General features: G+C 48.4%; 2 protein-coding genes across 2 annotated transcripts in view; one reads left to right on the top strand and one right to left on the bottom strand.

Annotated features, from left to right (window-relative positions):
• The first annotated feature begins 8,884 nt into the window (after positions 1-8,884).
• Positions 8,885-65,271, top strand: FAT2 (FAT atypical cadherin 2). The gene is made up of 24 exons (XM_030459076.1): positions 8,885-8,932; positions 19,664-22,946; positions 23,391-23,705; positions 30,617-30,678; positions 31,469-31,780; positions 32,404-32,614; positions 35,029-35,168; positions 36,887-37,162; positions 37,592-37,802; positions 38,783-42,835; positions 45,044-45,240; positions 45,866-46,019; positions 46,764-46,997; positions 47,777-48,166; positions 50,107-50,321; positions 50,945-51,082; positions 51,745-51,888; positions 52,593-52,790; positions 53,860-54,667; positions 55,420-55,565; positions 58,662-59,103; positions 61,624-61,777; positions 63,235-63,827; positions 64,739-65,271. Exons 2-24 carry the CDS (start codon positions 19,685-19,687, stop codon positions 65,269-65,271), a joined length of 13,188 nt encoding a protein of 4,395 aa, XP_030314936.1. The 5' UTR covers positions 8,885-8,932; positions 19,664-19,684.
• A 1,548-nt stretch (positions 65,272-66,819) lies between these two features.
• The window catches only part of LOC103535634 (proton-coupled amino acid transporter 1), an 18,612-nt gene continuing 18,195 nt past the window's right edge, over positions 66,820-67,236 (bottom strand). The window contains exon 11 of the mRNA XM_030459244.1: positions 66,820-67,236. This exon is cut by the window's right edge and continues 2,435 nt beyond it. The gene's annotated coding sequence lies outside the window, so the exon portion shown is untranslated.

The raw sequence follows: 67,236 nt of genomic DNA, 5'->3' as shown, positions 1-67,236 counted from the left end.
CCCAGCCCTTTTTCTGTTTATCTTTCTGGCAGACTGCCTCTCATTCATCCTAATGAAGATCGACCCTTCTTCTTGCTCAGGCTGTGCCCCAGCTGCACCCCAACTGAGGCTGGAGACTCAAAGCTGCTCCAGAGCAAAAGCCCCAACCCAACATCAATAGTAGACAGCCCTGTCATAGCAGAAAGTGTAGAACCTTCCTTTCTGGGGGAATTCAGAGGGGATCAGGACATCAGGGCAGAGTGAGAGTCATAAGCAAAGCCCTGGCACCATGGGGTTGCCTTACAGCCTTCTCTGGGCTGTGTTGCCTGGTGTCACAGTCCAAGCAGAGGTGCCTGTTGCCTTCATCCAGGTCCCATGCATGGCTTCACTGCACACAACTTTCACAGATTCAAGCCAAAAGAGGAAAGCTATGATTGGGGAGGATGCTGAAGGGACATTGTATTTGCTATCCATAACATATCCAGCCTTTATCTCAAGTGGCTGCGAAGATTCCTCATGCCCGGTGGGAAGGATCTGCTGGGTAGGATAACAACATAAGCACCTCCAGCACCCCTGAAAAAACAGAGGGTTTGGATCTCTAAAAAGAGGTTGAGCAGGCTTGCAGTCCCACAGCAGTTCTTTGGTAGCCTGCATTTTCTGGCCCCACCAAAACTCCTAGTTTTCAGGCCCCTTCTCTATTCTTCTGCTCCTCTTCATCCAGCCCTGTCTGGCTTAAAGTATTTGTAAGCATAACTGAACATCTCTGTGCCTCAGTTTCCCCACCAATGGAAAGGTTCACAGCTTCCACCACTTCCCTTGGAGGATGCAAGCACTGAGAGATGACAGACATCTGGGAGATGTGGTGGGCCCAGGTAAACACCTAGAGGTGGCTCTGTTCCTTCTGCTCTTACCACATGTGTTTTACCTGGAAGACTTTCAGCCCTACAGATATCCTTACTTCCCTGCTCCAGCAAAGATGGGAAGGAGCCTGAAACTGGTAAAAAACAGGAGTAGAAATCAAAGGGGAAGCCTCTTGGACATTCCTCCAAGTGCCTGGGCAGTGTGTCAAAGACGAACAAGGTTTTACCTGTAACCCCATGGGCAAATGTGGCTTGCTTGAAAGCAGGCAGTGGGTCACTGGGGAATCCCATATGGATTGTCCCACTTGGGCTGGATGACATTCCTCAGCACTAAGAATTGCTGTTTGGGTTGGGGTAATGCCTCCGCAAGCCCCATTTCTCTCACTCTCTTTTAAAAGAAAAAAACCAACTTCCTTCTGTCATCAAAATGCATTTCCTGACACAAAAATGTCTTGGCAAATGCCTTCTGACTCATCGGACTGGCCAAATGGATCTTCTGCCTCCACAGGAACTGGACCATCCTGTTTGTGAGCACAACAGCCACCCCCAGCCTTGTGCCAAGGGCTGAGGAAAGCTGCTGCCATTGTGAAACACTCCCTGCCAGATGTGGGTGAGACTTCCTTCACATCTGGATAGCAGTCAGCCATTTTGAGTTGTTCTCCCAGTTTTTTGTTGCCTTGCCCCAGGGCAGGACAAGCCTTGGAGATAATGGCTCTTTAGCCATTTCTGTAGAGCAGCCCACCAGCTTTTTGTCTGGTTTAGGAAATCCAGAAGGAAGGTAATAATAACCTGAAAAAAGCAGCTTCACTTCTGGGAAACAAGTTTGCCTCCTTGCCTTTGATACCCTGTGAGAAACTGGAGGGAGTTAGGGTAGTTCATTTGTTCAGTAGTAATCTCCACATGGAGATTTGGGCTGCTGCTACTTTGTCCATTGTTGGACACCACCCTTTACAATGTGTTGGAGACCCTGTCTTTCTCCATACAACCACACAAAGCCTGTGGTGATTATGGCCAAACATAACAGTCAATAAAGCTGATGACCCTTGCTGTGTTGTCCAGTTCAGCCAAGGTAAATGCTTTGCCCCTTGGGCTGCTGCACAAGATGCCTCAGAAATTAGGGAAACTTCTCCCACAACCTCCCTGGGAAATCTCAGGGACACACCATCCATCAATATTTTGCAGTCTGAGACAATAGCAACATCTCCTGCTGCACTGGTACAAGCCCAGACACTGTGCTCTGGCTTCCTGTAAACAAGAGCTGTTTAGCTCTAAATTTTTTCTTTTGGCTCAGGCTCCCTGGGTTCAGTGAGGATGGTATCAAGATAATCATCACACGGATTGTATTCCTGGTACAAGGCTCCATTGCATAATGACACCTCTTTATAATGCCCTTGGAGCAAGGAAGTTCCAGACTGGCTTCTCCACCAGGCATGACTGGGCACCAAGCCGAAGGAGAGATGGTAGACAGGAAGGATCTGGAAGGGGGAGCAGGAAAACCTGGGGTTGAGGCAGCTGGATAATAGAGAAACATTTACAGACTATGGAAAGGAGAAGAGGGTACAAAGGCAGGGGTAGAATTGTTTTCCCCAAGGAAGGCAAAGCAGGAGAGGAGAAGACTTTCCTAAGGGAAAAAAAATAGTGGTCCAGGGTTTTTCAGGCCAGACCAGAACAAACAGAAGTTATTTCAGTGCTTGAAAATTATCCTCGCTTGGAAGGCTTCTGCTTCAGCTGGGCCAAACAGAGACTTCTGAAGGAAGCAAGGGACCAGACCATCCTCTGCTCTTCCTGGCACATGACAGCAACTGTGCAGTGATGGAAAGGTGTGTCTGAGTTCATCCACCCACCACATGCCCATTTCCTTCCTGAGCAACAGAGCCTCAAGGAGGGACTTGATGGAGCCCTTTCTCTGGAAGCTACCATGCCTTGGTGGTGAAAAGGGGCTCTAGTGCAGGAACTTCAGAAAGACATATGATGTCCTAGGACATTCTTGGTGGGTGGTAACATGACCCAGTGAAGTCCTATGAAGAGCACTAGCTCCTTAACTAATTAGGCAAGGAGGGTTAAGGAGTCTGTGATACAAGAGGCACTGGTCATGTAGGCTCTCTGGGAATGTAAGGCCAGGAATGCTACCTCAGATCTCAGAATCACAGAATATTTAGTTTGGAAGAGACCTCCAAGATCACCCACTCCAACCTTTGACCAGCACCATTATTTCATTCCACTGAGACAGGAAGCATCATCACACTCCTCAGTGTTTTGTCTCTTCTCTGATACCCCAGCACGACAGGACAGTGAGCTCCAGTGGAGCAAACAGACTTCCAAGAAAGGAATCCTGATGTGTACCCACAGAGACTCCCTACCAACCTTTTGTCCTCATATCCCAACATATCCTCCTCGTATCTCCTCATCTGCTGTCAAGATACTGCGAAAGAAACCTTCTGCCAGACCTGGGAGTGGGAGGCTGTTCCCTGGACACACCAGCAAGGACTTTGCCTCATCCCCCAGCATGCTCTGATGAAATCACGCACTCAGGTCTGGTGGGCACTTTTGCTTGAGGTCACTTCCCTGCACCTCACAGGGACACGGTGGCTCCTCTCCCGGCGCTGTCCCGACAGCCACCCCGCCGAGCCCACAGTCACACTCTGGTCCGGATTCAGTCACCACCACCCCAGCCAACAATGAGATCAGCCATCCGGCACGTGGTGGAGACCGATTGGCTTGGGATGAGCTCATTCCTGCTCTGTGCAGAGGGGTGGAGGGGGAGGAGAAGGCATGCTGATTCAATAGCTCATCCCATGACGAGAGCTGTGGTCCAGCCTGAGCCCCCCTGCCTCCCAATGGGGTTCTGGAAGTGCCATGGAAGTGGGGTGATGGCATACCCTGGTAGACTCTGCAGGTGCATCTTCCTTGCCTTCCCTGCAGCACCAAGCCTTCTCCTGGGGTCTTGCACAGCATCTCGCCCCATCCCATCAGGGTCCCATCTGTCTGTAGGGTGATGACATCCCCTCCATGGGCTGGCATCCCAGCCTTCTGTTGCACCAAGCTTCTGACTCTGTCCTGGTGCCAGATGGCTTTGGAAGCAGATGACTTCATCTCTTTTAAAGGGACAAGGGATCTGTCATCAGTGTGCTATGGGAAGCAGTGTGCATTGTCCTCAGTGAAGAAGCCATCGAGGAGAGCATTGGCACAGCAGCGTTTATGATCCCACAAAGGGTCTGAGGAGACTTGGATTCCAGTCCAACACTGCCAACAACCTTGTGTCCTTCACTTGTAGCAATCCGATGTGTTTGATCTGTCCCACACAATAGCCTGTGCAACACCACAGCAAGTAGGGGACTGGATTCCAGCATGATCTCCATGGTGATGCCCTCCTGTGCAGGTAAGGACAGGAACTACCCTGAGTTCAGCCTCAGAAGTCAAAGATGTCTTAGGAAGGAGACCAGGAGTAGTTGACAAATGTCATTCACACGTTTGTTTGCATGGCACCAGCCTCTATCCCCAAAATTATGCATGATGGGAGCCAAACCCACTCATGAATGAATTCCTCTAGGACCTCAGGCCACAGTAACCTGGAGATGCTCTAAGGAAATCTGTGTGAGTCTCAAAGTGAGAATCAGGTTTACACACTGAGATGGGGTTCAGGGCCCCTGAGTAACACTCCAAGGTCAGATGCAAAGGAAGAGATGGATCCACTCTGAGCCCTTAAGAGGCTTCCAGGAGATCAGAGAGATGCAACCCACCTGTCCCTCTCCCCATACAGCACCCACCTCACTCCCCCCATGTGCTGTGCCCATCTGGAAGCTGCACAGCAGTTTGCAGCTCCATGGGAACCATCCTGACTCCTCTGAGGAGCTTCATGGAGAGTTATTATCAGCACCAGTCAAGGAGGTTGCAGTGCATACAGGAGCAGGAGCCCATTCCAGTGCAGGGCTGGATCCTCCCCTCCCCCAGCATGCACGCTCCCTCTTGTTGGGGAAAATGCTGCTGTTGTTCCAGGCAGATAATCGCCCCTTCCCTTGCAAGTCCCTGCATGCACCCGTGCAACCATCCCCACAGAGCATTTCAGCACAGCAGATGCTGAGGCTTGAAAGCCAGACCCACGGACCAGCTCTCCTTTTGTACACAGGGGGAACAAAAGTTGTTTGTCCCTGCAGCAGGGGGTAACTCCCCGACTGCCTCGGGGTCCAGCACTCTGGTGAATGAACATTTGCTGTAGATATGGAGGGGACCTGATAATCAGGTCAGGCATCACAGGAGAGCAATGGGAGCTGGGACTGCTTCAGAAGAGCCCACCACAAGGCTGGCTGCCTGTCCTCACTGCAACAGCCAGATCATGTCCATCCCAAGCTGGGACAGCTCACTTAAAAAGTGCCAGACCCTCAGTAGGGGTGATCAAGGGGGTGGCACCATCAGATTTGCTTCTGAGGGTTTGGAGAAGCACCCTCATGCCACGTCTTGCCAGGATCACCCTGACCTCCAGATCCACGGAGGTAATGCTGGCTCTGATGGGGCTGTCCATAAGCAAGGCCAGGAAGAGCACACCTTCAGGAGGATGAGCTGGAAGATGGGCCTGCAGGCATGTATTCAGGAGACAGGCAGATCAGGTCCCCAGGGCAATGAGTGGGTATAGCCACTGGCAGCAAGGCCCCTGTAAGTGTTTCTTGTCAGTCCAGAGAGGCTTGTGATGATTTCCTCACCCTAGCCTGAACAGGCTGCTGCTCTGCAAAACTCTTTAAGTGCAGCTAACCCACAGCAGAATGTCTTGGCTTTATCAAATGGAGATCTTGGGTGGAACCAGGAAATGAATCTCTCCTGGTGATTAGGGAGAATGGAGCATCCCTGCCAGCCAAGTGATGGAGCTCTGACATTCCCAACATTCTGGAAAAAGCTCCATTGCATCTGACAGGAGTAGACCCTGACAGCAGGATGTAGTGGTGTGAAACATTAATACCAGCTCATGAAACCTTTGCTGGCTTGTTGGAGTGTCTGAGTGGTGTGAAGTAGCACTCAGGCCATCATGCATGGCTCCTTCTTTCTTTCCTTCTGGTGCAGCTCCCCCAGCCAGGCCAATCCTCTCCTGGGACAAGCACAACACTTTTCTCCTCAACCCAGCCTACCTTCAAGCTTCCCCCAGTGCCACAATTTAATTAAGAAAGGCATTCTTTCTTACTACACCATCTGGTACCTTTGAAAAATAGGAAGGGTTTAGACAGCTAAGTCCTCCTTTACTTAAATTCCCAAGATTTTTTCCATCTTCACTTGTGGGCCGTGTATGATGCTTCTCTACTCTACAGCCAGGGAGCAAAATCTTCTCTGAGAACTGAAACTAAGTCCCCTGAAGCAAACAAGACTGGTACCTTGTCTTCAATCTGCTGGCAATGAGGTGGGGTTGTCAGCAGTTTCTGTACTTGCTGGGAATTGTTAAGTGTTTTGTAAGGGGATTGGGTAATAAACACCCCTAGCTTATGCCCAATTACCTGATTCATGGCATTTTCATGACCACCAGCATCCTCAAACAGGATTTCATCAGCAAAGCACAGCAAAGAGAAGGGGCTGAAGGTCTCTGCAACCTCCTGGAAGACCAGTGAGACAGCAGAAAAAGGAGAGATGTCTTATACATGACATGATCTCTCTTGCCTTCCTGAAGAATCAGCATTTCCAGCACTGTTGGCTGAGCTCACACTTTGCTATGCTGGGTGAGACCAAGTCCCCAAATCTGACATCTCTGGGGTTACCTGGGGCTCCTGCAGGTGACAGGAACACGGCACCTGGCCAGTTGTGAAAAGCTCCAAACACAGGGAAATGCTGCTTCTTGTAGCAATCAGCTGATGCCCTGAAGCCAGAGGTTTGCTCACTTCTACCCTGGCGTGTCTAAATATAATACAAATATTGTTCTGAGCCCTGCCTCAGCCCCATGGAAATCCAGTCACCAATACCTGATTTTCTCGCCTTCCACGGCTGGGAGAAATAGAGCTGCATGAAGGAACTTTTCCTTTCATTCCTCCCAAATGCACCTCCCATTGCCATTTCTGACTGATCACCTGTCCTCCTCCCAGAAGACGACCTAAAGAGGAGGAGCTCATTTGCAATTGCAGGGTATTATTACTTTTACTATCACTTTTCTAATCCTCAGAACTTCCCTGCGAGTTCTTCTACAGTCATCTGACTGGATCAGCTGGAAAAATGGACAAGCTGCACATGTAAATGCAGCTGGATTTCTGCCTTCTTCTCATTCAGTTCAAACTATTTCTGAAAGCCCATGATGAGCTAGAAATCAAAGTCATTGTCCAAGTGGAGTTAAGATGCTGTGAGGGTAGCACCCAACATGAACATCAGTAGCACAAAAGCCAACAAATCAGCTCCCAAGCCCACACTGTCCCAGGGTGACCCCAGGTAGATCCTTCAGTCCCATCATGCTCTTCAAATTTCCTCTCTCATTCTTGGTCTGAAGTGTTCATCAGATTTAGCTTTGAAATGCTGAACAATTTTTTTTCCCTCCAAACTGCATTTTCTGGTGAATTTACCAGATTGCTCTCAGTCACCTCCACTGACCTCCCGAAGTTGTCCAATATATCGTGGGTCAATCTCTTCACATCTTTTTGGATTTGGACCATGTAATCACATGGATTTTCCCACTGACTGGTGTCCTGTGGTTTAATTTGATAGTGTCAAGTTTCAGACAAGTTCCAGCCAAAGCTGCACGTGCAGCTGGAGGACTCATGACCATTGTCCTGTGGGATTTGCTAGTGACAAGTAAGGTGTAAGGCTGCAGCAATCACTCCTCAAACAGGATGTTAATGGGGGCTGTCCTCTCCTGTTTTCACTTCCACCATTATCCCCCACACAGCGCCTCAAAAGGAGCAGGTAGGCACCTATTTAGACCATTTAAAGTTAAAATCATCTGGTTTTCATATTTTTTACTCAGTTTTGTTTTCCTAAAAGTGCACAGAAAGCTCATTCATCATTTTGTCTTCTAAACAAACCACAAAGAGAAAAACTTCACCTAAACTTGAGCATTAATTTCCCACATAGAAACCTACCCATCTCTCTTCAACCCCCATTGTGATCTACAGGGGGTTATGTGAGTATTTACTGAGGGTTTGGGGGAAAAGAAGGAGGGAAGAGGAGAGGGGACTGGGACAAAGCTGCCATACTCTAGCCAATGTGACAAGGAAGCACCCAGGGAAGGATCCAGGTCCCTTCCCCTCGGTCCAGCCCTGATGGGATGCAATAGCCCCAAGTTTCCTGCTCTTGTTTCAACAAGAAAAATTAACCAGAGCTCCAGCACAACATTTAGGCTCTCTGTGCTGTCTCCCTCTCTGTTCTCTGCCTTTTCAGGACAGGGACCACCTTTTCATTCTCTGCCTCTACAGCCTCGGGCACCCCGGGGCTTGTTGGCTGCAGCTGGGGTTTCTGGGGGCTCCCCCAACACAAACAACAACAACCATCAAAGTGCCTCTCCACACGCAGCTGCTCTGAAGGCAGATTCAGGTTTCCCCCACCCCCTTCTCCCCATCCCTCCTTGCAACACCCACCTGGCAGCTAGTTAAAAAACAATCTTTGGGTTTTTCAGGTGTGTTGGAGGGATTTACCTGACATATTCCACCTCCCCCCCTCCCTCCCCCCCGCCCTCCTCCTTGCCTTGCAGTTGAAGTCCTGGGTTTCATGGCAATGCTGGTTAATCTAACAGTAAAAAGCTCTACAATTATTTGGCTCTAAGGCTTGGGTCCGTGCCCAGCTCTAACACAGACACACACACACACAAGTGCACTTCTCCAACACGGGAGCGGGCGATGCCTCTCCTTGTCCTTCTTCTCCTCCTCCTCCTCCTCCAGTCCGTCACGGAAGGGCTGGCTCATCAGAGAGGGAGTTCCACCTCCTCCAACTTTCTCCTTCGCTGCTCTCAACCTGTGCTGCCGGAGTTTCAGCCAGAAAAAACCCTTCTTGGAAGAATTTCTCCCAACTTTCTCCTACGGTTTGCAAGCACCATGGACCCCCGGCAGCCGGCACGGTGCTGCTGTGGGAGAGGATTTCCAGGAGTGAAGGCAGAGAGGCAGTGAACTTCAGGAGAGAGCCGTCTCCTGTTGCAACAGGTAAGACACGCTGCTCGCCGGTGTGGGAAGTTGAATCGACTCAGGGAGAAGTCTATACAGCACGGATGGAGGAAAGCATGGAGGATGCAGAGATTTAGTCATGAAACTGTTTTTGCACATCAGTAACTTTTGCTGGAAACAGCCTTATCCGAAAGATAGGGATTTGGGATGTAAAGGGAAAGCCTTTCATCTTTTCCTCCCTTCTGGAAAACCTAGCAGGGGGGGGGTATGGAAGGAGCTAGTAAAATCTTCAGCTGTGTTTGCACAGAGTTTGCATCTGGTCTCAGCTGGGAAGTGTTATCAGGCTGCAGGCAGCACAAGCAGGTGGGCTCCAGGTATCAAAAGCAAAAGCCACGCTGCTGAGGGGGGGAGGCGAGGAGGGACCCAACAGGGGAGCGCTCCAGGTGTCTGCATGGGGCAGGATTCCTGCAGGGAGCATGCTTGCGCTGGAGCGAATGGATGTGCTGCTGCCGGAGCAGGGATGGTGGCCGGCTGGAAGCTGGGTTGTTGGCTGTGTACAGCCTCACGAACAGGGGTGGTATCGCTCCCGGCATGGTCCCTGTGTGCTCCATTAGGCACTTTGATGGTCAGCTCACACTGGGCTATGCCTCAGGGAACCACGTGTGTAGCTTCGATGCTGGTGTTTCCCCAGCCCTGCTTCCCTGTTCGGGCAGGAAAGAGCTCCCTGCCCGCCCTAGTCCCGCTCCGTGATGGGCAGCAGAGCACGGACATAAAGCAGGAGCCACTGACCCTTCTGCCTGCCAGAGCACATGTATCGACATAGACGTGTTTGCATCGATGCAACTTTGTTCCCTGTCGGGTACCTACTGGCAAACAGAACAAAATCCCAGAGCAAATCCAGTCCCAGGTCAGGGTATGGAGGAATTATTTGTTGTGTACATGTGCAGCAGGGAGAGAAGAGGTGAAAACACCAGGAGAGAGGCCCAGGCACTTGGAACAGACACAGTCCTTCCAAACAGCAGTTATCAGCTAATTAGCTTCCCCAGGGGAATTAAAGGCAGACTCGGTGGTGTGTAGCACTCCAGAAGGGCAAAGATCAGCTGTCACACGACAGGGGTTGCTTCGGACAAAACTCTTACAAAAAGTTGTAGCCTACTTGTGCTTACTGCTGCAAAGGGCTGAGGGTTTGCAGGACGGGTAGAAACTCGGGCTGTGTGGTGGCCAGAGCTGGGGACGTTTTCCTGGGGCAGGCAGGACTGTGGTCGATGGGCTCCTGCTTCACCCAGGGTTTGGGCCCCTGCTGGAGGGCTCGGACTCACTGTGTCCTCCACTCCAGCACTCAGAGGGTCAAAGAGCAACCATGAGAAGCATATGGAGCTGCCACAGTTCTCCAGGCTGTCAGCTAGAGACATGGGAGGTTATCAGAGCCTCTGGACAGAAAGCAAACAGTCTGTATCAGGCCCCTGCGGAAGGCTTGGGCTGTCTCAGTGTTCAGGGAGGCAAAATCACCAGGTTTGGCATTGTGCACCCTTATCATCTCCTAATACGCAGCACACCTCACCTTATCGGGAACAGTTCAGGGACATCCGCCTGTCTGATAAGTGCTTGGGGTTCCTGAGGGGCTGAGCAGGCAAGAGGCTTCTAGCCCAGGGGTTTCAGTCTGTCTGCTGCTCCCCATCCACTTGCTGGGCTCTAAAGCACTCTGTGTCAGAAGTGAGCCCACCTGCCCTGCCTGCAGCAGCTCTACTCCTATCCTGAGCCTTTCCCTTAGCCACAGCTTGCACCATGAATTTATTTCAAATCCTACCACTCTCAGAAACCAGTGCTTCTCCCAGCCCTCCAAACAAACAAGCATCATTCATGTACGAAGGGAGAGTTCAAAGGAGGCATAACACCTGGAATCAAACATCTGTTAGAAACTAATGCATTTTGCATCCTACGCTCCTGCCAACTGCTCCAAGGCAAGTCCTAGAGGATCGTTCCAGCTACCTCCATGCTACAGAAATGGCATGCCCTGCTCTGCACACCTCACTTTGGTTTTTGCCTCGTGTGGAGTATACAAGTTCAGCTGCACCTCAAGCAGGAATGGGCTTTCTTCTGTACCATACGCAAGCATAAGAGGATTAAATACCCTCAGTCCTTTTTTCTTTTTTTTTTTTTCAAACTGGGTTGGCAACGTGGATGCTCCATTGTCTATTTGCAAGATGATTTGCTAAGCAAGCAATTTTTCTCTCAGCCACACTTTTCCCTTGGCAATGGGGCAGGTACTGGTTTACTAGCAGAGAATCTTTCTTTCCTAATTCTTGTAAGGAGCTCCAGGGAGGGGCAGGCTGCAAGGGCTGTTAGGAAGGTTCGTAGTTCAGAAATGAACAAGCAGCAGGTTTGAGACAAACCAAAGGAAGTCTTTCTTCTTTTTTTTTTTTTTTTTTTTTCTTTTTCACACAAAGGGCATAATTAACTTCTGGAACACATTGCCACAGGATATTGCAGAGGCCAAAAGTGTACTTGGCTTCAAACAAGGTTTCGATCCATTTGGGATAGATTGCTTCAGTGGAGGTTATTAAATGAAACAGCCCAAGAACAACTGTGCCCCAATGCTGGAAAGTGGGAGAAGCAGCATGTTACACATGCCTTGGTTTTTATGCTCTTCCACTATTTGGGAGACAGATAATAAAGATATGGTCAAGCATGGGTATCTTGATGCTCTTACGTTGTGGGACTATTTTGAGTTGACCAGGTTGTCCCTCAGATGGATGCTGTGACTCAGGCAGCCCAGGATAGGCTGGTTGTGCCATGAACAGATGCTCCATATGGCTCAGGGTGATGGGGACATTGTGTGCCCAGCATTTTATTTGGCTGTCACAGGTGATGCAAGCAGTGCCCCCACACAGCTGCCTGCTCAGCAGAGGTGCTGTGATGAGACAGAGAGCACTCAGAAACCTGTGTCCAGCAGAGGCTCTGGAGCAAGAGGTAGAACCCAGGCAAGGACACACTGTGGCAATGAGATGAGTCTGGGCAAACATGCCTGTCTCAGGGGTTAATTTTTTCCCCAGTGAAACCCTGAGCTCCCCAGGCTTTGGATCAGCTTGTGTGGCACTGTGGGAACAGCAGAGGAAGGGGCTGCTCTGGGCAGGCTTCCCCAGGGCAGGCAGGTCTGGGAGCTGAATTTTTTCTAGCACCTTGCAGGGATCTGCATTCAGTAACCATTCAGCCTGCATGTCAATAAATGTGGCACAGCTATTGGCATCCTGGCCAGCCACCTTTTTACAAGAGAGGATCATGTGATGATTATCTCATTCATTCTGTCTTCTGTGTGTGTCCTTACACAGCCTCAGAACATAGAGGGATGGGAAGGAGCAGCACAAGGCAGGCAGATGGAACAAAGGGATAGAGGCTGCAGGCAGGGCAGAAAGCTGCTGGCTGTGCCCACCTTCAGGCACCAGAAGGGAATGATCAGCAGGCTGCTGGGCAGGGAAAATTCCTATCAGTGCAGAAAAGGGTCTGTGGTGAATGAGAATTGCCTGGTGGGATAGAAAAGGGTGAGGGAGGAGGCAGAGTGGCCAGGGCTGGGCTGCAGAGCAGAGAAGCAGAGTGGTCCATGTCCTGCTGAGTGCCAGGGCTCCTCACCTGCATCCAGCAGGGCAGATGATCCCCCACTCAGGTTTTCATGCCAAGCTGCTCTTGGACTCCTTCCTAACAAATTTCACCCATCATAGGATAACATGTATGATCCCTGCAGGGAATCACAGAAAGTGGATCAGAGAACTACTGTCACTTAGCTGATATACCCTGCATCCTCCTTGCAATCATTCAGTTTGACTTAAGGTGTGGATGAGATCTCACGGGGTCAAAGAGATCAGGGTTAGACCCCTTCAGACACTGGGCAGAACTGCTCCTCTCTCCAGGCTGGGGTGGGAGCTGAGCCTTGTCTGGACTCACAGCTTTGGTGGGTCAGATGGGAGCAGTGTGCTGGGATCTCTCAGGCTTTGCAGCATCTAAATAAACAGCTGTTTTGTGAGCAGCAGAATTCATGAAGCTTGCTTGCCTGGGGTGTTCTCTCTTGTGTGGATTCTCTGATGTCTAATAATCGGGTTGGGCTCACAGTAGAGCCTTTTCTTCCAGCTGGGAGTCCTAATTTGGATTTCTCTCTTCTCTCCTGCTGCTTTTCACAAGATAGTGCAAACCTAGCTCCTTTCAAGTCTTTACCTATCTTGTTAAATTTGGCTAAAACTGTCCAGTGGATCCAAAAGGTACCAGAGAGGAATGACAACATGGTCCCACACACCAGCTTCCCTCAGCGGTCTGCAGACAGGGAAATGATTATCACTGCAAGATAATTTGCTTCCCGAGCACAAGAAAAATGTATAAGGTTCAAGTATGAGTTTTGGCAGGAGTAAGCAACCAAGAAAGAGGCCAGGATCCCTTGTGGGCTCTTGCAGCCTGTGCTGATGGTCAGGACACACCTGCTGGGCCAGGTTGTTTGCAGTGACCGAGGTATGTGGCCCGTGGCTCTAACAGCCTCCGTGGGAGCTGAACCCCAGAGACAGAAGTGCTGTTCCCTCCCTGCCTTCTTGCTGAGCCTTGGCCAAGGAGGTAGTCAGCACCCCCCAGCAAATCCCTAATTATCTCTGCAAAGCCTCTGGACCACAGGAAGGATTTATCCCCCTGCTTCCAATAACTGGGGAGGGCACAAAGCGACCAGCAAGGAGAGAAAAGCAGCTGCCTTTTCACAGGAGAGCAGAGGAAGGGGATTAGGAATAATGCAATAGGGATCCATCCCTCTGCCTCTGGCACAAGCAAGTCAACCTCCCCAGTGTCACGCTTTTTCTGGGACAGGAGCTAGCAGCAAGAAAGGTGGCTCCACGAGGTTCCCTTGCCCCCCAGGCTTCCTCCAGTACCCCCACTCTGAGCTCCACAGCTCCGGATCTGCACAGTTAACTCTTGCTCTAGAATGATGTTGCAATGCCAAGACAGATAAAGATCACTGACCCTTATAACTCTACAGGGAGATTCAAGCCTGTTCAAGTTCTCCTGGGCCTAGCAGACAAGCTCCTGGAGGCTTTCAACAATGACAGAGAAACCTCAGCTATGTGACATACCTGAGCCAGGCATAGGTGTTGGCAGCAGTACAAAATCAGGTTCTCCCTGTGTTCCTCACAGAGCAGTGGCCAGAAATGCACATTGTGGGTGAAAAGGTGACAAGAGAAAGCCTTCAGCTTCCCATGCAAGGTGATGCCTTGCCCAGGGACCGAGGATGGCTTGGAGGCAAAGGCACAGAGTGCCAGCTTGCTCCAGTAGAGGAGCAAACCAGGGCAACAGGTAGAGCAACAGGACACAGTCAAAGCCACAAGAATGGGGCAATGGGTGAGATGGCTGAGAGGGAAGGGGGGGGACACACAACTGCCTGCGGGAGGCCACAGTAAGGTGTCATAGAGGAAGATGCCTTTAGAGCCAGTCTGGATCTGTGCATCCAACTTGTGAACAGCTGGCAGGGTGACAAAGGTGGCAAAGGCATTCAGCTGTGTGTGGGACGGAGGAGACAAACATCAGAGTAACTAAAGACTTCCCAGCTGCCCTTCCCATGTAGAAGGCCATCCCACTGTCTCCTCTCCTGTGCAACTAACCCCTGTCTGCAACATCTGCCTTCACTGCTCCATGGGCAGTGTCCCACCATGTTCTCATTGCCAGCCCTGCATGGTGGTCCTAGCAGAACCCCTTGCAGGGCCACTGGCCACCACAGACCAGACCCCAGGAAGGCAGTGCTGTCACAGAATGAAGCTTTTTTTTTTTTTTTCCCCAACCCTTGCAGCAATGCAGCCTGGCAAGAGAAAACAGGTGTCCCAGCACCATTCCAGGTCTGCCAGCCTGGGGCCCAAATTGCCCCACACAAGTCCATAACACATAGGCTTCTCCTAGACACCTTCAAGAGAGCCTCTTCCTCCAAACTCCCTTTTAGAGGTTGCTGGTCCATGCTCCCCCTGCCTGACCCAGCTGGCACCTGATGAGCATCTCCCTGGTGCTCATAGGGCTGTATCCATTCCACTCCAGGACCTGTGTGTGACCCCCTGCCATGCTGGGTGGTCCAAGCAAGAGTCATTGCTCTACCCACAGGCAAGAAACTCATTAATCCCATGGCTTTATGTCTGAGCATCCCCTAGTACAGCCCACCCTGTCAGCATGCAGGTATTTACGACAAGGAAAAGAGCTGAACCATGACATCCTTACAGCACAGGATCTGGGCACTGCCCGTGGGCCAAGTGCTGTGTAACAGGAGCCCTGTTTCTCAGGTCAGTCAGAGCAAGGGGAGACCTGGGTTGCAAAAGGCACGTGCAGCAGGTTTTAAACGATCAGCTGCCTTGCTCCAGGCTGTCTAGTGATCTGGAAACAATTTCCAAAGGTTCATTCATAGATTTGAAAGACAAAATGAAGAAGGAACAGCCTTCTTCAGCTGAGCCCTGGTGCAATCTGCAAGTCCAGCAAAAAGTTGTACCCACATGAACAGAGCCCCAGAGTGGGTTGGTGCAAAACAGCCCTGCAAGCATCAGGCCTTTGAAAACCATCCACAAGCCCTGGAAAACCCTACATTGAGGAAGGAAAGACTGTAATTTCTGTGGCTCTTTTCTTTAGTTTTCTGGCTTTGTGTAATACCTCCAGGATGCATTCTGCTTTTCTGCAAAACCAAGCAGAGGTTGCACAACCAAGTGCAGGAGCAAGATCTCCAAGGACAGTACCAGCCACTAGCCTGGCTTCAGTATCTCATTCAGAAAAACACTGATGAGTTCATGGGAGTGGCCCTGTGCCATGGCTTGGGAAGGGATGGGCTTTTTTGTTTTCCAAAGTCCGAGAAAACTGTTCAAAAAAATACTCATCTCCCCACATAATTCAAACTCCATAAGCCCAGCTTTGTGAAAGACCAGTGAGGAACTCATGAATACTGAGCAAGGCACCCAATGGAAAAGGATCTAATTCCCTTCAGCAGTGCTGCAGCAACAGAGAAGGCAAACATTAACCAAGCAGCCCAGCCCCTGCCCAGGGTGTACACGGGTTATTCCAGCACTGGGAATCAAAACATCTCCCAGATATGGCTCAACACCTGGACAAGAAACTTGCTTTTGAATCTGTGGCTTTTTCCAACATTACAAACCCAAGGACAGCTTCCTGGTTGATCCTTTTTGGCAGGCAGCTGTAAGGATATTGCCCCAAATGATAGCTGAACCCCCTCTGTACAGCTACCACCCAAGCCAGGACAAAACAGAGGAGAGAAAATGGATGGGGAGAGAGGAAGTGCATGAGAGAAAGAAAGAGAAAGAAAGTAAGTTTGGGACATGTGCTGGCAAAATAGGGAAAATAACAATAAGGGAAGAGTAGTTCATTTTTCCCCCCTCAAAACTATTATTTTTCTTTAATCTCATCTCAACACTTTGGGCCAAGCCCCAACCACAGCCAGCAAGGAGAATGCTGCTCTTGGTGCGCTCAGCATTCACCTTGTTTTGTGTTTTGGGTTTTTCTTGCTTTTAAATTCTCCTCTTGAAGGGAATGGAAAGGTGGGGCTGAGGCCACACCTGCTTCCTGGCAGGCTGCAGCATTTTCCTGAGATAGGGCTGATGAACACAGCAACCTGCACAGACCCCAGGGAGGGACCCCCCCTGCCATGCCCCAGCCGGCCGGAGTAGCCGTGCCCTGCACTGATCCCCCTGAACCACCCATCCCCACAGCCTCCCCACGCACACACTTTGAACCTCAGGGCTGTGTTTGTTTGTTCCTTCGTTTCAAACCGACAGATTTGGGCACGTCTTTGACAGAGGATCACAATTTGGATGTTAAATTTAGACGCGGGCTTAGGCTCTGATTAGAGACACGCGGCGTGTTTACTCGCTCTGCTGGGAGCTTGCATCTACAGGGCTGAGGGTGAAGCCCCTCCAGGCTCTCTGATCCTCGCCTGGTGATTAGGAGAGGAGGCTGAATCACCACATAATGATGCCCTGGTATTTCCCTCGCTCAAGAACATGCCTTACCTTCCTCATTTCATCCCACCGATGGGCTTTCTGCAGCACATCTGCCTCCCCACACGCAGCCGTCTCTAGGAGGGCATCGTTGCCCCAGGAAGCCATGGAAAAGAGGAACAGAGCGTTTTCAGGAGTAGAAATAACTGATCCCATCAGATGAGAGACCAAATGCAGCTGAGGGTGTTTGAGTGTTTAGTGCTTGCAGCTGACCTGGCAGCTCTGAAGTGGGTCTGACCCTTGCCATGGATCATACACAAACTGCTGTCAGCACAAGGACAGAGGGCAGCACAGCTCAAAGAAACAGGAAGAACTTTTCCCCTAATCCACAGGAAAGATCTGTTGTGGGCACAGTTAATTTCCCCCAGTTTCAGTGTGGAGATCCTTGAACTCCATTGCAGGGACTCTTGAGCTTGGCAGTGTTGCTCCTCCTTGGCAGCCCATCTCCTACCTCCCTCTGCGATTTTAAGTGCTAGTAAATTGATTTTATGATATTTTCATATTGTACACAGCTTTCCCATCCATGCTACAAGAGTCACAGAGACCCACTTCATTTCTGCTAGTTTGTTATGCCTGCCAGACATGGTTCCAGTTGGGCTTTCCCTGCCAGGGCAGTAGTTATCCAGATTTGCCCTCTCTTCAGAGCCCTGTGCCTCATTTGAAGCTCAGCAGTTTGGGCTGTACCTTTCAATGTTACAGACTATTTCCAGTGGAAATGAGGCTTTTGCCTCATGCCCCACATACGTAGTTACTCTCCATCCTTCCTAGTAACTTTTGAAGCAATTGATTGCTTTTTTTTTAATTGTAATTTAGAGCAAAGCTTTTAGAAATATGAGGTCATGACAGGTTTTGCAAAAGAAATAGCTGGACAGAGGAGTAAAACCCTGCTAATGCCCCCTGCTAATTTGGAAAAAAACACCAACCTAAGTGAAGTCGTTCTTACATGTCAGGAAATCTACAGGCAAGAGTGAGATTAAGGACATTCCAAGAGAGATTCAGAAGAAAGTTTTCATCTTGCTATATGCCAAAAAACCCACTCCTTGCTCAAGGTTATCCTCCCATATGGAATTGCTGGTGCCCAAGAAGGCATGTGCTCTAGCTCCAGCTTTTCTTGTGGTTGTGGAGTTCATAACATCTCTGCCTTGTGGGTTCTCTGATGTCTTATAAGAGATGAGTTCACATTGCCATTTCAGTGCAATTCAATTAAAAAGTCAATTAGACCAGACACAAAGCGATCAGCGTCATTAATTCTGCTGTTCATGGAATAACACCATGTTTTGTTGCTGTTTTGTTCTGCTGTCTTATTCTGCTCTGAATTGTGACTTTTCCTGCTCCACTGTCCTAGCAGACACACATGCACACAGCATGCATACATCTTCTTTCCAGGTTCAGCAGTTGAAAATGTTGGAAGGGAGCAGCTCTAGGCAAGTTCCTACATGCTGCAAAGCTCTTAAGCACTGCTAAGTAACATGCAGAGCTTTTAAGAACATGGTTTTCACCTTCTCAGAAGGAACAACACTCTTTTCTGGATCACCTAGCTCTGTCCTCCAAGATTTTCTTTCATTTGCTGTGCATTTGGAACTATGCTGTAGTTCCTAGAAGTGGAATAATATAATTATTAAAAAAAAAATAAATTAAAAAAAGAATCATCCATTACAGCAAAGGCAAATTGTATTGGCTTCTCTGTGAATTCTGGTAGTTTCACTTCCCAGTGACACAGGCTACAATTTACCTTCAGATTGTTTCAAAGAGGAATCACCACAGCAGAAAGATTTTTTGATGACTGTGTAACAGGGAAAAGGGGATTTGAAGAAGTATCAGATTTGCAGCTTTGTATTTATTGGTGATTAGCTATCTCAGTGAGAAAATGCAGCACACAGTTGCTGTATCAGATCATTTCTTCCTAACATTTAACTTCACTTAAAAATTGAACTGATTCTGGCTTTTAAGGAGGTGAGTCCTGAAAAAGTGTCTGGAAAAACAAGTCTTCCCTGTTTAAATTAAGAATGTGCCAAATGACTGGCAGGTACTTGATATATAATTTAAATTTAAAAGAGGAAGAAACAGTTCTAGATAAAGATCTCCTGGGATATCTAGGGGAAATATATGTGCCTATATTTAGCTTATCCCTGGTTTCAACCCCTAAATGCACACGCAGCAGCACACACTTTGCTTTTGAAAAGAACAAGCCTCCATCCTTTCACAAGATCTGCAAATCTTGCTAATGAAGTTACAGCCTTGCTAATCACGTCTGTGCTCTCCAGTTCCTCCTTCAACACCCCGTGCTCACAGAGAGAAACCGTGGAGCTTCAAGTGTTCAGCAGCCTCTAGAGAAGGAAGCTGATGGCCAGTGGTCATGGATGGCAGATCTTCCAGAGGAATCCTGACCCTGGGGCTTTGCCGTGAGAAAGGAGGAACTGGAGAGATTACTCAAAGGCTGAAGGTGACATGGCCAAAGTGTTTTGCTAGAAATCTGCTCTCAGAAGCAATGAGCAGGAAGCAGCCAGGCTGTGAGTTGAGAATTAGAATAATTTTGTGATAATTTTGTTTTTTAAATTTTGCCTTCTCTAAGGGCAAAAACTGAAGGAGACAACATGTATATGCCTGATCCAGCATGGGGATATGGGAGGACAGGCTGGCTCTGAGGAAGGAAGGAGATCTGAGTTAACCACATAACCAAAGGTCATGGTAGAGAGAGGCTGAGCTCATGAGGACTTTTGTCCTTACTTTAACAGAAATCATCAGTGTCCTTCCTTTAATTCTGCAGGACCCAAGGAGACACCACACCATGGAAGTCACTATCAAGAGGCACTTCCTAAGTGTAGCTGTTTTCCTGATGCACTGTGTGGTCCACAAGGCAAGCTGTGAGAAAGGCAACACTTCCCCTCTGCACTTCACCCACTTCTTCTACAATGCCACTATATATGAGAATTCAGCCCCCAAGACCTATGTGGAGAGCTACGTCAAAATGGGTATTTACAAGAGAGACCCCGAGTGGGACATCAGGTACAGAATTGCCTCTGGAGACAACACAGGTCTCTTTAAAACAGAGGAGCATGTGATTGGGGATTTCTGCTTCTTGAGAATAAGAACAAGGAGCAGCAACACAGCACTTTTAAACCGAGAGGTTAAAGACAGTTACATGTTAATAATCAAGGCCACAGAGAGCAACTTTGCCTACGAAGCCTGGGCCAAAGTTTTGATCCACATTCTGGACAGAAATGACTTGAAACCTCTCTTCTCACCCCCCTCCTACAAAGTATTCATCACAGAAGACACTCCTCTGAAAACGGTGGTCACTACACTCAGTGCCACAGATGCTGATGCTGGCCAGAATTCTGAGTTCTACTATGCCCTTAACAGCAAGTCTGACCTGTTCACTGTCCACCCCACCACGGGGGCTGTTATGACCACAGGGAGGCTGAACAGCACCCATCAAGGCAGGCACCATCTGCAAGTTTTGGCTGTGGACAGAATGAGAAAGATCACAGAGGGGAATGGCTTTGGGAACCTGGCTAGTCTCATGATCCAAGTGAAGCCATCTGCCAGGAAACCCCCCGTTATTTCCTCTGTGAAGGTGACACCACCTGACTCATCTGAAGACTTCCTCTATGCAACTCTGTCTGTAGAGAGTGGTGACTCGGAAGTAGGGATAGATTCAGTTGACTTGGTGGATGGAGATCCAGGAAGACATTTCAAAGCCATCAAATCCTACTTTGGGAGCACAGAGTTCATGATTGTGTCAACCAAAGAGATCAACTGGCTACTTTACCCATTTGGTTTCAACCTCAGCCTACAAGCCAAGGACAGGAATAAGCCACCACTATTCTCTCCTGTTAGAGTTATCCATATACCTCCCTCCAAGTATGTCTCTGCCAGATTTGAGAAAGAAGTGTACCGGGTCCAGCTAAGTGAATTTTCCCCAGCTGGAAGCCAAGTTGTTATGGTGAAGATCACACCAGCCTTCCCAAACCTTACGTATATTTTGAGACCTACTCCTGACAGCACAAGCTTTAAAATCAATCCTCACACTGGGCTGATAACTACAGTTAGAGCAATGGATTTCCGTGAGCAGTCTCGTTTTGCACTCGAAGTCACAACTGTTAAGAGTCACACATCCACAAGTGTTGTCATTGACATCATTGACTGCAACAATCATGCTCCAAGTTTTAGTCAGTCTTCATACCATGGGGCCTTTGATGAAAATGTTCCTCCTGGTACCAGTGTCTTAACAGTAAGGGCTACAGATGAAGATGAAGGAGACAATGGCTTTGTCACCTACACCATAGCCAACCAGAACTCGGTTCCCTTTGTCATTGATCCCTATTCTGGCATCATTTCCACCTCCAAGTCAATGGACTACGAGTTGATGCAGAGATGGTACCACCTACGAGTGTGGGCATCAGACTGGGGCTCACCCTTCCGCCATGAAACGGAGGTGTACGTCTCCCTCACCCTGAGCAACATCAATGACAATGCTCCTGTGTTTGAGAAGGCAAGCTGCAGTGGCACAATCCCACGGGACTTTCCTGTTGGGAACCCTGTGGCCACAGTCTCTGCGATCGACAGCGATGAGCTGCAGCGTATCAAATACGAAATCAAGTCTGGCAACGAGCTGCGGCATTTTGAACTCAATCCCATCTCTGGAGTAATATCCCTTAGAATATCTCTGCGAGATCTCCCTCCTGAACAGCCACTTTTCTACTCTTTGAAAATAACTGCAACAGATGGAGAGAACTATGCTTTGCCAACATCTGTAAATATCACTGTGGTCGGCCAAGGGCTCCCCGTCAAAATGCAGTGTGAGGAAACAGGGGCCCTGAAACAGCTGACAGACACTATCATACACTCCATTGAGTCTCAAACTCAAGGCCATGGGCAGGATGATGAAACCTCTCTGAACTTGCACCTTATAAACCATAATGCTCCAAAGTTTGATGACAGCTTTCCACGATCTATTGATATCATAGAGACTGTTCCCATCAACTCAACTATTGCTGACCTTTCAGCTGTTGATCCTGATACTGGTTTTAATGGGAAACTGGTCTATGTGATCTCAGATGGAAATAATGACAGTTGCTTTACCATTGATCTGGAACTGGGTCTGCTTCAAGTCCTTTCTCCCCTGGATCATGAACGAACCAGCTTCTACATTCTTAACATAACTGTGTACGACCTTGGCACACCACAAAAATCATCTTGGAAACTCCTGGTTGTGAATGTGTTGGATACCAATGATAACACTCCTAAATTTCCACAAGGTGCCTACTGGGTGGCAATACTGGAACATGTAGCAACAGGGACAACAATAGCTCAGCTGAAAGCAGAAGATGCTGATATGGATGACAATGGGAGACTAAAATATTCTCTTCTAACCCCCACTGATAAATTTTCCATTAACAGTGTCACTGGAGAAGTAACAGTGACAGGCACCCTGGATAGAGAATCATGGCCTAGCTACGTGCTAAAAATCGAAGCTAGGGACCAGCCCAAAACAGGCTACCAGCTGTTCTCTGTTATGGACCTCATTGTGACTCTGGAGGATGTAAATGATAACACCCCACAATGTCTCCCAGCCCTCAACAGCGTGAAGATCCCAGAGGACCTCCCAGTGGGAACCATCCTCCTGTTTCTGGAGGCTTTTGATCCGGACACTGGCCCTGGGGGTGAGGTGAGGTACAGCCTGGTTAATGATGAGGAGATGATGTTTCATGTGGATAAGCTGACCGGGGCACTCCGGTTGGAGAAGGAGCTGGACTATGAGAAGAAGGACTCTTACAATCTAACCGTGCAGGTCAGTGACGGCGGGAAGCCCTTTCGCTCTTCCCTCTGCCACCTGGAAGTGAACATCCTTGATGTCAACGAGAACTTGCACCCACCACGCTTTGCCTCCTTTGTCTTCAAAGGCTGGGTGCAGGAGAACAGCCCTGAGGGCACATCAGTGATGATGGTCACAGCAAAAGACGTTGATAAGGGGAAAGATGGAGAGGTTCAATACTTCCTCCGAGAGGGCACTGGCCTGTCCATCTTCCACATTGAAAAGGACACAGGTAATGACAGCTTGGTTTATTGGTGTACCTCAAAGGCTTAAGCTTCATGCTGTAGCTTCAGCCTGACCTTTTGACCCAATAGGACATTTCTATAATCTTTCTATTTATGAAGTTCTATGCATTCAAATCTTTCTTGCCTGTGCTGGGATGTACAACATGCATCCCCATATCTGGGGAGGAGCAAGCAGGGTTTGTCTCCTTAAAACAATGGAAAACCAATGTCTGTCTTCCCCCCAAATACTGAGGTCTTCCCTTTCACTTCTGTACCAAACTACCCTCCACACAGGCAAGCCCTGGTCTGCCACACAATCTCACAGCCATAAAAGGCTGATTCCACAATTTATACCTGCAGCAAAGACCAGAGACCCAGACTGGTCTGGCATTAAGGATAAAGTAGGCTGAGTTCCTTAAATCCCTCACAAGCACTTTCTGTCTTTCTTCCAGGCACCATCCGGACAATAGGACCGCTTGACCGAGAAGGAGCATCTCACTACTGGCTGACTGTGCTAGCTCTTGACCTGGGAACAGTTCCTCTGTCTTCTGTGACTGAAATTTATATAGAGGTCACTGATACCAATGACAACCCACCTTTGATGTCCAGACCTGTCTTCTATGCCTCTGTGATGGAGAATTCCCCACCAAACACATCTGTCCTTCAGCTTGATGCCTTAGATCCAGACTCTAGCTCAGAGGGAAAACTGACTTTTCACATCCTAACTGGAAATCCTCAAGGACTCTTCACCATTAACCCCATTACAGGTAAGAGTGACCCAACTCAGCATCTGTTTCTGAGGCTTCCAAGTGCCCAGAGGGTGTTAACTATTCAACATAAACAGCCCACACAGCTACCTTTGTCACACCTTTCTTCTGCAGGAAAAGTCTCTGTCTCCAAATGCACTGTGTGGGGAGGCTGGGGATTGAAGCCCTGAACCTGGGAGCTGCTCTCTGTACACACATGATTCTTAGAATGACACAAGTGTGCTACTTTTCAAAGCCCTGAAGAGAACAAAGCAGTTTCTTTTAATCTTCCCCCTTATAAACAGCTGCTCTATTGCACAGTCTAAGCCAGGAAACACCCTTCTGGAGGTGACTATCTGCTCCTGGGACAGACCAAGGCAGGACTAATAAAAAATGAATCCCACTGTGTTTAAAGGCTCCACCCATTCTCCAGTGCTATTAATGCAGTAAGTGTAGTAAGCCTCTGCTGCCATCTTCCTAGACCATATCTTTCATCTGAGGATTAATTACCAGATCTTTCAGAGCCATCAAAAACCCACTGATGTTTTCTGTAAACAGCTTCCTCAAACTATCCCAGCAGGGCTGACATTGGGCCAGTCTGGCAGGGAAAGCTGTGCCGAGCCCTTCACTCCATCAACTCCTGGGAGAAGAGGGAAGGGAGGGCATAGAGCCTGAGTATGGGAGAGGATTAATTGCATGACTTTGATCTCCTGGGGATGATAAAAGCAGTTCACCTACTGCAGCAGGATAGATGCATGCTCTAAGATGAAAAAGGAGTTGGGTGTATTGAAAAAGGTTTGAGCAGCTCTCAATTATGTGTTAACTGTGGTGTAATGGCTATCTGGCAGTCCACTACAGCTGGCTAGGAGGGTGTTTAGCAAGAACTAGAGATGCTGAAACACTGAAATCCCTCTGGTCGCTGGAGATTTATAGTGTGTCTCTACTTGGCACCGTGTAGATACACTTGGACATGTCAGCTCTCTGCAACCATTGCTACCCCATTTGTAATTACCTCCACTCTCAGAAGCTTCTTACCCAGGTCAGGGTATTGCTCTGCATCCAGCTTTCCCACATAGTCCCAATGACTCTGCACAACCCAGCTCCATTGGCAGCTTGCACATATGTTTATCTCCATGGAAAGGTGCCTGCAGAGATCACTGCCTTTTTGATGGGATGTGGACCAGAAGTAGCTACCAGGGCTGGCTCCCCTCATCTGTTGGGCTCCATCCTGTATCCATGTGCCCTAAAGGAAATTCAGCCTTCCCTGTGCTGCAGGCACAGCTCTCACCCCAGGGTGAGAGTTCCAAGGCTGCCGTGTCTTATGGTAACACAAGTGACACTGCAAAATCCAAACATTTTGCTAACCAGACACCTCACCTCTAGGCAAACACTATAATTCCTGTATTAGAAAAAAAAAAGCTCTCTCAGCTATGATTCATCTCCTACCCACCTCTCTGTGCAGCCAGGTAACTTGCATGTGTAGAGTGATAAGTTTGTCAGACCCTATAACACATTCATGCTGGAGGTCTCTTCCTTAATCCCTGAACTTCGAGGTTGTTTAAGGACCTGCTTCCCAGCTTGATGAGGATTCAGCTATCTGTTGTTTTACTTGCATGTCACCCAAAAGAAGAAATAATTACCTGCAAACATTGGCATAAACTGAGCAGTGTCTATCCTCATGCTTACAGTATCTACAGAGAAAACATTTGCTACTTGTGCCAGAAGTTTCAGAGCTAAAGGCAGCATATTTGAAACCCTGTAATGTTTTCATTCTGCAGATGAGGACATTATAGTTGCTCTGTTAAGTAGAATAAAAGTATAATTTTGGTATCAGCCTAGTAGTGCAGCACTGAAAGAGGAAATGCTGACCTTTCAGTTCCTGGTCATTCACATCAGTGTGGGGATGTATTTAAAAAAAGAAAATAAAAAAGTTTAACCCAGTGTGGTTCAAATCAAACTGCTTAGGATTGGAGCAACAAAAAAGAGAAAGCACTGCAGTATCTGAGTGTTATAATGCTAATCAAGTGCCAGGGCTTATTCTGCATTTTTTTGTTAGGTTATGTCCTTTGTTCTTCAAGGGCAATAAATGCATCCCTTCCTTCACTGCCTGGAGGAAATGATCACAAAAAGACCCTGAAATATTTGAGTTCTTGAAATGCCAGAGATCCTGCCAATAGTCAATCCCAAATCCTATGACAGCAAAAGAGTTTGAGTAGGCAGAGCTGCTCATCTGTGATGAAGCTGAATCTCTTGTCATGTTATTCAATGACAAGCACTGAAGTTTCAAGAGGAAAGCTCAGAGTCACACAATTTGAGCAGAAGACTGGATAATCTGCGTGTGTTGGAAGCTCCTCCAGTTCCTCCAGCCTTTGGATGGGAAGGGAGGCTCCTATGTGTGGAGAAGACTGTGACCAAGACCTCTTCTATCCCACACTGTCATCAAAGAATAAATAAGTCACCTCAGCACTGAAAAAAGCCAGAGCAGGAGGGGGCCAGTGGTCAGTCTGGGTCTCTCCTAGGACGGGTGCTTCTGGGAGGAGCCCCTGGGCAGAAGGAAAGAGGAGGAAGTTTGTTCTCATCCTGTGCACTAATAGGAATTAAGGTCCTGTTTTACAGACAGGCCTACACCCAGAATAACCCTGAAGAATAGCCCTGGATAATTATTCAGGGCACAGTGCCACACTATTGCAAGTAAGCTATTTCTCATCCTGGAGCTGGCTTGCTCTCTGTTTGATCCAGTAGTATCTTGGGACAAAATGGGTTGGCCATTGGAGATGTACCCAGAAAAGCCCCTTGACTTTTTCTCCTGAGGAACTGCAAGAAGACAGGAAGGGAATAACTGTCCCTTGGCAGGGCTTGGCTCCTCCAGCATCCCTGCACTGCCATGAAGGGCTCTAAGATCTTCGGTTCCCTGAAGAGGGTGGAGAAAAATGAGAGGGAAAATAAATGAAAGGCTAATGAGAAGAGGGGATAAAACTGTGCAGTGAGATGAAAGCTTTCTGCCATTGGCAATGGAATCTCTCCAGCCCAGCCTGGCAGCTGGTGCAGAGCAGTGTTTGTGAGAGACAGATAGATAGACAGATAGATACATGGAGAGATGGGCAGATAGCAGGGCTTGGGGTATTCTGCTGGAAAGGTTTTCACCTTGGTTTATGCAGGGTTTGCAGTCCCTGGTGTGAAAGGAGTTCCAGTCCAGACAGGACCAGGAGGAAATGGAAGGCTGTGGCAGGAAGAGTGAGGATTAAGCCATTCATCTTGCTAAAAGGCTCTTTGGAGAATCCTTCTACCTTGGACTACTCATCTCCAGCTCTTACCTAGTGCTTGTTTTCTGATCCTGCTCCTGGTGTGTCAGTGTCCACGGGCTTCCCCAGGATGCCTGTGGTTCCCAGCATTTCTGTGTGGAAGCAGGCACAGCCTGCTCTTCAGTGCTGAGGGCTGTCCTGCTGCTCCTCAGGGACCACACCACAGGCTCCAGCTGAGCACAGGCTCAGAACAAAGCAGGATCAGGACAAGAGGGGAGGTGGTAATAGAGGGGAGAAGGTGAAATGGGAGAAGCAGTGCGACAACAGGAAGAAGATTTCAGCAGAACAAACTCTTCCCTTCTCAAACTCCTGTGAAAGCCCCAGTGCCTGCAAACCTGATTCTGGCTATTTTAACTATCTTAGATTTTCTTCCCTGCAGCAAGGGCAGGGGACCAGCAGCCTCCACCCCAGCATTTCTCTTGCCAGCAGAAGTCATTATTACTTTTTTCTCCCTGACAACAATGCACTGTTAATTCTGCAGCTCTTGTTCCAACATGACCAGCTTTTCTCTCTCCCCTTTCCAGGCAGCAAGCGGGAGAACTACAAACAATCCTTTCCCATTGCTGCGTGCAGGCAGGCTGGGAGAGCAGAGCTCATGCCTGTCTGTATGCAGGGAACACGAGGGATGATTTCTGGACCTTTAGGTGGATGCAGAGCTGGGCTAGTTGGCCGAGTGCAATTGAAACTTGACCATTTTGTTCAGTCTCTGTAGGACTTAGCAGAAACCTTCAGGGACACATACAAGAACACAAAGGACATCCACTCAATCACAGGCCCCTTAGGAAGGGCTAGATGGGTGTTTTCCAGAGGGGTAGGGACTGCACTTATCACTGGCATGTGTGTACATGCACACACAAAACACTCTTGTTAAAAACTAAGCAGGCACTTCCCTGGTCCTTGTAGGGGACATCAGAAAAGAGCTGAGGAACTGTTTCCTCAGGCCACAAAAGCTGATGGCAGTTCCCCTTTAATAACAGTTTCCACTTCCAATTTAGCCCTCTGGCTTCACAGGGTGTATAACCAAGTAGCAACAAATAACAAATATGCATTAATTCCAGCTGGCTTCTCTCAAGCACCACGTCCCATCCCTGTCTCCCCATCCCTGAGCTGCCGTGTGAACACCGCTGGCAGTCGGTGGCTCTTGGCAGCCACACAGCCCCACGGCTCCGGAGGGGAATCAGAGTGATTCAGTTAACCACAAGAGCTTTCTGATCTCAAGGCAGAGTGGTAACAGGCTCTGGAGAAAGGAACTAAGAACCACAGCTGGGCACAGAGGAAGGGACAGAGGGAGATTGCCTGGGGTCAGAAGGAGAAGCCAACCCTTTGACTTGTGGCTCAACAGATGTGAAGCTAAAACCCAAAATATCACCTGGTAAAGCTCCCAGCTGGGATATAGAACTGGTCTGTGACAGAGAGTAGAGCCAGCTCTTAGTCCCCAGGAGATCTGAGGGTCCTGGAATCAGATGATCTTTAAGGTCTTTTCCAAGCTAGGGCATTCTGTGATTGTATGATCTTCAGTAGTACAGACATTCAAGAGAGTAATTAAGTTCCAGTTCGTCTACCCTCATTGCAGTCCTTTTTTTCCAGCTCTAGAAAGCTCAGCTACAATCTTCTTTTCTTTCATTTTTATCATTAGGTCATGAAAGAATTTCAGGGTGTGGCCAGGCAAATCCAAATAATCACTTCAGGGTGGTTTAAGTTACCCTCCATCAGCTGCCATGCAGTAGCCAAGTGCAAGCAAGGTATTATTCTGTTGCAACTAATTTTGCAATCTGATAAGCTAGAAATATCCCCAGTGTGCACACAGGTGCTGGGTGGCTCCATTGCCAGTGTCTTAACTACATGTCCTATGGGCTTCCTAAGCCAAAATTATGAACCATCCCATGAGGTAGCTGGAGTTTTAAACTTTGCTCCCCTCTTAGCCAACCTATTGGCAATGTGGATAGGTGCACAGGAGAATTCAGTGAACTTCTGCTGCTTCTTAAGGCCCCCATTAAGAGGGCATTTCCATCCATATCAAGAGTTTTGCTGCTATTTGAGCCCTACAGCCTTCCAAAGGTCCAAAAGCTCCTCAGCCAGTGTGCTCAGGCCACTGCTGAGTCCTCTTCACCTGCCAAGATGTCAAAAGGAAGATTAGGGAGAAGAAAAAGATTGCATGACATGCATGCAAACAGAGTCTTCCAAATAATCTTGTCATAACACATTAAGGAGTGTTGATTTATGATTGTAAAGGCATCAAATAAATGTTTAGTGGAGCAGCTGGTGCCAAATACGAACAATCCCAGAGAACAAGTGGAAACAGTTAACAGTGGTCTTGTTCCAAGCAGCTGCTCCTCTCTCCCTCCTTCAGCTGCCCCATGTTTCCTGCAGCCATTTGAATTTTCTCCTGCCTATCATGCTCAGACAGCTATCCACCAAAGTATGATACAACCAAACACAATACTATTAATTAAAATGTTTTGGCTTCAGACCAGAAATAAGAGTTGAGATGGGTTCACCAACTCTGATTTACAAGTCATTCAGGAGGCACAAGTGCTCACACCACTGCAGTGCACAATGTCTCCTCATGCTCATCTTCCAGAGCATCACGAGCCAGCACCACTGCTTGTGGTGGTCAGGAAAACTCACCCTATGTGAGGAACCAAGACTTCCCTTTGTGGGGAGGGAACACCATGGCAACAGCAACCACTGGGAGAAGGGTATGCAGGGAATGGACAAAAACATTCAGCGGTGTCAGGCTGAGGGACTGTCAGAAAATCATGCATTATATATACAGTTTCCATCATCTGTAAAGCAGTTGTGAGAACGGTGCAGAGCTACTTTTCCCTGAAGATGATGAGTCAAGGCATCTGATAAGGACTAATCCCAAACTAGATGTGGAAACACAAGCCTCAATTCCATCCTTTCCACACTTGCGTGTATTCAGATTAGTCATTGACAGGCCAAAAAAAGGCAATTAGGATGATTTTGTTTAAACTCAGGTTTATTATAGCTACAATTCGTCCCTCCTGCATTCAGCCTATTCCCTGTGGTTAAACTAGGGTGTATTTCTTAGAAATCCCTCAAGTCTTGCAGTTGTTGGAGCATTCATCTGTCCCTCAGCAAGGCTTAAAAAATATACCAACATTATTATCAACTTATTTTTAGCCTGAATGCATTTGTTCTCGTGGTAGAACAGAGGGTATTTCCCAAGACAGAAGACAAACTTTTGTCAAAACACTGTAAATTACGAAGACCAAAGTTCAGCACAGGGAAAACAGGAGTTGAGACTTGTTAAGAGGCCAAAATTGTGCCAGCATGCACATGCAGAATGTTTTTTACTTACAGGCATAAGAAAAGTTTTGTTTTCATGGTCCTGCAGCCTTTCTCACCCACCACTGATGCAGGCATCTGGGGGGTGTTCCCCCTTCTCCATGTTCCCTGTAATCAAAGGGGTGAGAGCAGCACCTCCACACAGGGATTCACACTGGAAGGGGACAATTTGCCCTTTGGGGGTGTCTGGCTTTCTCTGAGCGCCAAGGGAACCTGAAACAGGATGGGGGGGCTGGTGTGGGGCACACTGGGATTTGATCAGCCCCAGATTTCCTTGGACACAGAGTCCTGGAGCTCAAAGGGTTTCTTTTTTGGCAGGTCTGATTTCTACAACTTCACGGCAGCTGGATCGAGAATACAAGGCTGAACATATCCTAGAGGTGGGTAACAATGATTGTAATTAGCTTTATTTACCTACAAGTGTATTAAGTCCTCAAAGAGCTCTCCTTGCAAGTTGGAGCACAGAGAAAGAATCTCATCTCATCAGCTCCCAACTGCTGGGAAACTTAATTAAATGGTGTGTGTTGCCCTAAGAAACAGCTGCAGCAGTACTGTGGGGTTTATTATTTCCTTACCGAAGACTGAAGTAAAAGGTTTGTTCTGGAAGCTGTGGGAATGCAGGAAGAGGACTGGAATTGTCCTCTAGCAGGAAAGATAATAAGCTGTGGGGGAAAGGGCAAGCCAGAGAAATCCACCCTCAGTTACCTCATTGTATCAGATGTTGCTGCAGTGCTGTGTGTTACCAGCCCCCATCTTCAGCTTCTTCAAGCTCTGAGCATTTCCAGCAGAGGCATCTCAAGGTATTTCAGCCCATCCGGGTGACTGAGGAGAAGCCATTTCTCTCTGCAAGGCAGCACAGGCACAGCGAGGTGGGGATGGGTGATAACTTGCAAAGCAGCTGCAATGCAAACATTTTCAGCTGCGTGGCCCCTAATGCCCAACCTGACCCAAGTCCTGGAGCAGCTGCCAGCTGCAGCCCTGCACAAGCCTTGCACACTTCCAGCTACAGCCACCAGATTCCACCCTGCAGACAGGAGCAATGCCTCTGAAAATGTTGAGATCCAAATGCAGATCCCCCACAAAACCCCTGGTGTAGTGACTGCCCACCAGGCTGGCTGTGGTTCCTCACCAGGAAGAGCTCTGTCACCTCTTGCCTTTTCTTGCTGGCAGGTGGCTGTTTCTGACAATGGAGAGCCAGCCCTGAAGTCCACCAGCAGAGTCGTGATACAAGTCCTGGATGCCAATGACAGCCCTCCCAGTTTCCCCCACAAGCTCTTCATGGTGCAGCTCCCTGAGAGAGATGCTTCAGAGACACCAAGGCCAGTCTACAGGCTGATTGCCTCTGACCGTGACCAGGGCCAGAACAGCCAGATCACCTACACCATCGAGGAGGAGGAGGAAGGGATATTCACCATCAATCCCACAACGGGCATGGTGTTCTCCAGCAAAGCTTTTCCTGCTTCAGAATACAACATACTGACGGTGAGAGGAGAGGGAAATAGGGCAACAGGAAGAGATGGCAGGAGAGGGAAAGAAGGAAAAGGCTGCAGAAAGAGTGAAGATAGAAAGGAAAAGGATGGAGAAAATGAAGCCGTGGGAGGAGAGTTTGAATGAGACAGATTTGGGTTACAGGGAGAGAAACTGGAGAGGAATGATGGGAAATGCAGAAAGTGATTAAAAACAGAGGATAAATGTAAAATTAATTGTCCAACCCACTCTCAGAGATTAACACAGTGATCTGCAACCCCATATGGATGTGGACCTAAACCTGAACAGTTTTGGGTTTCAGCGGTGCCTCCATTTGATAGCTTGACAGGCCATGGGGCTTGGGTACAGGTTTAAAGCTCTCCCACACTCTGTGGGAAGCTGGTGATCCCAGTTTCTGCTGTGGATTGAGCTTGGCAGATGTCCTTGATGAGGAAACTGGGTTGCACAGCTGTAGCTCAGAAGCAGCCAGAGCACAAGCCACAGGGTCCAGATTTGTTTCGCAGGAGTTTGGGTGCATTTGGAACTGAAACTCCTGGTAGGTGGGGGAAGCAGCTTCCCATGGGGCTCCTGAAGGCTAAACCAGCCTTCTCCCTGACTGCTTGTGCATTTCCTGGCAGGTCAAGGCAACAGACGGCGGCAGCCCCCCTCTTTCCTCCCACGTGCGGCTTCACATCAGCTGGGTCGCCCGTCCAAGCCCTTCCTCAGAGCCACTCGCTTTCGATGAGCCCCATTACAACTTTGCCGTGATGGAAACGGATCCTGTGAACCACATGGTGGGAGTGATCAGCATTGAAATGGGCCCCAGCCAAGTGTGGTTTAATATCACAGGTGAGACACCGAAATTAAAGCAGGGCAGCAGTGTCTGGGAGCGCTCGCCCCAGCTCCTGTGGCTCTCGGCGCTCGCATGCCTGAGCTAATGAAGTTGTTTGCTTTTGGTGGAGGTGAGCTACAGGGAGAGCTTTCTCACAGACAACAAAAGGCTTAAACAGCCAGAGACAAAGCTGCCTGACCAAGGGCTCCACTGCCAACTGCAATTATCTGACACACTTTTTAAATGACATTCTGGGACTTGCTGGTGTCTGAGGTATTCTCCAGTGTCACGTAAAAGGCAAGGCATGCAAGTCCCAGCTCTTCCTGGGAATCAAGGGACATTGTTGGTTATGGTAAAACAGCCAAGGAGGATCCTGGATGGGTCATGCAGACACCCCCCATCTCTCCCTCAAAGCTGAGCCCATAGTCTCTGACAGGGAACCAAGAGAGAAGGGTTCCTCAAAGAGCTGGTCTGACTTAACTGGTGGGGTTCTCCTTTCCTCATGGCATCCCAGAGATGACTTAGACAATGAGAATGAAGAAGCTTTAGGGCCTCTCCTAATAAACACAATGCTAGAGCAGAGGGGACATGGGCTGCCACCCCAGGGGACTTGTCAGGCAGCACGTGTGAGGACCTGGTCCTGCAAATGGGTGCCAATTGTGTTCCTGTAATTCAGTGTTTTGAAGTGGTGCCCTGGTCTGCCTCACACAGCCTTTCCCTAGCACTGCTCACTGCAGCCTTAATTGGGCGAGTGAATAGTTTTTCCCACTACTGTGCTAGGGCAGGGATAATGGTGTATAAATACAGTTAAGCAACAAGAGATACAATGCTCCAAGGAGCAGACAATATCAGCTCAAGGCTTGTCTGGCTCTAGCAGTGTCTGCTTGGGTTTGCAGGATTAACGGTGCACTCCTCCGACTGCTGTCCCATCATTTCCCTGCTGAGTGCTTCCCTGTGTGCTTGACCTCATCTTTGCCAGTTCCTAATGCACCAGGTGCTGCTCAGGCTCTCCTGGTTTCTGTGCTGGTGGAAGAGGGCAGGATGTCATTTTCCCTGCCAGGGAAGCAAAGCATTACGGTAGCTGGCAACCAAGAGGGTGATGCAGAGATCCAGGAGCCTCCAGCAACTCATTCAACAACTTGCCTTTCCCAGCCCTCAAAAGATGTATCACTGGGGTTGATGGTGTCTGCAAAAACTCAGACAAAGCAGCATCTTTCCTCATCTCTTTCCTTCCCTGGGCTTCCTCTTTTCCATTGGCACTGTGCAAAGGGAGCCCTTCTCTTTCCTCAAAGAAAAGTCATCCGTGGGTCCATCTTTCCCTCTCTCTACTTTTTTTCTGTCTGCTTCCCAGCAGGAAAGTGGTGGTCCAGATGGTTGGCAACCACTGCATTTCTACCTCAAGGGAAGATATGTAATTTAACCACCAGCCAAGATCTTCCCAGCTGGTAAGAGAATTAAGCAGAGTCCAGAACATCCAGTAGCTGGGATGGGAGAATTTGAGACCTGAGATAAATTGCAGAAAACCACTTCTGCCTCTCCATATCTCAGAAGAGTGTAGTGGTATTTCAGGCAGAATAGGAAACTAACAGGCCACCAGCAAGTGAGGCATGAGAAAGGAGCTGCCATGCCAGGGCTGGACATTCATATCATGAGGGACAGCCTTCTGCTGCTGAGCTGCTCAGGCCTGTGGTTCCCTGCACTCCACAGCCATCTGGGTTGGAGGCAACAGGCTCTGCTCACCCTGGCAGCACCGGCTGCCTCCCCAACTGTTCAACTCTTTGGGCTTCACAGCCTCCCAACCCTGGCAATGAAGGCTGATATGCCCACAGTGTGACCTTGAAATAGAAGCCAGCAAGAGCATTGTTCAGCCCTGCAGGTCCCTGATCCATGCTAAGGCTGCCATGCTGCATACCTGGCCACCTTGCACAAATAAATCAGTGCTCACATGTGCCTGGTGCAAATCTAGCCAGGACATCATATGCATACTTGCATCCTGTCTCCTCCTCTCCTCCCCCTCATTTTCCCTAATTCCCCCCATCTTCCCTCTCACACCATCTGTGACTACCCTTGTATCCATATTCTCCATGTCCACCCTGTCTCCTGTGTCCTTCTATCACATTCTGTATTTAGTTTCCAGATTCAGGGAAAACCACACCTATGGGACTGTCCCTAGTCCAGCTGTGGCCGAAGAGGTACAGCTGGAGTAAATGCCTGCACATCCTCATTGAACATTTGTGTGTCCCACATATCTGTGGCTGGGCATGAGCTTCTTTTGTTGTTTGTGTCTGCTGTCCTCATCCTTTGTATCTCCAGGCAGTTCTTGGAATCCCTTCCCCTGTAGAGGCTGGCAGTACCCAGAGTTTGCTCCAGATAGAGATCCAACTGTAGCTGCCCCTAACCTCATAAATTTTCCCATCTCTCTCTGACCCAGGTGGTGATGATGACATGGATTTTGACATTGAAAAAAGCACAGGCAGCATGGTCATTGCAAGAGCCCTTGATGCAAGGAAGAAATCAAGCTATAACCTGACAGTAGAAGTCACTGATGGGTCCACTACTATCAAAACCCAGGTAATGTTTTTTCTTCACTAGGAACCCCATCTAGAGTGAGCATATGCCAAAGTAAATCTTTCATTTGACTCCACTGAGCTCTGGATCATGTGTTAGGCACAAGAACCTCCTTATACTGTCATCTCACATTACACAGTGTCCCAAATCTTTCCTAAGCACCAAGGTAAGAGTTTGTTAAAATGCTGTTAGAAACACAATCTAGGACAGCTCAGGCTTTTCTTGTTGGTCTCATCCAGCACACGAGGACACATTTAAATCACCAGCCAAGCTGGGATGGAAGGTTACACTCTCAGACCTCAGCTTGCTCTCAGGTGCTCAGGATGAGCTAAAACATGGCTGGGACAATGTTCTAAGACATGAGCAGTTATATCAGGCTTGGGTCCATGGTACCATTTCTCCTGGGACTTGCTAACCTATGTAGAGCCAGCACAGATGCATCTGCAAGAGGTGAGGGGAGACCCTGAGCTGTGCTGCTCCAAGTCAGTGGAGCACTGATAACATATCAGCACTGAGGTCCATGGGACTCAGTGGGGAACCTGTAGAGATTCTGTGTCTTCTGATTTGCCCCATGAAAAGCAAGTGGTGGTAAAAAGAGGTACACAGCTCTCTAGCATGTCCCTGAGCCCCTGTTCCCATGGCTGCAGAGATTTACCCATCTTCACCTCCTCCCGGGAGGGGTATTCAGAGCTTGATCAAAAGACAGTTGGTAAAAACCAACCGTTTTCTCCACATATAAGGAGCATCCAAAAACCCAACCCTCATTGCAGAGGAAGAGCTGGAATGTGAGTCACTCATCTGTAACGCTTTTATCATGGGAAATTCACTGGGGAGGTTTGCGGGGGATGATGAGTGAGGAACATTGCCATTCCTGTGAAACACGGTGCTAACGGTCAGCTCTCTATCTCAGCTATCTTAAAGTGCTTTTCCAAATAAACAAACAAAGCCCCACCTTGCCTGGAGTGCATTCTCTGCCACCTTGCATCTCATCCCGACATTTATTTTGGCACTCAAAGCCGCTAGCAGATGTCAAATAACCTGCTCGTGCAAAACACCCGTGGCATGTTCAGGTTTGCTGAAGGAAGTAAATTATTACACTTGATTGGGACTTCCTAAGATGCAGTCAGCACTTCATCGGGGGGATCAGAGCAGTCAGGGAGGGAGAACAAACAGAAGAAATTAGGTGACTGGAGGCAGGATTCAGGGAGGCCATTTACCAGGGTTTGCTGTTAAATGCAGAGAGGAACTGTAGAGCACAAACTTTGCTTCTGCATACCTTCTCCATGCAAGGGCTGCTCTTGAGATAGGCCATTGCCTTCCTTCCTTCACCAAACACTCTCTTGCTGTCACCTTTCTGGTGTGGAGGCACCAGCCAGCAAAGCTGGCACCAAGGCTGAACCATGGCTTTTGTTGACCACAGGCTGTGACAGTTTCCCTGTGTGCCAAGAGCAGGCACAGTCAGTCTGAGTGACTTGCCAGATTGGAGAGATTAAGAAAAAATGAAACAAACTGAAAATCACTAAGGGAAGGCACAGCAGAAGATCCTTGGGAAGAAGGGCAAAAGGGCTGCCAGTCACAAGCAAAGCCCCAAGGGTTGGAGAGCAGGGCTCAGAGGATTGCTACCGCCAAGAGGGGTTGATATCTGAGATTTCATGTGGCTGCATAAGTCAGGCTGCTCCCCCATCTCTGCTGCCCTCACTGTGCTCACTGTCCCCCCCCAGGCATTTATCCACGTGATTGACATCAACCAGCACCGTCCCCAGTTCCTGAAGAGCCATTATGAGGAGAGGATTCCTGAAGATACGCCCTCAGGAAGAGAAATCCTTCAAGTCAGTGCAACAGACAAGGACAAAGGCAAGGGGCTCATCTACACTATCCATGGCAGTGTGGACCCCAAAAGCACAAGGCTTTTCCAGTTGGATCCAAGCACTGGAATTCTCACAACAGCAGAAGGCTTCAGTTCCCAACCCATGCCACAACACACCCTAACAGTGATGGTGAGTCCCAGCCAAACCTGCTGAATGGGTCACATTCTCCAGGATATATGGGTCACTGGAAAATCCAGACCAGTTCTAGTCTTCATGGGAGGATTTGTCTAGAACAAGAGGGAAGAGGAAAGGAGGGTGTCAACCTTTACTAAATAACCACCCCAAATAAATCTGGGCAACACCCTGCTTTCCTCAAACCTTCTGATTTCATTGGAGGGCCACTAGATTCTTGTACAAAAAAGCACAGTGGTTATTTATTGTTTGGTTTCAAGCCCAAAACTGAGTTTTGGGGCTGAAACTTAGAGGCTCCTTCCCACCCAAGTAGTTGGTACCACAGAAACATGGTGCCCTCTGTCAGAGTCCCAGTGAGCTACTGGGAAGCCTGGTGCAGGAAAGGCTCCCTGATGTGAACATACCTGCTCTTCCTCTGTCATCCAGGTACGTGACCAGGAGGTGCCCATCAAGAGGAACTTTGTCCGAGTCATCATCCACGTGGACAACTGCAACCTTCACCCTCCTCAGTTCAGCAGCATTCATTATGAAGCAGAAGTGCTGGATTCAGCAGTGGTGGGCACAGAGGTCATACAGGTCAGAGCCCTGGATCAGGACCAAGGAGCCAACGCCGAAATCCGCTACTCCCTTCAGGCAGGTGAGAGCCATGCAACAAGGCAGTTTAGCCTACAAACATTTAGCCATCATTTCCATGCTCTAGCTGGTGGCCAGACAGTTGACCAGCTTTCTCTGGCTGTTGCAAAGAACACCAAATGGGATTTTTTTCCTATCCAGAGAAAATCTAGAGCAAGCAGGTGGTTGCTGTATTAGGTAAATTTCCATATTATGGAAGAAGCATCCTTCCTTAGGAAGATAACTCAATGCTGAGTCACTGATCTAAGAGAACATCAGACTGCATGAGTTAGGACAACTTAAAATCTTCTCTTTACCATCCATGGGAGAGATCCTTTTCCAGTTGTTAGGCAAAAGATGCCCATTCCCACAACAGCCATCATCAGTTTCACCAGTTCTACCAAAAACTGCATCCTTAAGGAAAGGTGAGCACCATCTCAGCATTAGTTGATGGTCTTTTGGGGTCATACAGGCTCAGTGGGCAAGTATTTTCTAATTCACTCTTAAAGTTAAAAATAAAATATTTATGGCTGTGCCACACTGCCTATTTGGCATATAAATTCTTTGCAGGAGACAAGCCATCCTTTGCTCCATCCTTCTCACTGCAATTTAGATCAAGGACTGAGGAGTTTAATTGCTCCTGAAGTATTGGTAATTATAAGCATGACGGGGCTTGAAGCAGCTACTACAGTCTGTGCTACCATGCTCTGCACATGAGGCAAAAGCTTCAAGAAAATGCTCTACCACCACTAAATGTGCTCAAATTAGAAGGGTATTTATCTTTAATTTACATTTTGATGGATTTAAAAGTTAGCTCATGGATCTCAATGGGTTCATTGTTCTTAGAATGAAAATTATTTAGATACAATGAAGATTGCTTTCTCCTAGTTAAAAAAACAAACAAACAGATATTAATTAGGTCTGAAATCAGGAGCATCTGTGGCAAAGAAAACCCAAATCAATGGAGTGTCTGCATTCTTTACTTCATAATTTCTTTTCTTGCAGGTAATGGGGAAGGTTTCTTCAGTATTGACCCAAATTCTGGAATTATTACTGTTGCCCGGAAACTGGACCTATCCCAGCAGGAGCGATTCACTCTTATTGTAAAGGCAGAAGATCAGGGATTTCTTCAGCTTAAAGATTCTGCTACAGTACATGTCCACATTAGACCCTCTGATCGAACACCTCCAAAATTTCCAGAGGCTGAATACATCACAGAGATCAGTGAAAACACTGCTATTGGCTCTCCTCTGATCCAGGTTTCAGCCACAAGCTTGTCAGCAGTCAGCTATGAAATAAAAGATGGAAATGCAGATGGAGTGTTCTCCATGAACTACCAGTCGGGCCTTATTTCCACCCAGAGGAGCTTAGATTTTGAGAAGGTATCTTTTTACCAGTTGCAAGTCCGTGGCACCAACATGGCTGGAGCATTTATGGACACAATGGTACTTATTTATGTCATAGATGAGAATGACAACCTGCCCATCTTCATCAAACCTTCCTTCATTGGCTGGATCATGGAGAATGCTCCATCACAAAGCATGGTTCTGGATGAAAGCAATGCTCCCCTTGTGACCCATGCAACAGATGCTGACCAAGACTCCAACGCTCTGCTGGTCTATGAGATTTTGGAACCGGAAGCACTGAAATATTTCACAGTAGATCCCAGCACAGGGACAATTACCAGTCGTGCTGATATAGACTATGAGCTCACTCCAGTTTTCCACTTTAGTGTACATGTGCATGACAGTGGAAGCCCCAGTTTATTTGCATCCAAGCCAGCCAAGGTCACAATCCATGTGAAAGACGTGAACGATTCCCCTCCAGTCTTCTTCAAAGACACTTATGAGCTTTCAATCTTATTACCTGCCCACCCAGGGATGGAGCTTTTGTCAGTGCAGGCAAAAGATGCAGATTCGGAGGTCACCTACAGCATCGTGGAAGGGAACCTTGATAATGCTTTCCATATTCATCCCCTCACAGGTCTCATCTCCATTCTTAATGCTACTGGCCTGGGGAGATACCGTGAACTCACAGTCAGAGCTGGTGATGCTTTATACAAGAGTACAGCTCTGGTTAAGCTAAATTTAACTCAAGCACAAGGTACTGGCTTAAAATTTGACCAAGATACATACATAGCAACTGTGATGGAGAACTCTACAGATGAGAAGACTCTCACCGTTCTTGGGGTCAAAGGATATCAGCTAAATGAACCACTTTTCTATTCCCTTTTGAATGGAAAGGAAAGATTCAAAATGATCCAGGCATCTGGAGTACTCCAGACTAAGGGTGTGAAATTTGACCGGGAAACACAAGACATGCACGAGGTAGCTGTGGAGGTGAAAGACAACAGAAAACCACCAAGAGTGTCCCAGGCCACAGTCAGGGTTTATGTAGAGGATGTCAATGACAATCCACCACAGTTTGAGAACGTGCCCTATTACACCTCGGTGCAGGACGGCACAGAGCCGGGTGATGTGCTTTTTCAGGTGTCAGCAACAGACAGAGACATAGGGGATAATGGAGCCATTACCTACTCATTTGCAGAGGACTACAAATACTTTTGGATTGACCCCTATCTAGGAGACATCTCACTTAAGAAGCCTCTTGATTATCAAGCTTTAAATAAATACAACCTCCGAGTCATTGCTAAGGATAAAGGTGAGCCTCCCCTCCACGCTGAGGAGGAGGTTGTGATCAGTGTGAGGAACAGATCCAACCCTCTGTTCCAAAGTTTGTACTACAGAGTGAAGGTGCCAGAAAACATCCCCCTGTACACATCCATCCTCCACATACAGGCTCGGAGCCCCGAAGGCTTGCGCCTCATCTACAACATCATGGAAGAAGAGTCCCTGAAACTGTTCAGCACCGACTTCAAAACTGGAGTCCTTACTGTCACAGGCCAGCTGGACTACGAGCTAGAGGCAAAACACACCTTCACAGTTAGAGCCACAGACACAGCACTAGGATCCTTTTCAGAAGCCAGAGTAGAAGTGGAGGTAGAGGACATTAATGACAATCCCCCCGTATTTTCTCAGATCGTCTACACAGCATCAGTCTCAGAAAGCTTGCCAGCACAGACCCCTGTTATCCAGCTCTTTGCTTCTGACAAGGATTCAGGCAGAAACAAAGTGGTCTCCTATCAGATCTTGGATGATGGCTCAGATGCTAGCAAGTTCTTCAGTATTGATGCCAGCACAGGGCAGATAACAACAGCTCAAACACTTGATTATGAAAAAAATCAGCAGTTCCGCCTGAAAGTAAGAGCTGTAGATCATGGGACACCTCCACTTAGCAGTGATGCCCTGGTGATTGTAGATGTGACAGACATCAATGACAACCCCCCTGAGTTCAGCCAGCTTCAGTATGAAGCCAAAGTAAGTGAGATGGCCACCTGTGGGCACATTGTGATAAAAGTCCAGGCCCTGGACCCTGATAGTGGAGACACCAGCCGGCTGGAATATGTGATACTCTCAGGCAATGACAACAGGCATTTCACAATCAACAGCACCTCTGGGATAATATCCATGTTCAACCGCTGCAAAAAGGACTTGGAGCCATCTTACAATCTCAGAGTTTCTGCTTCAGATGGTGTTTTCAAGAGTACTGTGCCTGTCTATATCAACACCACAAATGCCAACAAATACAGCCCCTCTTTTCGGCAGAACATGTACGAGGCAGAGCTGGCAGAAAATGCTGAGATTGGTACCAAAGTCATTGAGCTGCTGGCTATTGACCCAGATGGTGGCCCATATGGCACCATAGACTACACCATCATAAATAAACTTGCCCACGAGAAATTCTCCATAGACAATAAAGGCCGTATTGCCACACTACAAAAACTGGACAGGGAAAATTCAACAGAGAGAGTCATTGCCATCAAAGTCATGGCCAAAGACGGGGGTGGGAAAGTGGCATTTTGCACTGTCAAAATAATCCTTACAGATGAGAATGACAACCCACCTCAGTTCAAAGCCTCTGAGTACACACTGTCCATCCAGTCCAACGTAAGCAAAGGCTCCCCTGTCATCCAGGTACTGGCTTATGATGCTGATGAAGGTGCAAATGCAGATGTCATTTATTCTGTTGATTCCGTAGAAGATGTGGCAGAAGACATTGTGGAGATCAATGCAGCCACTGGGGTTGTTAAGGTCAAGGAGAGCCTTGTTGGTTTAGAAAACAGAGCCTTCAACTTCAAGGTGAAAGCTGAAGATGGCAGACCCCCTCACTGGAACTCCCTTGTCCCAGTGAATCTTCAGATTGTCCCCAGGGAGGTGACATTGCCAAGGTTTTCTGAGCCCCTCTATACCTTCTCTGCATCTGAGGATCTTCCAGAGGGTTCAGAAATAGGGTCAGTCAAAGCTTTTGCAGAGGATCCCATCATATACAGCCTGGTGAAGGGAACCACTACAGAAAGCAACAAGGACGAGGTGTTCACACTGGATGAACAAACAGGAGCTTTGAAAATCAAAAAGGCCATGGATCATGAAACCACAAAGTGGTACCAGATTGATGTTATGGCTCACTGTTTGCATCAGGAGACTGAGCTGGTGTCTCTGGTCTCTGTGAACATCCAAGTGCAGGATGTTAATGACAACAGACCTGTTTTTGAGGCAGATCCCTACAAAGCTTTTGTCATGGAGAACATGCCATCAGGAACCACAGTCATTCAAGTGACAGCTAACGACCAGGACATGGGAAGTGATGGACATGTGACTTACAGCCTGGAAGCAGAATCTGGCAGCCTCCAAGGGCTTTTCACCATTGATGGTGAGAGTGGGTGGATCACCACACTAAAGGAACTGGACTGTGAAGCTCAGGAGATTTATCGGTTTTATGTGGTGGCCACTGACCATGGCAGAAAAGTCCAGCTGTCTTCCCAAACCCTGGTGGAGGTTACTGTCTCTGACGAAAATGACAACGCTCCACAGTTTACCTCAGATTTCTACAAGGGATCAGTAATTGAGAACGCAGAGCCAGGGCAGGTTGTGGTCACACTGAGTACCATCGATGCAGACATCTCTGAGCAGAACCGGCGGGTCACATGCTACATCACTGGTGAGTTTTTCCTGACTTTAAATCTCCAGTGAGCTGTAGTAGCATCATCTAAAAGTGAGGATTTGATTCCTTTGCCTTGCAGAATATTAATCCAAAGCCAGCGTTACACTGACAGTCCTGTCAGAAGCAGGAGATGAAGCCTGAGCTCTGCCATGGGTGCGACTCTTCAGTTAAATAGGTTTAGGGTATCCAGAACTTTAGTAACTAACTGCAGTGGGTGGAATTATGATTATAATTACTATCTCACTACTGCATTGTCCTATGTATTTGGAATAATAATAAGTAATTACACAGTACTGTAGATATATTTATTTACACTTTCTTAACAGAGGAATAGTTAAGACAGTGTAATTGTAATATCTATAGGAAAGACACAAGCCATAGAGCAGCAGGAATTTTCTCCTCACATAGATACTGTGATCTCTATTTGAATTCTTTGACCCAGCTTTTTCTCCAGCCCACAGTATAATCTGTTTATACAGCTCACATCCGGGTAGTCTGTCAGTATTTTTAATAACTGTATATATGCAGATAAGATGCATATAAAATTCTGGTGTTAAATGTGTTTCCTGTGAAGGCACTTTGAGTCTGGCTTAACAAGCAAGTGGATCTTACAAGGCTGCAGTGAACCCTGAAGGCTGGTGGATATTTGAGGCTGCCTTGTTAATCTTAGTGAGTGTTTTGGCTAACAAGAAACACTAAGGATGACTCTTGCATCCCTGAAATTCATTCTTGTGCCAACTTAAAATAACCACTGCTTTAAAGCAACAAAAAAGTGATACTGGAATGTTTGTCGTGCATCTGCACAAGTAGAAGCTTGATTTTACAGTGCTTTTTGACCTCAAAGGGTCTTTCTCAGGCCTGAAGCAGATACTTCAAACAAAAATGTTTGTTCAAACTGAATGAGGACCCTTCAGGGTCAAAACATTTAGCCAGATCGTGCTGCAGCCTGTTATCTATTGTTGTAACCATCCAAAACAGGGGAGGAATGCCAGTACTCTCAATCAGTTTGTGGCATGCCCAGGTATTTGCAAGACCTGGGGATGAAAGATGAAATCCATTTATGTATTCATATTTTTGCTGTCTTAAAGGTAGTAGTAACTTCCACCTACTGTAAACCTGAGAGAATGCCTGCCCATGTGAGTGGTGAATAGCCTATGTTCTCTCTGCTTTGTACTTCCAAGCACAGGTCAAACTCTCCCCATAAACACACACATACAGCTGGAGTAGAGTGCTGCAGCTGAAGGAAAGAGGAGGTGAACACAGAGTCCAGGTTCCCATTGCTCACACACACTGGTTTTTGATTTCAAAACCACGGAAACTAAATCTGAGCATGGGCTGGAGATGCCCAGCATCAGAAGAAAGGCTAGAACAGGTCTCTTTGTGCCTCCAGGTTCACAGTGCACAAGAAAGCAGAAAGAGGGTTAATTTAACTTACCTGGCTGTGTAAGGCCCTTCAGAATCTAACACAAACAAGCCCTGCAGCCAGCTCTCCTCATTGCCTCCCGTTACCTAACGTGTTCCCTCCTCTTGGCCAACACTGGGGGTTCAGCAGAGGACACCAGCTCCTTGCCAGAAGAGAGGGATTCTCCAAGGGCAGCATCCACCCCGTGAGCAGTAGGAATCTAGTGGACCGAAGAGTCTGCCTAGTCTTGATTTACCTGTCTCATAATTTGGTTCTTACACAATCGAAAGTAGCCCCAGAAAGCACAGTTGTATATTAAATGCATCTATAGGTTAAAAGGAAATACAACTAGACATAGTACTGTAGCTATAAGATCCAACCGATGTCTGCAGGGTGTTTTTCAGCTCTCAGATCCCTCCAGGAACATGCACCAAGACTGACATGCTTCAGGAAGGTGAGACAAGGTGGTTTGGAGGCAATGAATATGCACAACTGCAGAATGTTACCGAGACATTTTTGCAGTCAGGAGTTGTTTTCTCCTTCCAGCCTATCCATCTCCCCAGAGTAACAGGCAGGCAGGGAATAGAATAAACAGGCAGGGTGTTTGTCAGATGTGAAGTCAAGGTGACCAAACACTCCTCACCTGGGTAACAGAACAGGATGCCCTCTCTGCATCACCACTGTGAGTCCCTCTGCTACCATAAGGGCACAGCAGTGGGCACACCTGTATCCCCTTCCATTGTCACTTCTGATCTTCAGCACTCAATAAATGCTTTTTTCCCTTTCCTCCTGCTCTCTTCTAGAAGGAGACATACTGGGACAATTCACAGTTAATGAAATCGAGGGAGAATGGACTATTACTTCCAAGAAACCTCTGGACAGAGAAGAAACAGAGAAATACCTCCTCAAAGTGATGGCTTCAGATGGGAAATTCCAGGCTACCACTGAAGTGGAAGTTTTTGTACTGGATATCAATGACAACAGCCCCGAGTGTGGCCAGGTAAGACATCTATCTGTTCTGGGACACAAGAGAAGTGGCTGAGAAGGAGAAAACACAGTAGCAAGGAAGAAAGAACAGAAAGAGTATGCTGAGAGGGTTTGGATTGTCATAATTCTTCTCACACAATCCTGTTGCTTTGATTATGCTTAGCAATTTTAATTAAGCTGCACATCAAGCAAGAACATTAAATCTAGCCTCCGAGCATGTTTGCTAGTAGTAAGTGAGTGCCTAAGCATTATGAAGGATAATTTTTGGAGATAAACAATGCCAGGAAGCCTCCTGGGTAGGGGCATGTAAATTACCCAGTTTTATATCCTGCTAAGCTAAGAGATTCCCATCAAGAGGTTTGTTATTGTAGAGAGCCGATCGCTGGTGTGGATGTTACCTATGGTGAGAAAGAACAGAAGTGGCTGCTTCCTAAAGGAGATTCAAAGGCTCGTGTGAAATGAGCTCACTGGTCCCAGTCCACACCCCGGCAGCCAGCAGCGTGAGGCCCATTGTGCTCCCCTATACACCACATCTTTATCCTTTCCTACGAAGCTCCTGCTCCTCCATCCCTCCCCATCTGAGGTGAAGGTATTTCAGAGACATCTCAGATGCCAATGACACCTTCTGTCCTTGCCAGATGTTCTACACTGGTAGAGTCTCTGAAGATGCTCAGCCGGGTCTTTTCATTTTGAAAATATCAGCGACTGACCCCGATGTTGGCAGCAACGCCCAAATAACCTACAGCCTCCACGGCCCCGGCGCCGAGGAGTTCCGGCTGGGCCCACACACAGGTGAGAGCTGGGCCATGGGATGCTCCTATCTTCTTCCTCACCCGCTCCCGTCCTGGTTCAACACTTATCTCTTCTTGAGCAAATAAAACCTATTCAGTCCAGCTCCCCAAGCCAGGAGGGGATGGCAAACAGCAGCAAGGAGAGCGAGCTCGGTGTCTTCCTGCTGGCTTTCTTTACAAATGTTTGTATTAGCATTGTTAAAACAGAGGGCTGATGCTATTGCTAACAGACAGGTCTCAGGGAGGAGACCACTGCCAGTGTTACAGTGCTGGCTTGAGCCAAAGACCCAAGTTCTAGACTCTAAAAAATGACTTTTCAGGTCTTGGGCACGATATTCACCCAAAGGTTCCTCCTTTCCTAACAGACACGGCAATCATTCTAGAGATCACCTGGGGTTCACTTCATTTCAGAAAGCCTAAGACAGCAGGGGTTTTTGAAAGTATTTAGAGGTACAATTTGTTTATGAGCACTTTTATTCCATGACGACATCCCTCTGATGAAGCTCAGCCTGACTTGCAGGACTTCCCGTGCCAAGCCCTGCCAGGGCACTGGCTGGCAGTGATCTGGGAATAGCCCTGAGCAATATGGTGTGGACACACCACTGCTATTACCTGCATTACAAGTGGTGTCCAAACCTAGCCTCTTCTCTCCCACGGTTTGTCCGGGAAAGCAGCACAATTGAACCTTTCTGAGGTCTCCTAGGCTGTAGTTGCAGAAAAATCCATACCCTGTTCTTTCTGACAGGGGAACTGACCACGTCTGCACCTCTCGACCGGGAACAGAAGCCTCTGTACCATCTTGTTGCCAAAGCCACTGATGGTGGAGGCCGCTCCTGCCAGGCAGATGTGACTCTGATCATAGAGGACACAAATGACAACGCACCCAGGTTCTTCCCCAGTCACTGTGCTGTGGCTGTGTTTGACAACACCACAACAAAGACACCCATTGCTGTGGTTGCTGCCCGGGACCTTGATGAAGGTAAGTCAGAGTGGGATTTATTTTTTAGTCGAGTTCATCTTTCATCCTGAATAGAAGCATTTGAAACCGAGGGAAGGGCTGCAGCAACGGGCACGGGTGATTGAATCTTGGCAAAGGTGTGGCTGGATCTCTTCACTGACATGTTCTTGATGACCAGGCTGGAATCAGCAGTTTTGTGACCCTGTAGGAAGTGCAATAGCTCTAGATACATGCAAAGGCAAACTTCAAGGACACTCCCAGTAACTGAAATCTTAATGCACAGTGAAAGCTGACACATGGTTTGTCCTGCAAGGCTGGACAGAAATTTTACCAAATATGGAGGATAAAGAAAGAGCATAACAAGGAAAAAATGGAGCTTTAGATTTGGGTGGGGTAGATGAGACAGATGAAGAACTTCTGACAATGCTAACATTCTCAGAAACATAAGAAGGGCTCCTAAGAAAGGAGCTGTTAATAAACCTCTCCAGCAAAGACTGAATTTAAAGTGACAGAGAAGCAAGATTATATTTATCTGCTTCAGAAGCAGATATGGAGGGAAATTAAGTTTAAAACCAAGGGAAATTAAAATGGTAAGAACTACCTAGTAAGTAGAGACATGGATGACAGGGAGAGTGACCAAATGACTGAACCTAGACCATTGATGTTCATAGAGGGTCCATTTTCTTGATAAATTTAGGGTTTTTAGGTACATACAGTCTTAATGGCTTAAAAATAATAATAATTAAAATTGCAGCACACTAACCCATGAATTAATCACAGCCTGTCCCTTATCCTTCCAGGACTCAATGCTGAGGTGGTCTATTCTCTCTCTGACTCTGCCAATGGACACTTTTCAATTGAGGAAACCACGGGGGTGATCCGTCTGGAGAAGCCTCTGAAGGATTCACAGCACTCAGCCTTTGAGCTCACAGTTTGTGCCACCGACCGGGGCACCCCACAGCCCCTCTCATCTCTTGGCACTGTCACTGTCTCTGTTGTGGATCTAAATGAGTATCTGCCTGTGTTCCTGGCCCCTGAATATGTGGCCATGGTAAAAGAAGATGTGGCCGTGGGTACAGAGGTCCTCAACTTGTCGGCACTGACAAGGGACAACGCAGAAAACACAGAGATCAAGTATGAAATTGTGAATGGCAATGACCATGGGAAATTTCAACTTAACTCCAACACAGGTAAGATGGACTCATGCCTAAGCAGGTCCTGCTGCACCCAGCATCAGAGGCTTACCCTGAATGTGTCTTCTCTAATTCTTCTCCATTTAGCTTCTGCTCCCCTCTGCCTTTTGTCGGCACAAGGGTAGGGAATACAATCTTCTTGTCTACCCTGTATTTTGCCAGCCAAGTCACTTAAATAGTGATCCAAATCTTCTTGAAATTAATAGAAAGATTCCTGTTATATAGGAAACCTGAAATCCATCCATGGGAATGAGGAGAATAAGATGGGAAAATTTTTCAGCTTCAAAAAGGAGAAGTTGGTTTAATTAAAAAAAAAGTCTCTCCATTCTAATATCACAAGGATCTTTTAGCCCAGGGTGACAGGCAGCTTTACCAGGTAGCACTCAATGAATGTGGACAATACCAGTCTATTAACCATGGTGCTGAGCCAGGCTCATTAGACAAACAAAGCACTGCTCTATTTGCACAGCAATCTGATAAGAGCTGTTATCAGAAGACCAGTGTTAACTCCCTGGAACTAGCCCTTGGCTGTGTCCTCAATGGCCTTCTGCCCTTGGCTGTAACATCTTCATCCATAGTTCCTCCCTCAGCTTCCCTCTCCTCAAGGCTCTTGCTAATTTTTCCACACCACTCCTCTTATGAGTGTGTACATCTTAAAAGACACAGAATGAAATCCTTTCCAAGGAATACTTTTGTGACTTTTTCAGTGCTGAACTCAGGAAAGCATTGAAGTACACAGGCACATTCTGCCCCTTTTTCCTTTTCCTTTTTCCTTTATATCTTTAGTCCCTGTTCCTTGCTCATTTTCTGAGATTAACAGCCTCTTTCTTTCTATTTTCCATCCCAAGCCCCCCTTAAAAGACACAGCATCTTACTGCACAATACTGCACAGCTCTTGTACAATTCTGAATCTACATCTCACACCTTTGCATCCTGCCTGTGGCACAGTTCAGTGATGCTCTACTACTGCCTGGGTCACAGCTTTCATAGCACTGTTGGAGTCTGATCCTATTTAGTCCAAGATCTCCAACCAAGATTCCTGGAGATGTTCCAGAATGAGAGCTAATTTCATCTCTTCAAACACTACCAGAATAACGCAGGTTATGGCAGAATCAGTTCATTTATGTTATGGTTTATGTGATGCCATGGTTTATGTGATTGCCCAGGTGGCCAAGAAGGCCAATGGCATCCTGACCTGTATCAGGAACAGCGTGGCCAGCAGGTCCAAGGAAGTGATTCTGCCCCTGTACTCAGCCCTGGTGAGGCCACACCTTGAGTACTGTGTCCAGCTCTGGGACCCTCAGTTTAGGAAGGATATCGAGGTCCTGGAGCAGGTCCAAAGGAGGGCAACCAGGCTGGTGAAGGGACTCGAGCACAGACCCTATGAGGAGAGGCTGAGAGAGCTGGGGGTGTTCAGCCTGGAGAAGAGGAGGCTCAGGGGAGACCTCATCACTCTCTACAACTCCCTGAAAGGAGGTTGGAGCCGGGGGGGGTTGGGCTCTTTTCCCAGGCAACTCTCAGCAAGACAAGAGGGCATGGTCTTAAGTTGTGCCAGGGAAGATTTAGGTTGGATATTAGAAAGAATTTCTTTATGGAGAGGGTGATCAGACATTAGAATGGGCTGCCCAGGGAAGTAGTGGATTCTCCGTGTCTGGAGATATTTAAAAAGAGACTGGATGTGGCACTCAGTGCCATGGGCTGGGAACTGCAGCAGTAGTGGAGCAAGGGTTGGATTTGATGATCTCTGAGGTCCCTTCCAACCCAGCCAATTCTATGATTCTATGACTTTCAATATTCTGATTTAACTAGTCAAAGCTGGATCAACTGTGCCTTTTCAGCTGGCAGCTTGACAATCAGCTCAGTGTATCTTCAGTACTCCAAGACTCCTCACATCCCATTCAAAGTATCTCTCCTTTTCTTTCCCTTTGCCAATGCAGGTGCCTTATACATAAATGGGAGCTTGGACTTTGAAGCAAGTCATGAGTATTACTTATCCATTGAGGGCACGAGGAAGGGCTCAGCTTCTCTCAGCGATGTCACCATGGTAGTGATCAACATAACAGATATCAATGACCATGCACCAGAGTTCATCCAAGACCCTTACATTGCTGATATTCGGGAAGATGCTGCAGTTGGAGAAATCATCCTCACGGTATGATTATGAACCAGGCCAAACGTTTTCACCTATTCTTTTCCTTGTGCTATGCATTATTTGCTCCTCTTTTGCACTTTACTTTTCCTTGGACGCAGTGACCTCAGGGAGATTGTGACAATCAATATCTAAGATTTAAGCATGGCATTAAAAAAGGATTGCCAGAATTCCTGACACTTCTTAGACAGGGAGAACACTTTTTCTTGGAAGACATCTTTACATGAAAGCTTGAGATACCTAAGGGGGGATCAGGAGCTTTGAGGATCTCCAAAGAGAGTAAAAATGTCTGCAAGAGGAAAATACCCTTGCAGCCTGGGGAAGGTAAAAGCTTTCCTGGGAAGAATAGTGGAGCCCAAGGTTTATCCATGTGGAGTTCTCTGCCCAGCCAGTGTTGCCATCACAGGGGTGGTAAAGTCAAGAACAAGGAGAAAGCCACTGCTGTAGCTTTGTTGAGTTTTATCTTGAAAAAATTAATGAATAACACTTCTCTAAGTCCCTTTCCCTCTTATTCCTCATTTGAGGGAAACTCTAACCAGTATCCTGAAATGATGAGGAGGTCCTGCCCATTCCTCCATGGCAAGGCTTTTTTGGTCCAGGGATCCAAGCCTTTTTTCTCCTGACAGGTATCAGCTGATGACTTGGATGGAGCCATGAACAACCAGATCACATATTCAATTGTGGGAGGGAACCTGCTGGGACACTTTGCCATTCAGCCCAAAAGTGGGCAGATCAGCATTGCCAAGCATCTGGACAGGGAGGAGGTGAGTTCAAGAAAAGAGGAACAGAAAGTCTAAAGCAGATATACCCCAAAAGACTGAGAAGCACAGCATATTCAGCTATCTCCTGTTTTCTCAATGATTTATACATAGTACTGGAAGCAGAGGGCAAGTCTTTCACTCATTCATTTCTGAGATGCTGCAGGAAGGCTGGGATTTAGGGAGAGCAACACAGCCTTCAGTGGTCACAGCCCTGGGCTGGGGTCTGTTCCATTGATACTTCAGGCTGGCTGGGTGAAAGCCATCCCCAAACTGGAAACCTACATCATTGGCTTCTGCTTCTCTGCATCAGAGCATTACAGAGAACAAGTATGGAGAGAAGCAGGAAAGGTCATCTGAACAATCTCTCATTCATAGTGTAACAGCTCAAACCACTATTGACAGATGTTTGCCCAGCTTGGTCTCATCCATCTTCGACAAGTTGCTTCCTTCTCTTACTATTCTTCCTAAACTATTGTTAGGCTTATTTTCTTTGGCAGTGTGCTTTGAGATTTATAGATAGAGGGCCTTAACCAAGAGCAAAGCTGTTGTTACAGTACAAGGCATGGCCTCAAGCATTTTAACAAGCTGCAGCAGCGTAAAACATCAATGTGAAAAGTCACCACTTCTCCATTTCTCCAAGTAACCATGCACTATAAATCCTCCAGATCCCCAGCTATTCACTGGCAGTTCGAGCCACAGACAATGGTCACCCTCCTCAGTTCAGTGACGTTGCTGTTCATGTCCATGTGTCTGATGTCAATGACAACCCTCCTCGGTTTTTCCAGCTCAACTACAGTGTGGTGGTGCAGGTAAGGCAGGAGGTGGCTTGTTCTCCCAGCCTCTCTCAGGGCACTATGGTATTTCTGCATGGGCTGCTGGTGGAGCAGAGAGCTCAGATAGTGATGGAGCACGCTGTTGCTTTGTGCTCGTTGCCACAAAGAACTGGTAGCATCTGCAGGGGCAGATGTTCTGCCAACAGATGACATTTTCTCTTTCCAATAGCTTCAGGCATCTCCTGCCCTTTCAGTACTGACAGTACAGAGCTTTTCATACTTTCCAAGCCTGACCTGCAGCCCCTTTCTCCCTTGCAATTGTCCATGTCTATGCCACAAGATAAAGAGCAGATCCAAGCACATGCTCAAGCATGGCCACATCTGCTGGCTGCAGTCCTGCTGTCACTTGGACTCATAACACCAATAGGTGCTCAGGAGGAACCACACACAGAACATGCTTTCCTCTGCTCTCATGCTGACATGACTCAGGAGAGAGCAACAGCATCAGCTCAGCTGCCTGCACTTACCTGCCACATGTACAATGCCATGACAGGGAGTCCATTGCCACCACCAGGTCTCTGCCATTGCCAACAAGTTCTTGCTCTGTGTGTACCAGAGATGAACATGGGGGTGGGATTTGATTCCTTGTTCCTGACCCAGCAGCTCTAGGGACTCCGTGGGTTCCCCATGGTCTTTTCTCTCCACTTGCCTTTCTCCCCTACCATCTTTCCCCATTTCAGGAGAATGCTCCCGTGGGTACAAGTGTCTTGGAATTGATCATGAGCGACAGAGACTCCCCAGAAAATGGACCACCCTATTCATTCCAGATCACCCAGGGCAACGATGGGAAGGCTTTTGATGTCACCCAAAATGGTCTGCTGGTGACATCATCCATCTTGAACAGAAGAATGAAAGAACAGTACCTGTTACAAGTCCAGGTAGAGACTGCTCTGCTGTCCTGGTATCTGAATTCCCCAGTCACATTTAGTAGTAACATTATTTTGGGATGGCACAGCTGGATGGAAACCTCTCTTGCTTTGGAGAAATTCAATGCAGGCACAAATAGTGCAGTTTGGAGCTCCAGACTTCATTTCTCCACACAGTCTACCAACAAGAAACCAGGGGCCAGTTTCTGCGTTGATAAAATTAGATAATATGATCAGGAGAAATACTGTCAGGAGTTTCCTTAGGCAGATGCTTTTCCCAACATTACCCTCATGGCTTCCAGTTTAAAGCAAGACCTGAATCTGGTCACACAAACTTTCTCCAGTTATCCTTGTCTTTTTAAAAGTCATTTAAATTCCTCTTGGAAGAGGATTTCTATTGCTGCAGAGTGAATTAACCATTTTTCAATGTTATCAGTAAGGGTAGTCTACTACAAATGACAGGATTAGACATACAGGACATACTTCTTTAGTAATGGTAGTTGTTCTAAAAGTTATAAACTATTATATGATAAACCTCAACCAGTAACTGCCTAAAATTAGGGAGAAACTTATCCTATAATCTGATTATTCGCATTTTTCTATTTTGAGGTTCCTTGACCCATGCTAGACAGACATTGTCAGAGGTGGGACACGGGCTTAAATAGTCCAGAAGGTGAGCAAATGTGTAACTGCTTTATATCTTTGTACACTCAGTTACGCATGGAACCCCAAAGATTGGCAGCATCACTAAAGATGATTAATCCTCAGGAAATCAGAGCCACCAAGGTGTGACTCAGCTGCTGGTGAGCACACACAGACATGAGCACGACCCCACCACTAACAGAAGGTCTCAATCAGTCTTTGTGCTGCCCTTTCCCTGGGGCCAGCTCCAGGCAGAGGTCCAACACTGCTGCCAGTTTTTCCCATTCATTCTTGATTCCCAACCTGCTGCCTGGCAGCTTCCACCCATTGCTACCTGCAAGGCACTCTCCTTCACCAGACCTTATCAGCCCATCCAGTCAGGTGAGGTGACAGCACATCAGCACGTGGCTCTAACGGGTCCTTCTGTTTTCCTTGGCAGGTGTCTGACAGTGGCATCCCTCCCTTGTCCTCATCTGCCTTTATAAATATCCAAGTGACTGAGCAGAGCCAGTATTCCCCCTCTGCCCTTCCCCTGGAAATATTCATCACCACCAACGAGGAAGCTTTCCGAGGTGGAGTTCTGGGGAAGATCCATGCCACAGACCGAGACCCCCATGACACCCTGGTGTACACTTTGGTGGCAGAGGCTCCCCGGGAGGGGCTTTTCTCTGTTGGGGCTGCAGATGGGAAGATCATTGCTGGGGATAAGCTTCCCCATGGTCACTATCTTCTGAACGTGACAGTCAGTGATGGGACCTTTGTAGCCATCACCAGCGTCAATGTCCACGTGTGGTGCTTCACACAGGAGGCCTTGGACAAGGCAGTGGTGCTACACTTCAGACACATCTCCCCCGAGGAGTTTGTGGGCGACCATTGGCGCAACTTGCAGAGATTCCTGGGAAACGTTCTCGTCACCCGGCGTCAAAACATCCACATGGCCAGTTTGCAGCCTGCAGCTACCTCAGATGGAGTGGACCTGCTCTTGGCTGTTGGAGAGCCACACGGTTCCTTGTACGAGCCTCGGGTCCTCGCAAGTAAGATCACTGTGTCAGCTGGGGAGATGGACCAGCTCGTCGGTCTCCGGATGAAGAAGGCGATTCATGTGCCATGCCACGGGCCAGACTGCACCCACCGTGTCTGCAGGGAAACCATCCAGCTGGATCCAGGCATGATGTCCACTTACAGCACTGCCAGACTCAGTGTCCTCACCCCACGGCACACCTTGGAGCAAATCTGTTCTTGCAATGGTGAGCAACCCTTCCTGGTAGTGTCTCCTGCTCTGAGCTTGGGTAGATTGTCTCTTCCTTCAGTACATTGGACTTTCCATGGAATTAGCCTGTCCCAGTGGCCAACAATTGTGTCTGAAATTTCAAAGCCAATCTTAAACTCCTGGCTTAAAAGTTTCATTTATTTATTTATTTTATTTTTAATTGGTTTCCTGCAGCATTCCAATTAGTAGCAACATCTATCCATCTCATTGGGAAAAGTCACTCATACCTAGCAGGTCATGAAGCTCAGTGATCAGAATTTTGATCTTTAAGTTCCTGTGTTGATCCTAGAGTCAGAAAAATACAAACTAACTGATAAACTTGAAGAAAGGCTATGAAAGTGTGTCTGTTGTCATCACTCTAGACTACTCAAAGAAATAAATGGAGGGTGCAGGGCTAAAGGTTAGCATCACTTGGGCAAGAAGAGTAAGGAGATATAGAATATAACATTAAGATTTAATAAGAAAGAGAAAATGGGTGTTGTAGACCATGCTGAGGATACCTTGAAGGTGCTATAGGATAGAAATAGCCAGGCTGCTATTGCAGGATTGATTTTACAGTTGAGAATTGAAATACTGGGAGCTCCACATGGGAGCAGCCGGAGATGCAGTGCAGCAGTACCTGGGCTGCTGTGGATGGGACCCTTTCTGAACAGTTACAGTGTCAGGCTGGGGAAAGAGGCAAGGACTGAGAAGTGTGACAAAGATGAAACCTTTGGTTGATTTTTCCAGGAACAGCTGTGAGGTTTGGGGGCCACAGCTACATTTGGTACCAGCACTCACAGATGGGCTCCTGGCACATGCACTTTCGCCTCAAGACCCACCAGCGGCACGGAGTCATCTGCCACGCTAACGGGACTGACCAGGCCACACTGGAGGTATGGGTTGCAATGCACAGGGAACACTTCCTGTTGGGGGGAAAGGAATCTCAGGAAAAAAATGCAATAATATGTACCCTTAGTAATTCATCTAGCTAAAATACAAGACTTGGGAAGACCAAGGGAGAGCCAAACACACTTCGGCAATTGCTGCCACCACAACCAGTGAATCATTTTTACATCTGCACATGCTACTCTCTGGTGTGAAAGCAGCATACATCTGCATCAACATTTTACCTTACAGCTTGCTTCTCCATCTCTCTCTTACACCACACCTCTAAGGGCAAAGAATTTACCAGGTGGAATTTTTTTTTTCCTGTAGCCAAAGGCAGACTTCCCCCTAGGCTTTAGCAGCCTAGTCAGACTTTGATCACACAAACTATTTGCCAGATTGCACTCCGGTCTGGCCCAATCCTATGGCCACCAAAAGGAGGCAGGACACAGAACAACTGAAACAGGAGTCTTAGATGTTATTTCTCAACCCTCCCACTCTTTTCAACCACTTTCTGCAGGTGGTTTCACTGCTTAAGGTACCTGCAGGGCCAGGAACATTTCAGTCTGATTACTCTCCTCTGGCTGCACACAGAATTGACCCAGAATCCAGAGATCATCTCCCTCTTCCACTTTGGCAACAGCAGGAAAACAGCAGATGACCAAAGAATAGGGGGTTTGTGTTTTCTTCACCAATTAAAATTGGAAACCAAGAACATAGGACATACTTATCAGCTTACAGAGATCTGTTCCTGAGACTAATCATGTGGAGATTTACAGTCTGTACCCTGCCCAGAAGTGCTCATCCTGTCCCTGAATTCCCTTGCCTGTTCTCATGGTTTCACAACCTCATCTTCCTATTTTGAAATACTTTTCTTTCCACTGTTATAAAAGATCCACACAGCCAGGGAGCTACACAGCAGGCAACATCCAGGGATTTGCCCATACCACGTATTGCAAGCCCCTGCTGCTGCAGCCATTGGCTCCTTGAGAGCAAGAGCAGGGGAAACATCACCCCTGTGTCCTGTACCCATCTCCAAGTATGACTTTAAGATGTGCTGTAAAGGGCTGATGAGAAAAATTTAGTTTCTCAAGAAGGATGTCTAGCTTTCTGCCCCATATCTGGGCAGGACAGTCACCACCTAGTTCAGCAGAAGGAGTCTAGTACTCAGAAAGAATGAAGCTCTCCTGAAGGTAGGAAGCTCTCCTGAGCCAGACCTAACACACAGAGTCAAAGGAGCAAAGAGTCATTATTGATAGAGTTTGGTGTGCCCATGATGTCCTGTACCTAGAGGTCTCCACAAGCTTTTCAATAGGAAACATTCATAAAGCCTTCACCATTAAGTTGCCTGTGAGTCATTTCTTTCCTGACTCACTTTGTTAACAATAAGTCAGGGATCAAACCTTTTCTAGACCATCTGGCCCAGAAAAGTCTGAAGGAATCCATCAAGATTTTAAGCTTTGTGGACAGCAGTACTCAAGGTATGAGCCGAAGCTTTGGAAAAATTGTAAACAGATGGTTTGTAGATTTGGTGGAGGATGAGTTCTCCTGGGGAATACATATCACCACCCTTCCAGTCACTAAGCTCTCCTGATGTTCAGAAATAGGGTGCAGCAAGAGGACGGCAAACCAGGCGAGCTGGGAAAGGCTTGGCAGTCTGTCAGTTCTTGCTCCAGGGAATTGAGTTCTCAGCTGTCTCCCAGCCCCAGAAATTGATAAGCCCAATCTACAGACCCATCTGAAGTGAAATCATGTTCCTCCAGATAAAATGAAATGACAAAGTTCTCTGGTGTGCTTGCCAATTGTGCAAAGGGATTTACACACGTGTTGCCCTGAGGCCCCTCCATGGTGTGTGCCAGCTGCATCTTGTTCTTCCTGCCTTCAGCACTTGCTCTCTCCTCCCACAGGGATTTATTTGTGTTGTGGACTTCTCTAAGAGGTAGCTGTCATCCTGCTTTGCTTTTGACTCCTCTAGAACAGCCCCATCATATCAGGGTTCCTCTATTGTTCAGTGGAGCCATAATCACTCCTCTTGTAGCCTCTTCCAAGCGTCACCACTCCTTACTGTCTTTAATGACCCCCATGGAAATCTCTTTTACCTGGGATGAGTTGCTCAATGTTACATAGCAAGCTCTGCAGGTTTTCCATGAATGTTTCTGTCCATCTCTCTTCTCCTTGTCCATGAGCTTTTGGCTTTGGTGAGAGAGAGATTTCATCCACAATGCACTGGGGAGAAAAACGTGAATGAGAGATTTACCCCTGACTTCACCCCAAAACAACACAGCCAGCATTTCCTTTCTCCTTCCTCCATGTGAGTTTTAAGATGAATCTTTGGCCACAAATAGGAATTTCTGAGGTCACTGTTTAATACAGAAGACACTGGTGTAGTTTGCTGTTAGAAGCTCAGTATCTCATCTCCCTCCCATCTGCTGGAGATCAAGGACTGCAACACCTACCAGCAGCTTTGCCCCAGCTTCCCAGCATCCTGGTTAGGAACTGGGAACAACAATAATCCCTTTCTCTGCCTCTCAGCTTCTCTTTGCCTTCTCCAGAGAAAGCTGCCAGTGCTTCTCTTCTCTGAGGTACTTTCAGCACCCTCACCCATTCCAAAGGGGGAACTGCTCCAACACTTTCCCCACCACTAACAAGACAGTGAGAACAGAATAAGGGCTGCATGTCCCAGAACAAGGGTCCACCTGGGACAGGTGATGGAGCTATGGGTAGTCTGAATACCAGGGCTCTGATCAGGCTCCAGAAGAGGATGAGCAGCTGCAGAAGTAGCAACACATGGTGCTGCATGCTGTTGTGTGGAAAGATGAGCTTTCCTCTCTGCACACTGATCAAAGATTGCAGGAAAAGACCATAGGTGAAATTTTGTGAGACATTATGGTATTTTGCAAAAGAAAGGAGGTTGAGTCACTTAAACAGGCTTTGACTAATCTGTGCAAAGCTTACTATGAGTAGAAGGTGCCTAGCTGGTGATTCTGAAAGTTAGGATTCATCTTGACTCTCAATGCTTAGGCAGAGAGAGAGAGGAACAAGCAGCAGGAGACATGCTGAAAGCCTCCAAGACTCAACCATGACTTCTGGGGTGTGTTTTGCAGATGGTTAATGGAGTGCCTCACCTTGGGTACAGCTGCCGGGGAAACTACACCGGAAACCTCTCCTCCTCACGTTTTGTGAGCGATGGTGAGTGGCACTCTGTCTTCCTGGAGGTGAAGAACACATCTGTCCGCCTGCTCATCGATGGACTTGGAAATGCCTCTCTCCAGCTGCCCGTGGCCTGCAGCATCTCCCAGGGCAGACGAGATTTGCTTTTTGGGGGTCTCCGGCAGCCACTCCAGTCCCAGAGAGTCACACGAGGATTCAGGGGTTGCCTGGACGTGGTTGCAATCAACGGCAGAGAAGTGGTTCTCCTGCCCGGGAAGGGTCAAGCAAAAGAAGTAATGGAGGAGGTGGGAATAAAGCAGTGCTGCTCCCCCACCGGTGCCTGCAGCAGCAATCCCTGCCTCAACAGTGGGATGTGCTCTGAAACTCACGGAGGAGGTAAGTGAACATCCCACACCGGGCAGTATGAAAGATGCAACCTCTCCATTCATCCCTGTGCAAGGGGCTTCTCCAGAGGAGAATCAGAGGTCCTCTGTCCTGGCGGACCTCAAGTGATAGCTGATGCAGTGCAAAAGCAGCTGGGGGTATGAGCTCATCACCCTGGCTCTCACCAGCAGGCCATGGCCCGGAGGGCAGGAGGTTGTTTCTAAGGAGTGTGCATGACCTAGGAGAATGCAGCGTTGCCAAAAACTCAAATGCAAATAGAGATTCCACCCACCTCTCTGCATCCTCTTTGCTTAAGGAGCCATTAGGGAGGCTGGAATCAGGTAACATGGGATCATGCAGTGATGGTATCTGGGCAGAAACAAGCCAAGATCTTGGCCTGTTCCCACTGCAGACGGTGACTCCCTGGGGCTATGGGAAGGGATATGGGAAAGCCATAAGCTCAAACCCCTGAATCTCAGGCTAACATGGTGTGTGCATGCCCAACAGGTTTGGTGCCAGGCTTTTCCTGAGACAGTCTCACCACTGCTCCTTCCCTTCCATCAGAGGGTCTCCTCACAGCAAGCTTGATTACAGGGACAGAGCTAGTTTCCCATGGCTTCAGGGAGAGCGACCACTCCACCATGTCCCAGCCTCCAGCACAGTGGAGCTATACCCCATAACACCATGTCTACCAAGACAGGTCTGTGCCTTGGCCCTTCTTGGAGCACAAAGGTGCTTTCCAGACTGTGGTGTGGGGTAGGAGCTCCTCCCACATCTTTGTGCTCTTTGGGGCCATCGCCAAAGCCCACACCCTGCCCAGCGAGCAAGCGAGGACAGAGGAGGGAGCACACCTCCTCCTGCCCGCAGCCTCTGGGAACAAGATTCCCAGCCTTGTCGACTCAGCAGCTGCCTGGTTGAGGTGAACTTGTTTGACATGAGGTGCATCTAAACCAAGCAGTTAGCCTGGCTGGCACACTCACACCTCAGCCCCACTCTTGATACCCTCTGCAAACCCCTCTGGCTGGGCTGGAAGAGGCTTAAAGCCCATGAGGTGAAAACTCATCTCATCTCTAAGTCAAGGCATCACTTGCTTGCTTTGCAGAAAGCATACAAGAGGAGGAAGAAAGAGGAAGATCACTCCCCCACTAATAATCTAATAAACATCCAGTGGCCTTCCCATAGTTTCCTTCCAAGGTGACCAACTTCTGCAAATGGCCCAACTGCCAAGGAAAGAGCCTGTGGGACATGGACCCAGGCAGAAATAGGCAGGACACAACTGCAGGGAAGGGCTTGCTCAGGGGCTATTTAGTTCAGAAGGTTCTCCTGGGTGCTTGGCTTCCTTGAGCTCAGTCCTGGAGACCATGGGCATGCACCACGAGTTGATGCAAAGCTCTGCCCGGGGATCTCAGGCATGGAACTACATGCACAGGCACAGACAGGTCTGTGCAAGTGAGCCTGGGGAAGCCACATGGCCCTGTGAGAACACATCTGTGTGGAAAGGGTCAAAGCCAGACCAGCCACCACATCAACCACAGCGCTCAGGACCACAGGTGCAAACACACGTGAACCTCTGCATCCAGAACACGGGTGTTTGGGCACACGCAGCCCCACAGGCACTGTCCAGCACCTGCTGCACGAGTGCCAGCACGTCCCTGGTGTACAACCACTCACACACATGTGGAAACAGGCCTGTGTTTGTTCAGTCTCTGCTCTGCAGTGGGGATGTTTAGGTTGCAGACGAGTAGCAAAGATTTCTCAAGTGTGCCGCAAGGTGGAAACTCAGAACTTCCAGCACAGCAACACCATCCAAGTGACCAGCAGGAGCTCAGCACAGCCAGGGACATTCCCAAGCTTAGGGCTACACTAAACAGCATCCAAACACACAAACAGCAGCAGCCCCCTCTCCCTGGGTTTCTTGCTGACTGTGAGCAGACATCTCCTGTAGGCAAGAGAAACCCAGCATGTCAAGACAGGCACTTCACACCACGAGAACTCGTAGGACCAAAGGCTTCAGAGAACAAAAAGTTACAGAGGATTGTGTTTAGCAGAGTCAGAAACTGTGAATCAGCCAGCCAGACACCCCTTGCTTTAACTTGAATTTTTCCCCCAGCTTCTCCACACAATAAAGCTGTGCCCTGGATACATCCCTGGCAGAAGAGGGTCTGTGTCAAGAGGGGACAGGCTCAGCGTGTTGCTTAAATCATAGAATCTCAGAATGGTTTGGGTTGGAAGGACCTTAAAGATCATCTAGTACTGACCCCCTGCATCAGCAGGGATACCTTCTCACTTGACCAGGCCACTAAAAGCTCCACATTTCATGCCTCAGAGTGGCAGCCAGCCTCCAGCAACTCCTCCAGGTCCTGTAATTTAGCCATCAGCCTCCTCGTTTATGACTTTGGTGCCCAACAGCAGCTCCTGTGGCACCAAGTACCTACACTCAGGTGCCATCAGTACCAGGCACGGCACCTCCCTGCTTTTGCTGGTTCTTCCACGTGGATGCAGCCCCTCATTGCACTGTCTCCCCCTCTCCAGGTTACACTTGCATCTGCCCTGGGCTGTTTTCTGGCGAACACTGTGAGCTTGGGGACAGTCCCTGCGAGTCCAAGCCCTGCCTGCACGGAGGAACCTGCACCCTCTCTGCCACTGGCTACTCCTGCCACTGCCCTGACTGGTACCTAGGTGAAAGGTAAGGTCTGAGTGAGCTTCGGCCTGGGGGGATCTCCCATGGTGTGCTGAAAACATCTCTGCCAAAGAGCATTGCACATTCCTGGAGCTCACCAGGGTTTCCCCACTTAAACCCACTCTGTGGTTAAACACAAATGAGCAATAATGCAGCAGGAAGTGTCCGAGGAGCTGAGCTCTGCCATCGTGTGGTCATTGTTCCTCTGTGCCTATCTCCTCGGAGGCACGAGAGGATGACAAAAAAATTAAATTTAAATATATATATCTGAGAGATGCTCTGACTGCCTGCAGACATGAGACTTGGTGCAGGTTCAAGGCCTCTCCTCCCGAGGGGAAAGTCTCCCCACACAGGCTGATGCTCCCCAGTGGGTTTGCAGCTCCCTTCGGTGCTGGCATCCTCCCGGGTGGTGCCCTGGGGCTGGGGACAGGCAGAGGTGGGAGCTGCCACCTCCCTCCATAGTTAGGACACCTTTCCTGGGTGCTTCAGGGGCTGTTTCTGCCCAGGAGCAGGGCTGCTCCAAGGGCAATTTCTGTCTCAGGTCACAGCCACGATTCATCCAACTCAAAGCTCAGCCTCAGACATTTTACCTGGGTGGACACGAGTCCCTTGAATCAATGCAAAGGCAGAAGATACCCATTAAATTATTGCAATAAAATTATGTAACTGAGCATAAGGTGGCAGTGTAGTATCTGAAACCACCCAGCATCCAGCCAGAGCCTATGAGTGCCACACACCAGTTCACACAGCCTGGCTGAGAAAGAAGAGGAGCCTGAAGCTCACAGTAACAAGAAAAAAGGAAGGCAAGCCAACAACACATTGCACATTGCCCCTAGCATGGGGAGGTCATTCCTGCTGGAAAGAAAGATGCCCTGTACTACTGTATTATTTTAGGTTGTGTGGGGTGGAACAGGACAGAGAAACCAGAAATTCAGTTCTGTAGATGCTATAAAATGCCAAAAAAAGCCCCTCCAACAAGGATGCATATTCACCACTTCTCAGCCTAGATGTTCTCCCAGTGTTTGCTGCAACCTGCAGACATCCACAGATCATGCTGAGACCTCACAGAGCCTAGAGGATGTTTTGAGGATTCATCAGAGATTAACAGATCTCAGAGTGACCCCGAGCTCCCTAATTTAACAGAGAGGGAGCATCTCTCTATGCAGCAATACCCCTAGAAAAGCTGGATACTCCTCTGAGGCAGAAAGCCCCCCATTTTAATTTGTTGCATATGACTGGAAAATAAGACCATCCTATAAGACATGGTCTCTGAAAAGCATTTTATACTCAAGGATCATGGTCCTCTGCCAGGAGAGTCAGGTAGCACAAGTCTAGCAAGAGGAAAAGCAGACCAGGATGGAGCATCCTTGGCCAAGCGTAAGTCAGAGCCCTGAACAGGATTCTGGAGTTGTAGTTGCATCCTCAGGGTAATGGTGTTTGTCTCCATCCTGTCCCCACCACAGGTGTGAGAAGCTGGCCCAGGAGTGCCAAGACAACCCCTGCAGAAACGCAGGGCGCTGTGTGAGCAATGAGGGCTCCATCCACTGCATCTGCCCATCAGGTTACCAGGGGGACTACTGCACCCAGCCCATCATCACCCCAGCCATCGTGCCCACCCAGTGGGCTGTGGGCCCCGAGGAGATTGCAGAGATCGTGGCCGGCGTGCTGGGGGTGGCCATCCTGGCTGGGGCCTTCGTGCTGATCCGCAAGCGGTACCGCAACCGGGCCAAGACACACAAGCCCGTGGCTAGAGAGGACCCTGACCTCCTGTCCAAGAGTGAGTTCTCCAAGAGCGTGGGTGTGGGCACCCAAGCTGTGCCACCCATCGAGCTCAACATCCTCAGCGATGCAGCACACAACAACCTGGACCGGGCCACACCGGAGCAACGCAAAGCCACCAGCACCCCCGAGTTTGTCACCTTCAACTCTGCCAACGCCCCAAAGCACCGGGGAACCATCGTGTGCAGCGTGGCACCCAACCTGCCCCCTGCTGCACCCCCCTCCAACTCTGACAATGAGTCCTTCATCAAGTGCACCTGGGCCAGAGAGGAGATGGGTCAGTAGCCACAGCTTTTTCTTGCCCTTACGCATCCTTCTTCCCCCTGTGAAGCGGATCAGAGGTTTGGAGCCTCCAGGGACCAGCAGCGTTGGTTAAAGTCATACAAAGCATGGGCAAATGCTCCCCAAGCCCTGTTATCAGTCCTTTACTGGCTTTTACCTCCCCGCTCACCAGTATATCCCAGTTTTCAGCTTTAAACTGCTCAGTTTCATATAGAATCAGCAGGGAAACCGTTCATGCGTAGCCTGGTTTCCCACACATCCTGGATCAAAAGACACAGTAAAAGAGAATAATGAAGCTAAGGGGGGAAAATTAAGAACCAAAAAGCCAGTGTGAATTTTAGTGGAGGCCTTTTCATCAGTGCTCCTAGGCAGAGGGGCAATACCCTCAGGAAACAGGAGTCCATCACCAAAGGGTGATGTTAAAAGAGCATTCACCAGAGAAACTATAGGGAAATGGAGAGATCCAGGGCATCACTTGCTCTGCCCCATCTCTTCATCATGCAAGATTCTTTCATCTTGATAGAGTGATGAGGTGTCCTTTAGGTACTAGATCAGGGAGTGTCTGAAGGCTGGTGGAAACAGTGCCCCAGCACAGCCATCAGGTCCTCTCAGTTCTCAAAGAAGTAACTACAGTTCCCCTGTCCTCACATCTTCTTTCTTCCCTGTTCTGCCACATCTCCTGCAAGCTCAGAATACACAGGGAGAATTAATGCTGGGGCAAGACGAGAAAAAGCAACATCCTGAGGCCGGGTTGCACATGCTTTTTTTGAGCAACTAGTATAGTGGGAGGTGTCCCTACCCATTTAGGGGGGTTGGAGCTAGGTGATCTTTAAGGTCCCTTCCAACCCAAACTGTTCTGTGGCTTTATGACTGAACTGCAGCTAACACAACTCTGTTTTATTCCAGTCTACCCAGCAGAAACAACCTACTGGCCCCCCCGCTACCTGTCATCAGATGTCCAAGAATATTCCCACTACGAGATCATCCAAGCTCCCCCCGCATCCTCCTCTCACCCCCCTCTCCCTCCACCACCCCCTCCACCAGCAGACCCGGAGCCGGTCGCTCTTTACGGGGGTTTTCCCTTCCCGCTGGACCAGAGCAACAAACGGGCCCCCATCCCACCCCGCTACAGCAACCAGAACCTGGAGGACTTCTTGCCTCTCGGTCCCGTGGACATGGGAGCCTCCCAGTGCCAGAACGAATACACGGCCATCAGCTACTACCCAGCCCAGCTGGTGCAGGGCGAGGGCATCCCCTACCAGCCCGAACCCGGCTACAAGCGGGTCAGCATGCGCCTCAGCGTGGCCCAGCCCTCCTATGCAGACTGCGAGGTGGGCCACCAGCCCAGCATCCGAGCCCAGCCCCTCCCACCCCCCAACTACGAGGGCTCTGACATGGTGGAGAGCGACTACGGGAGCTGCGAGGAGGTGATGTTTTAACGGGGAGGGGGCTCGCCCTCCAGATGAGAAGCAACATCCCCACGCAGAACAGTGTGTGGGGGGGCCCCGCAGTGTGTGTGTCCCCCTCCCCCAGGTTGTGGCATCGCCTCCTGGGTTGTAATTTGACTGGATCCTTCTCCATGGTGCTCCCATTGCAGACAGAGGGGAAATTGCTCCAACCACTGCCAGGACACCAAGGATGCTCCCGGGGTGCCAGTGACTAACCTGCCTCCTCGCCGAGGGGACTTCTTCCCACACCGCGCAGGACCGCGGCGTGTCACCTCCTGCCATCCCGGGCTGCCTGGCCACAGGGATGAGGAGGAGGGCAATGGTGTGGAGAAGGTGTGGAAGGACTAGTGATGGACAGCCAGGGAGTGCCCCAGAGGGGGCAGCAGAGATTCCCTGCTCCCAGTTCTGGCTCCGACAGCTTGCATGGAGCCAGCAGTTTGCCTGGTGGAATGGATCAGCTGGTGCAAATCCTCTGCCAGGTCAGCTCCCCAACACAGGGGTGAAAAATGAGGAGGACAAGAGGAGGAAAAGCCACTGGTCCGATCATCAGCACATCCCTCACCTGGACAATGGAAGGCAAATTAAAAAAAAAAAAAATTTTAAAAAAGTTAATTTCTGTAGAAAAACCAAGCAACAAGCTTCATAGCACCAAGAACTGCCCACAGACTCAAACCAGTGCAGCACAAGGTCCCAGCAGTGAGGGAGGATGCAAGCACAGAGATGTCCCCATGGCTGTCATGGTCCCATGATGAGCACAGCCATACATGGTCCTACTACCCAGATGGGACTCCCCAGTATATCCCACAGAGACTGGCCAGCACCACGTGGCATCTCCTACCTGAGACATGGCACTGAGGTTCCTGCACGTGGGTTTGCCTCTATGTCCTTGTGCTTGGAAATGTATCGTTCCTTCGTGAGAGGTTTTCTTTGGTTGGTTGTTTGATGTAACTTTTTTTGTTGGTCATTTTTGGAAAGTATTAAAAGAGTTTGGATTTTTTTACTATTATGATTTTATTCACTAACTCGGGGATTGTCCCATAAATAGGACATCCCTGACTAGCTCCAGTCAAGGGCAGCCTGAGGAAAAACAGCTTATTTTGGACACCAGTACCCCCAGCCTCTTGAACTTTCAGAGGAGAGCTGAGACAGCAAGTTCAACACATCTTGAAGTGTCCTATCAGGGCCAGAGAAAGGAGGGCAGAGAGAAGAGCCAAGCCCAGCAAGCCCAACAAGGCTCTGCCCACAGCCTACTTGCACAAAAGCATTCAAAAGAATGCTCAGCCCAGCACTTGGGCTCTTGGCTCTCCCACAGATGCCCCCATCCCTATTAAAGATTTAAAAAAAAAAAAAAAAAAAAAAAAGAAAGTGAGTCCCCAAAGTATTGTACATACCCTGGCACTGATGCCACACCACTGCTCTATCCAGTACAGCACAGCAGGGTCCCCCTTGGACAGGCAGAGACCTGGCCTAGACCCTGCCTGGCAGTTTTACACCTGCCCCCTGGATACAAAACTCCCATCTCACCTCTAGAGTGTTTTCACATAAAAAATAGGTCATATTTATTGAGTGAAGTAAGATACATGATTCATGTGCAGCTCTTCCACTGAGCAGCTACACACTCCATATGCTGACAACATCCATAGGCACAAGACATGTACATTAATCATTTCTGTATTTACACAGAACATTTCCTTGGTTACAGAGCAGCCTAACCTACACAAGTGTCAAGTTTCATGTCCTTCAGGACCTGCATCAGGTCTTCCTGGCTTGGCAGAGCCCCTCATGCCACATGCCCAACCAGCACATCTGGCCCCATCTCCAAACACCCCCTGCTCACCTTGATAAAATGGAAGAACTGCAAAAACCCTTTAATGCTGCTGGAATATCCCAGTCTTTGGAAATAAGGAATTTAGCCACTGATTGCAAATGAAGTTTGGATTCTAGGAGCCCTGCCAG

The sequence above is a fragment of the Calypte anna genome, chromosome 13 (genome assembly GCF_003957555.1).
Source record: "Calypte anna isolate BGI_N300 chromosome 13, bCalAnn1_v1.p, whole genome shotgun sequence".
In the NCBI taxonomy this organism is placed as follows: Eukaryota; Metazoa; Chordata; class Aves; order Apodiformes; family Trochilidae; genus Calypte; species Calypte anna.
This window is presented reverse-complemented; position numbering and strand designations above follow the sequence as displayed.

What these genes read in the sequence shown, in the direction of transcription:
- FAT2 (XM_030459076.1), top strand. Translation starts at nt 19,685, where the DNA reads ATGGAAGTCACTATCAAGAGGCACTTCCTAAGTGTAGCTGTTTTCCTG. An exon ending in CAGAATACAACATACTGACG is followed by an intron (nt 31,781 to 32,403) that starts GTGAGAGGAGAG and finishes ATTTCCTGGCAG; the next exon opens with GTCAAGGCAACAGACGGCGG. An exon ending in TCAACTTAACTCCAACACAG is followed by an intron (nt 48,167 to 50,106) that starts GTAAGATGGACT and finishes TTGCCAATGCAG; the next exon opens with GTGCCTTATACATAAATGGG.